Raw genomic sequence first — 72089 nt, 5'->3', positions numbered from 1 at the left:
CCCCCCACAAAATGACCGGAACTACTTAGTATTCACAAAAACCAGAGCACAACTCCCACCATGGGACTCGGGCAATCAATGAATACAGTTGCAACCACTATATTAATGGCAACTATTTCATACAACTTAAGTTAACGTCAGGGGATCCTCAAATGCTTTTCAATGGAACGGACCTAACCGCGGACTTTGCTCGCGGCTCGTGCTACTAGGACTGCTCCAGGGTAAGGAACAAACCAGGACAACACACTCCAGCCTTCACTCCTCACAACAGCCTCCACACGCCAACGCCATCACCGCTCGTCACACACCGCCTTCCCACTCCCGCGCCTCTCTTCAGACTGAAAGCTCTATTATGGGATGGGCTTCCCTAGCATGGCCAACCAGAGTCACGTAACTGTCAGACAGCATATGGGTGGGGTGCTGTCAGTGACTTAAATGTTTATTTATTATAATGGCGGATCGCCACACCGTAGGGCTGCCACAATGTCTTATTTTCACTGGAAATTATTGTTCCTGAATATACCAATTTATTTTTCTAAAACTTTCAAAACAGTAATAACCTGCAGTTAGTAACAGTTTAGTCAATCTCATTTTGGTAGGTAATAGCTCATTTTTTTATCATCATACGACCATGATCACATGGTTTGGAGCACAGATTCATAAAAGTATACAATCGGAAGTATACAATACATTACAGATTACACGATATACATAGACATATCGGAAGGCTTTCCCTATTTGTACAGTGGGAGAACATTTTTCAGAAAAGCACCCAATTTATAGACTTACTTTTTGTTTTTTGAAAAATCTTGTTTTTCAGATTTTAGCAATGCAATTAATTTAAACATAGAAGGGTGGGTAAAGAATGGATGAAGAAGAATGGAAGAAGAATGGATGTACATTTTAGGAATCCAGTGTTGACCATCATGTTATGTTTCTGCTCCTAGACATCCTGCACATGGTTGTGTGTAAAGAGGAGGTTTCTCCTGAACAGGAGAGGAGCCCCAGTCTGCTCCAGGAGGAACCAGAGCCTCCACACATTAAAGAGGAACAGGAGGAGCTTAAAGAGGAACAGGAGGAGCTACTTCAAAGACCAGAGGAACCTGTTGGGCCAACGGTGACCTTACTAGCAGTGAAAGGTGGTGATGATAGTGAAGAAGACATATCTTCCCACTGCTCTGAGGTTGAAGTTGAACTTGAATCTGACACTGAAGTCACTGAAGACAGTGATGATTGGGAGGAGACCAGTGAAGACGATGATGACGAACGGCATGACAAGAGTTTCAGTGACTCGGGTTCCCTGAAGAAGCACCAGCGTGTCCACACTGGAGAAAAACCCTTTAACTGTAAACATTGTGACAAGAGTTACAAGTTCTCAAGTGATCTGAAGAGACACCTTCGTGTCCACACTGGAGAAAAACCTTTCCAATGTAAACTTTGTGACAAGAGTTTCAAGTTCTCAAGTCATCTGAATTCACACCATCGTGTCCACACTGGAGAAAAACCTTTCCAATGTAAACATTGTGACAAGAGTTTCAAAAGGTCAGATGAACTGAAGCAACACCAGCATGTCCACACTGGAGAAAAACCTTTCCAATGTAAACATTGTGACAAGAGTTTTACTGCATCATCTTCCCTGAAAACACACCTTCGTGTCCACACTGGAGAAAAACCTTTCCAATGTAAACATTGTGACAAGAGTTTCAGTAGGTCAGATGAACTGAAGCAACACCAGCATGTCCACACTGGAGAAAAACCTTTCCAATGTAAACATTGTGACAAGAGTTTCTACAATTCAAGTGTTCTGAAGAGACACCTTCATGTCCACACTGGAGAAAAACCTTTCCAATGTAAACATTGTGACAAGAGTTACCGTAGGTCAGGTGACCTAAAGCAACACCAGCATGTCCACACTGTGGTACCCAATGTATCTTATATAACAAGGTTGGATGGTCCTCCCTGACTTTGCTTGCCTCTTGAAGAGGGCGGTCGCATTTTTTCTCTCTCCCTCCCTGTCTGTACTCCCTGCTCAGAGCGTCTCTTCTACACTGTCTCTTCGAAACCCCTGAAACTATCAAAACATGGAACTAATCATGGAATTAGTGTGCTGGTCTCTGTACGTGATGGACAACATTTTTTCATGTAAATTGGGTTCTGGAGAGCCCGCTCAATACCCTGATGGATCTTCCCCCGACTATCGGCGTAGAAGAGGCATATCTATTTGGATTATGGTTACAGGATTTCTGCTGATTGGGCTGTGCATTGGTCTTGTGTACCGAATAATTGGAAAAATGGCAACCCTGAACAGAGCCCCTAGGCTGCCTGCCATGGCCGGGCTGAGCAGGGCACTTGGGGAGATGCATCAGAAGATGGACACGATCTTGGAACAGGTCAGCGCCCTGAGAGCCATGACTGACAGAGAGCCATAACGGACATAGAGGAGAAATAGCCATATTGCTATCCCTCGCTCTAAACATGAATCTGGATTTCCCCCCAATTGACAATCTCCACAAGAAGAGACAGCGCAGGAAAATATCCTCTCCCCCCCCCCCCCCCACCTCAACCCCCACCCTCCCTGACACCTGTTGTGTCTTCGTCTGGGCCGTGTTCGTCTCCACTGAACCCGCCATGATAACGCAGGACATTGAGGCAACGTGACATGACCTTGGGGAGATATGCCAGGAACACACTTACACAAACACATGGGAAATGAACTTTCCACCGAACTGTTCTCATGGACACACATGTCTTTACACACAGCCGCCTTCTACCCCCCACCACTCCCCCTGCAGCTAGGTTATCTTTTTTTCCTCCCCCCGCGCAGCTCATCCTTCGATGGCTTGCGTAGGAAGAGTTTTTTTTACACCTGGCCCAAGCCCCCGCCACCCCCACCCATTAGTATTATCATCTTACTTGAAATGTGATGTGATGACTTCTTACCCCCCCCCCCCCCCCCCCCCCTCTATGTTTTCTTTTTCTATGATGCAAGAAAGATGTATTTGGCGCTGCACTGCGGCGACATGGACATAAGGGCTACGCTTGCATGCGGGCCCTTTGTCTAAGACACATTTCTTCCTTGGGAGACAAATAATAAAGAACCTTGAAGAACCTTGAGAGAGATGCAAACTGCATTAGCACCTGTTCTTGTATATAAAGCCATGCTTGGAGATTGTCCGAAATCCATCTCATCTTTTCTGAAGTACACCCGCACCCGGTCAAGTAGTTTCCCCAAATTCAAGGTACCAAAAGTTAGCTCTGAACTTGCTTTTGGCTTATGTGTCCCTAATGCATGGAATGACCTGCAAATGACATTGAAACTGACCACATTGGTACCCCTAAGTCGTTTTAAAACCTTGGTGAGCATACAGATCCCCACAATATGTAACTGTTTTTAGATTGTTTTGGAATTTGTCTTATCTTTTTATTTATAAACCTATGTAATGTATATCTTTTGTTTTTCTTTTCCTGATCTTCTGATGTATTGTGATGTTTTTTCTATATGATAATATTGTATTACTCGACGACACTGAAAATGAGTTTGATTACTCAGTGTAATTTAGAGAATAATCAAAACTTGAATGAATGAAAAATGAGCTCACTGGGAGGATCAAATTAAACAGCTGTATGTTCGTAGAGAGGTCGATAGACGAGGACAATGTTATGGATTATTATACTGCTCCTATATTTACAAACAAATATGGGTAAATTCTCCTTCTACAGCACGGCCACCCAGACATGGAATGCCCTGACCCCTTCCCTCAAAAAATGCAGATCACTTACATCTTTTAAAACAGGCCTGAAAGTCCACCTTTCAGCAGGCCCAGTGGAGCGGAAATGATCACTTCTCCTTTAAACAGGTGACCACGGCCCCTCCTAACTTTCTCCAACATTTAGTGTTTTATTATTTCCTGTAATGATACATTTTGTTCTTGTTGTTTTTGATGATAATGAATTATTGTTGAGGGGCGCTAGCTCCTCCTATTGGGCTTTGTCTTGGTGTGAACACAAACACGATGATTTGATTGGCTGATCATCATCCCATAGCGATGATTGGCTGATGTACATAAAATTGTGAGGGCAGAAAAGTGAAGACGCTTAAAGTGATTGGCCGGAATGACATTTGTGATGATTTGATTGGCTGAGCGAATGTGATGTATGATGTGATAAGAGCGCCCCTCACTTCACACAAGTGTGATTTTTGTTGGAATCAGTGTTTGACTGAACTCTGTTGCTGTTTTACACACATGTCAAATAAACTATTCAATCAATCCTGTCAATAGAGGCCTCCATTCTCCTGATCTTTTGTTATTCTCCTCATGTTAAACCCTTTAAGGACAACTTTGGTTGTTTTTCAACTAAGGTTCATGTTTTAGGTTATTAGAGAAAGTAAAAGATGAGTGTTATATATTTTTTTATTTGCTGCTTTTTCATTTTAACAATTTTAGCTATTTTTGGCAGGGGGCGGGTACATTCAAACAAGTCGGTAATTGTATTTGTTTTACCAAATTGTACAGTGATTTCTTAATTATTGTTTTCTATAGTCCTACTAGACCCCAGGAAATTACATCTGGCCACAAAAGATCACAGGATCTATTTAATGTGAAGAGGGAGGTGACAAACTGACATTTTGGAAAACAGTGAATTTTATTCCAAATACTTCACAGATTCACAGTTATTGAAATGTTAGCCCATGTCCGAATATAATCAGCTTCGATGTAGTATAAAATATCGGCTAATATCAATAATATATTGCATTTTAAGGCCAACATCGACCCATACCGATTTGATAAAATATTGTCCGTCCCTAGATAAAATACTTTATCTATATTTACTGAGGTTTGTGGGTCTGTATTCAGTTTGCTTTTTATTTTATTTTATTTTTCAAAAATAGCAGATCTACAAGCTTGTAGCGCGGCACTCGGTGCCACGGTACGAGCTTGTAGATCTGCTATTTTTCAATAGCTAAAGTATAACATATTGCTTAAAACAGTAAAAGGGGTTTCCGCCCAGATGTGTGTAAAGCACACTGCCTTCCTTGTTGAAATGTACAAATAAACATGCTTACTCTAACGGGCAAAACTAGTGCTGGAACTTCATTACACTGTTTATTAAATCAATTCATGAATCTAAATATTATTATTATTAGACAATTAATCAATTTGTATATTTATTCCAGAGTAGGCTACATTTGCCTTTTATGATCCAATAGAATAACAGAATAAAGTAAGTCTATGCCATAGACTCTATGGTACATGATGTGTATTGAAATCAGACACCTTGACGTCTCTCCATGTTGCAGTTGGCATACAGTCTGAGTCAGGATACACAAAGCAGCAGCAGATACAGTTAATTAAACACAGTCTGAGTCAGGATACACAAAGCAGCAGCAGATACAGTTAATTAAACACAGTCTGAGTCAGGATACACAAAGCAGCAGCAGATACAGTTAATTAAACACAGTCTGAGTCAGGATACACAAAGCAGCAGCAGATACAGTTAATTAAACACAGTCTGAGTCAGGATACACAAAGCAGCAGCAGATACAGTTAATTAAACACAGTCTGAGTCAGGATACACAAAGCAGCAGCAGATACAGTTAATTAAACACAGTCTGAGTCAGGATACACAAAGCAGCAGCAGATACAGTTAATTAAACACAGTCTGAGTCAGGATACACAAAGCAGCAGCAGATACAGTTAATTAAACACAGTCTGAGTCAGGATACACAAAGCAGCAGCAGATACAGTTAATTAAACACAGTCTGAGTCAGGATACACAAAGCAGCAGCAGATACAGTTAATTAAACACAGTCTGAGTCAGGATACACAAAGCAGCAGCAGATACAGTTAATTAAACACAGTCTGAGTCAGGATACACAAAGCAGCAGCAGATACAGTTAATTCAATTCAATTCAATTCAATTCAATTTTATTATAGTGTCAAATCACAACGAGTTGTCTCAAGACACTTTACAACCAACAAAGATCCACCCAGAGCAAGCAATATTGCGAATTTGCGACAGTGGCAACGAAAAACTCCCCTTTTAGGAGAGGAGAAAAGAACGTCAGGCAGAACCCGACTCTGGGGTGGACGGCCATCTGCCTCGACCGTGTCGAGTCAGGATACACAAAGCAGCAGCAGATACAGTTAATTAAACACAGTCTGAGTCAGGATACACAAAGCAGCAGCAGATACAGTTAATTAAACACAGTCTGAGTCAGGATACACAAAGCAGCAGCAGATACAGTTAATTAAACACAGTCTGAGTCAGGATTGATTGAAATATTTATTAACAGTTTGTAGAATTGACAGTACATGTTAAGCACAAACTCAATACAACGACTGTTAACTGTGAGTGGACGACCCAATTAAGCATTACACTTGTTTACAACAGGGTCCACATTGTTCAATTCATCAAAACATTTAGAGACATACAAATAGACACTTCTAAAAAGTGAAAAGAACAGAACAGGAATTCATCATATAGGAAGCAAAAAGGGAAAGGAAACATATACAGTGAGGGGAAAAAGGGGGGGGGGGGCGGTGGGGGGGATTCTGATTCTACAGAGGCCAGTTTCGAATTGCAGCCATCCGTAGGTGCCCTTTGAGAGTGGTTTTGAAGGAGTCAAGGGATTCACATGTCTTAATGGCTGTTGGTAGGGCGTTCCACATTTTGGTGGCATAGGAGCGAAAATAATGTAGTCCCTTGTTTGTGCCGAATCTGGGTTGTACATGGTTTGTTGCACTCCCTCTGGTGTTGTGGGTGTGGACTTCGTTTACATTAAGGAAGTATTTAGACAGGTACATGGGTATCTTGGTGGTGTATCGAATCTTGTGGACCAGACCCATTGCAAGATGCTGTACTCTGTCGTCGACCCTAAGCCATCCCAGCCTGTCAAAGTGGGCAGAGGTGGGTTCGGGGGGTGAGGCCAAGTAGGAGCCTGACCAGTTTGTTTTGGGAGGTCTTGAGCATTGTTTTAAGGGCCTTTGAGGTGCTGTGGTACCAAGAAGTGGATGCATAGTCAAAGAAACCTTGTACGAGGGCTCCTGTTAAGGTCTTCAAGGTGTTTTTGTTGACCAGTGAGGAGATCCTGTAAAGGAATCTTGTTCTTCGATTGACTTTTTTTATTACGTTGGTGGCCATTTTATCACCGGAAAGATTGGCCTCCAGGATGGAACCTAGGTAGGTAATTTCATCTTTTCGTGTGATAATATTGTCACCCACTCTAACCAAGAACAATATGAATGAAGTCTTTGAACTGCTCTTGTTGAGCTGTTACCAAATGTTTGCTGAGGGCCAAATCATACCTATCGTATGTGATTCATGGTGTTTGTGTGAAACGTGAAAGTCAAATGGGATGTTTTGTGTGTTTTAGACCTAATGCTCCCAGCGTCCCCAAACATATTTGTAAGTATTTGCTCTTCATGTGTAAAATATTTGTCTTTAATTTGGTATGTTGTATTTGGAATAAATATTTTTATATTGCTGAATAATTTTAATGTTGCTGTTCCTCTCTGCACCACATGGTGGCAACCTCACCCAAGTTGTTACATAATAGTCATGACTCATAGTTATCATACTTTGGAAATATTTCAATAGCAAGAATTGAATGCGTTCTGACACAGCTGTAGCATACATACATTTATCATGGCAATTATATATTTACTGGTGAATCTCTCATTAAAACTCTCTGTGCCAACCAGTCTGCCCAAGAACTGAGCTAACCTATGCCACCATTGACCACCCATTCATTTCAGAAACTTTAGAATGTCTGGATTCATGGAAAAAAATAACTGAATTGATAACATATTTTGTTATGTAGATATCAACAGATAAATAAAGCTTGTTCTCCATGTGTACCCTTGTCTGAAAACTAATTAGCGTGAGACACATTTGAATGTTTCAAACACCTCTAGTCTAGGTTCTACTATAGCGACATATTCATGCTATATAACAAATTAAACCTGAGGTTGTCGAGTGTAATTGTAAAGAAAAGGATTTCTAAACTGCCTCCCCCTGGCCAGCCGGGGCGCCTGATGGAGGGGAAAGGAACTGGTTGGAATAACGTGTTCCTTCCACGCGCCATACGTCCAACCAGGAAAACTCCCCCCTGTCAGGTGTAAAGGAGCAACTTGGACACTCAGGCATGAAGGAAGCATGAGTTCAAGTCCGTTGCTCTCCCCTTATCCCCCATATATGGGGACTAGGTTGGTCTCCCCTTGTCCCCCATATATGGGGACTAGGTTGGTCTCCCCTTGTCCCCCATATATGGGGACTAGGTTGGTCTCCCCTTGTCCCCCATATATGGGGACTAGGTTGGTGGAGGGTGTGTAGAGCCCAGGATCACATTATATGATTGACACAGGGGTGAAAAATGGGTTACAAAATCGTGGGATAAAAAATATATTTAAAAAAGAAAAAGATTTAAAAACAAATTGCATTATCAAAATATCAGCCTCTACAATGCAGCATGCGTGTAAACATACTGCTGTACTTGGTGGCCTCAAACAGTCTTTGGCTGCTGAGAACTGCACATGGTAGAAGATTATTATGATGTTTGGCTGGAAGTGGACATTCTATGCTATATTTGGATATACATTATGTTCACATAGCAATAGCAGTACAATGTCTAGGGATGCACAAACCAATGTTGTTGCATGTTTCTCAAATATCTGTTTATGAGAGAAGCAGATTTTTGAGAAACATGCAAAATCGTGTGATAAAAATTATAATATAAAGAAAATGAGTCACTTCACTCCTTTATTTTTCATCTTGAGCCTTAACAAAATGCATCAGAGTTCGATAATAATGGACTGTTAAAGTACTGGGAAACTGTCCACTAACCACATGCTTCAAAGACACGAAAAGAAGAACAACAAAATGTATTCATTTCCAAACATAAAATTTTCGCAATGTCACAGTTATCTGAATCACTGAATGTAGTACACGTCATTATATTTACTGGATGATATATACTGTACTTTACATATTTACTGGTATTATATTTTAACATGAACTTGAGCTTGGAACGATGCAAGTTGGACATGTATGCCCCACCCAGTTATTAGGCTATATGGGTCCCATTTATGCCCATATATGGAGTTCTTTGTCAGGCATGCCCATGCAGTCTATGCAGATGTGAGAACATAAAGCACAGGCCAGCTCCATATATGGAGTCTGGACAGTGACCAGACTCCATATATGGGGTCTGGGCAGGGGCGAACAAAGGTGCACGTATAAACGGACGTACAAACGGGTATTTCAGTTTTCTGAAATACAGTGTCAGTGGTTCTCAAAATATTTCACGTCAAGGACCCCCAAAAAATATATGTAATTGGCCGCCGACCCCCGTCTGAAAATATGTTGTTCCAGGGACCCCCCTGATATCTGGGAGTGCTTTTCTAAGTAGAACTCAAAGACGCTTTACATGTGTGGGGGCCGCGGGAGAGGACAAAAGAAAGGACTACTCTATTAGGAAAAAAACATTAAAAGAATAACATTAATTAATGGCAATGGCACAGTAAAAGTAACAAGTTGAAATCAAAGTGAACTCAGGAAGGCTGTTCTGAACAGGTGGATTTTCAGGGCGCTGTTGAAGGTAGGGAGGGAGTGGCCGTCGCCTTTGCCCCGTGAATCAAACCTATTCTGTTGAAGGTAGGGAGGGAGTGGCCGTCGCCTTTGCCCCGTGAATCAAACCTATTCTGTTGAAGGTAGGGAGGGAGTGGCCGTCGCCTTTGCCCCGTGAATCAAACCTATTCTGTTGAAGGTAGGGAGGGAGTGGCCGTCGCCTTTGCCCCGTGCATCAAACCTATTCTGCGTGGCCCCTCGATACAGTGCTGGTCCCAAGTCGGAAAACGCTGTAAGACAAATAATGTGTTAAGACACTTTTCAGTGCATTGTTAGCAGAATTAACACGTCTTAGGCCTAGTTCACAACACGTACCAAACACCAATCAAGCAAATGTTTGGTCGTTTTTTCAGACAGACAGACAGACAGACAGTAGAAACATGAGATATTTACCGCGGCCTGGTCTCTTATGCGAACACAGTCGATGAACGGCTGTCTTCCAGCCTGCGGCCCACACACACGACATGTAACCTCGAGCTGACAGACAGACAGACAGACAGACAGACAGACAGACAGACAGACAGACAGACAGACAGACAGACAGACAGACAGACAGACAGACAGGTATTAATGTTGTGAAAAGGAATACACATGTTTAAAGGACAACTCCACCCATTTAGTTGCATATAGTGCATGTAAAGTGACCAACCCATTTGAATGGACATTCAGTAGTATAGTAATAGTAATAATAGTAATATTAATAGTATAATAATAATAATATAATAATAGTAATAGTACTGTAATAGTATAGAGTATGTTACCAACCCGTTTGAATGGACATTCAGTAGTATAGTAATAGTAATAATAGTAATATTAATAGTATAATAATAATAATATAATAATAGTAATAGTACTGTAATAGTATAGAGTATGTTACCAACCCGTTTGAATGGACATTCAGTAGTATAGTAATAGTAATAATAGTAATATTAATAGTATAATAATAATAATATAATAATAGTAATAGTACTGTAATAGTATAGAGTATGTTACCAACCCGTTTGAATGGACATTCAGTAGTATAGTAATAGTAATAATAGTAATATTAATAGTATAATAATAATAATATAATAATAGTAATAGTACTGTAATAGTATAGAGTATGTTACCAACCCGTTTGAATGGACATTCAGGGCGATGTCTGTGCTCGCTCTGTTTGTTGCAGTTGGTGTTCTTTAAACGCACATCAACATTCACCCAGGACTCCGTCTGCAAGACAACAAGTCAACACAACTCCATTAAATGAAATGAAATTCAAGTAGATTCGTGCACATGTGTGTGTGCGTGTGTGCGCGTGCACATGTGTTTTGTGGCTGGGGGCGGGACTGGAGAGCACTCACTAACGTTATAAGAACCTTACGCCCTTGCATATAAGTGGAGTAACTAGAAATACAATATTTGCCTCTCGAAATTGGAAATACTCAAGTAAAGTACAAATACATCAAAGTTGTACTTATGTACAGTACTTAGTTACTTTAAATCACTGCCCTTCTATGGTCTGGGGTTTAGTTTTAGTTGACCATGAGACTTTTAGTCAACTAAATCTACGGTTGATTTAGTCGACTAAAATGTATCTTAGCAGGCGATGAAAAGTCTGATTTATTCTCAGCTGTGTGCTGAAAATAGCAGAGAGCAGTGACACCAGCACACAGCCAAACATAACATTTGTCTTTTAGTTGTACTGGATCTCCACTAGTTTTTATTTTTTACCAAATTGTCATATTTATATTCATGATAGCGTTAGTTTTTAACCCATTTAGACCTGAGGACGATTCTACAAATGTCTTCTAAATCATGACAGTTTAAAAAAAAAAAAAAAACTTTGTTTATATCACTCAGTGGTTCTCAAACTATTTCATGCCAAGGACCCCCAGAATTATATTTATTTAGCCGTCGACCACAATCTCAAAGGATGTTGTTCCAGGGACCGCCCAGAAGCCCAGAAGCAAAGATTTGAGTTGTCGAAATCGACACTCACCACTTCAGAAGCATCTCCCATCTTGTAGAAGTTAAAATGTCCATAATGATGAATGTTTTGGTTAGCTCTAACCAGAGCCGGGTCCACGTAGCTCCTCTGGACAGCTGACAGCTGATGGTAGCTGCTCTGTGCTGCCACCTGCAGGCAGGACGCCACGCTCAGGAATAACACCAGCATCATCTGAACAGGAGAAGATAGTTATTATTATTCTGCAGCGTGGACGCTGAACAGGAGAAGATAACATCAAGGACCCCCAACTTGACACTTATCAGCCCCGCAGACCCCCATTTGAAGAGATGTGCCAAGGACCCAGGGGGGCAGTCAGCCAGATATTTCGTGAAGCCTCATTTGAAATCGGTAGTTCATATAATGGCCTGTTGTGGCGCTGGACCGGACCCAAAAAGCCCCATAGCTCCATAGAGGCCCATGTATTTTGGCCCAACTTCACCTAGACTGTATTACCTTAATAAACATGGTCATGAATACTTTCTTCTTCCAGTCACTAGTTTAAAGTCTCATTTCTAATGTCATAATATTCTTTTTGGAAAATTATGGTCCCATTACTTAAAGAAATGACCATAAAGAAAAAAAAACATCGCGTATGTTCTGAGGGGCGTGGCTACCATTACAGTCTATGATCGGGATTCCCCTCCCACTCGAGTCAAAATAAAAACCAACGGAGAAGAAGGGGGGAAGTCCCGCCTCGTTGTCTGGGCAGCCAATGACCAGCTGGTATACAAAACGGAGCCAGCCAATGGCCAGCTGGTACCAAAGATGGCGACTTACATCAGGAATTATCATATTACAGGCTTCATTTTACGTTCATGTTAGACCCGGGGAACGCTTTGTCCATATTTTTTACAGTCTATGCAAGGACCCCCTCCATAAGAGAAGATTTTCACGGCTCTAGCAGTGATTCTCGACCCGTTTAATTTCATGGAACCCCCAGTTTGACATGCATTAATCTACGGATCCCCATTTAATGTCATTTCTCTCTCTGGGACCCCCAATTTATATTGTGAAATCAATATTAATTTAAGTCTGAGTGTACAAATGGAACCCGTTAGGGTCCATTTGGAGTTACAGACGTAAGGGTCCACCTTATGGGTTACAGACCATAAGGGTCCATTTGGTTCCAAACTATCATTTAGCTGGGGACCCCCTAGCTCTGGTCCATAGCCTTCTACTGCTTCTACCATTCTGCCCTGCAGTAAGGCTATGGGGCTTTAGCTCTGGTCCATAGCCTTCTACTGCTTCTACCATTCTGCCCTGCAGTAAGGCTATGGGACTTTAGCTCTGGTCCATAGCCTTCTACTGCTTCTACCATTCTGCCCTGCACAGTAAGGTATTAGTTTTAAATCTCAAATCGAAATCAGACCAGCCTCTCCTCTTTGGCGTAAATAAAAAGAACGTTTTTGCCACTCACCAAAACAAAGGCGGGTTGTGTCAAGACTCATTAGAAAGCCTACTTTCCTTAGTGGACGCACTCTGAGCCCCCCCCCGCCACACGTATAAACGGTACTTTTTGGCCAGAAAGGGATTTTTTTCCACCGGAGGAAAAATATTCTCTATGAAGCAGTTCTCTGGGCAATATCAGTAGAGGACGCAGCAGAGTAACTAAAAATGTTTTTTTTTCGGTGGAAACAAAATCCCCTTTTGGCCAAAAAGTACCGTTTATACGTGTGGCGGGGGGGGGCTCAGAGAGCGTCCACTAAGGAAAGTAGGCTTTCTAATGACACAACCCGCCTTTGTTTTGGTGAGTAGCCAAAACGTTCTTTTTATTTACGCCAAAGACAAGAGGCTGGTCTGATTTCGATTTGAGATTTAAAACTAAAAGTCCCATAGCCTTACTGCGCAGGGCAGAATCGTAGAAGCAGTAGAAGGCTATGGACCAGAGCTAGGGACCCCCTGGAACTGCTGGACCCCTGGAAACCATTGGTTTAGGCGGTTAACTGAAATTAAAATAAAATAACGACTAACTGAAACTGTATTGTCCATTTTCAAAACAAACAAAAATACTAAATACACATTGTCCTTTAGTTTTGTCAGCAATGTATAATTTATTTAGTTAAAAAAAAATTGCAATACAAACTAAAATAAAACAGCCGTTGAAACTAAATTAAAACTGGCAAACTCGCTGCAAAAACTTAGTTAAAACTTGGAAGTCAAAACCAATGGAAAATAAAAACAAATGAAAAAAATACCTTTAGCTTCAGAGGGAGGAGAAAGTGGTGCTGTCTGTCTGGTTGAGTTTGTAGAGAAAGTTCTGCTTCGCAAGACTGTCGGTCCTCGGTTATAACTGAACTGACCCTAGACTGTCGGTCCTCGGTTATAACTGAACTGACCCTAGACTGCCGGTCCTCGGTTATAACTGAACTGACCCTAGACTGTCGGTCCTCGGTTATAACTGAACTGACCCTAGCTGTGCACCCGATTCGACTGTTAACAATAGACCAGACCGCAGTGATCACTTAGGATCAGTACGACTGTTTGACGAGTATGGACATGCTCTGCCGACTGAGAAAAAAACCTACTGGGAGCTGTGACCACTCCCCGCACGCACGCGCGCACACACACACACACACACACACACACACATAAACATATGGACATAAACAAAACATATGGACATAAACATATGGACATAAACATATGGACATAAACATATGGACATAAACATATGGACATAAACAAAACATATGGACATAAACATATGGACATAAACATATGGACATAAACATATGGACATAAACATATGGACATAAACAAAACATATGGACATAAACATATGGACATAAACATCAAACCAAAACTCTTTGCTGTTCGCTGCATGAGCCCTGACTTCCTGATCTCCAATAGAAAGCAAAATAGAAAGGACCAAGACCAACGCAGCCTGCCTTCTATCGTCCACAACTGATTGGTGACTTAGCTCAAAGCTCAAAGCAACCGTTGTCTATTTTGCTGTCGTTATCCTCCATCCATCCATTGCAGAAAACTTCAAAAATGCTTCAAATGCCAGTTTGTGCATGCCTGGGCTACACAGTTCCATCATTTTCCCTTCATAATGTTTGCAGCTGTGTTCTTTCCAAACACACCACTTTCCTCCAGAATGCCCTACAGCCATGAATTTGCAAGATGCTGACCAATAACACATCTGTACAAGAAGAAAGCCACCAAAGGGAATAACCATAAATGTCAAACTCTTGCTGGCGGTGCCACTGAAGCATCTTTGCTTTACATTTTGGCCCAATGTGGTCATTTTGATCTGGTCCTTTGATTCAGGACAGGTGTGACTGCAAACAGAATCAGCCATACAGGTGTGACAATGAGTTGCTTTTAGTGGTTAAAGGATCCTAGGGAGCTTTCCCTCCTGGACCCCCCTGGGGTTTAAGAGGTTAAGGATCTTAGGGAGCTTTCCCTCCTGGAACCCCCCTGGGGTTTAAGAGGTTAAGGATCTTAGGGAGCTTTCCCACATTGTTTGTTTACTGCCTGCAGGTAGTAGTCGTCTCTCTTCAGAGAGAGAGCATTAGCCTGCTTCCAGCCCATAGACCCCGCCCACTCGACTGAGCGCACTGCTTCTCAAGAGCAGCTGGAAGCTCTCAGAGTCTGAGAACATTGCAGTCAGTGAGTTTGCGGTAGTTTCTGCACTTTTCGGCTTTGTAGGGTCACTATAGGTCATCAGTCATGAGAGATAAAAACTGAATGTTGATGGTTTAGAAACTAATCCATCATATCGGCAACATTCCTTCTGTGTCAGTCACTCCCTCCAATTGCTCCTTGCACTAAGGCCAAAGGTCACCGTGACTGCTTAGTGTTGTCTGGCCAGGTCATCTATCAACGTCAGGAAGGCCGAGAACCACAGATTTCTATTTAATTTATGTTCCCATTATGCCTCACATATGTTCTCCTTATATTTATTTAATAATAATATACTGAACCACAGCTTTCTATTTAATTTATGTTCCCATTATGCCTCACAAATGTTCTCCTTATACCTATTTAATAATAATATACTGAATTGAAAGCACTTTACAATACATAATGAAGCAAAACATGTCATGGCTAAGGAAACAAATCAGCACATGAATAGAATTGTCTAGATTAGAACATTATCAAAACATCTCAAATGTTGAGAATTACAGGCTCCAGACATAGGCCTACTGGACACACCACCTCAGAGTGTAATAGATTACATATCCGTTATTATTACACCAACTCAGAGTGTAATAGATTACATTATCAGTTATTATATGTCGTCAGCAAAATAGTTTCCTAAAAAGCAGAAGTCATTAGAAAATGTGTTATGTTATTTAATTGCCTCAAAAGGCCCTTAAAACAAGGCTCCAGACTTCCCAAAACAAACTGGCTCCTACTTGGCCTCACCCCCCGAACCCACATCACCCCTGCCCACTTTGACAGGCTGGAATGGCTTAGGGTCGATGACAGAGTACAGCATCTTGCAATGGGTCTGTTCCATAAGATTCGATACACCACCTGAAGATACCATGATGTACCTGTCTAGATACTTCCTTAATGTTAACGAAGTCCACACCCACAACACCAGAGGGAGTGCAACGAACCATGTACAACCCAGAATCGGCACAAACTAATTATTTTCGCTCCTATGCCACCAAAATGTGGAACGCCCTACCAACAGTCATTAATTTGAATCCTTTGGGCGTCCTGCAAGTTGCAACAGCGCTTAATAAGTACCCAGAACGTTTGGGGCATTTCTTTGTATTCCTTTCCCCGTGGGTGCGCACATCAGGCACATGTCAATGTTTACATTCTGGAGGTGGAGGACGCGGCGCGGTCACTCATTCACCCTCCCTGCTACTAAATCATACTAGTATTAACGTCAACTTTTACTAAACAATGTTTAAATCAATCGTCTAATAAACAACTAACAACTACTATGCAGTCAGTGACGTGCAGAGAGTGTCAGAGAGGCACCGTAAGAGAAGAGAGACAGAGAGAGAGAGAAGCCAGGATTAGATGAAAACACAAGCAACTGAGCGTGGAGAAAGTTACAAAGCACACCATTTTCTCCAAGGTAAGTTGTTAGTTCGTTTATTAGACGATTGATTTAAACATTGTTTAGTAAAAGTTGACGTTAATAGTATGATTTAGTAGCTAAATAAATAGTAGTAGCTAATAAACTAACTAACAACTTACCTTGGAGAAAATGGTGTGCTTTGTAACTTTCTCCACGTTCAGTTGCTTGTGTTTTCATCTAATCCTGGCTTCTCTCTCTCACACTCTCTCTCTCTCTCTCTCTCTTCTCTTACGGTGCCTCTCTGACACTCTCTGCACGTCACTGACTGCATAGTAGTTGTTAGTTGTTTATTAGACGATTGATTTAAACATTGTTTAGTAAAAGTTGACGTTAATAGTATGATTTAGTAGCAGGGAGGGTGAATGAGTGACCGCCGCGCCCTCCACCTCCAGAATGTAAACATTGACATGTGCATGATGTGCGCACCCACGGGGAAAGGAATACAAAGAAATGCCCCAAACGTTCTGGGTACTTATTAAGCGCTGTTGCAGGACGCCCAACAGCAACGTTTCACCATGGCGTTATTATAGTATGAATGTTGTTGATATGAATGCTTCTATTCCTCTTCGGAAAAATGCCGAAATAACACGGTCCTCAATGGAGGATCGCTGATCCTGCTTAACAACGGTATCGAGGCAGCTGAGCGAGTGGGCGGGGCTTACCGCACAGTCTATTGGGTCGTCCACTCACAGTTAACAGCTCTTTGTATTGATTTTTGTGCTTGAAATGTACTGTAATTCTGCAAACTGTTAATAAATATTTCAATCAATCAATCAAACAGACAGACCATGTCCTTACAGTATAAGCAGTGTTAGTCATCCCCTCCTACAGTCAGGCTGCTGGTTCACTTGTGTTGAACTGCCCATGAGCAAACACTAACCCAGCCTGCTGGTTCACTTGTGTTGAACTGCCCATGAGCAAACACTAACCCAGGCTGCTGGTTCACTTGTGTTGAACTGCCCATGAGCAAACACTAACCCAGGCTGCTGGTTCACTTGTGTTGAACTGCCCATGAGCAAACACTAACCCAGGCTGCTGGTTCACTTGTGTTGAACTGCCCATGAGCAAACACTAACCCAGGCTGCTGGTTCACTTGTGTTGAACTGCCCATGAGCAAACACTAAGCCAGGCTGGCCAGGCAGGCAGTATCCATAGCTGGGCATTCTGAGTAGTTAGTGGTTAATGTGTTTTGTAACAATAATAAGTGTAGTAAACTAAAAACTAAAAACACTTCAAAATTGTACTCAAGTATAAACAGGAAAAAGCCCTGGATGGAGTCTACACAAGAATGCTACGAATGGCATTAAGTGTCACATGGACGGACCGCGCTATGAGCTTGTAGATCTGCTATTTTTCAACAGCTAAAGGATAACATAATGCTTAAAACACCAAAAGGGGTTCCCGCCCAGAATGGGTTAATGTCACGGTTTGCAGTAAAGACTGAACCCAAGTGCAGAGACAAAAGCAGAACAGGTTTCAAATTAACTTATTTATTAAGCCAAATAAGTTTAACAACAAAAGGTAGGGAATGCAAGAAGTAAATCCAGAAGTCCAAAAAATGCAATACTTCAAAAAGCAATAATGCAAAAACTCAGTCCAAAGGCTTAAACCTATACAAAACACAAAATCACAAAATACCTTTTAGAAGCCCAAAATAACACACGAGGAGTCCAAGGCAGAACACAGGAACAAGGATGTATGTTCTGACAGTGTGTTAGTGGAATGAGTCCAGTCTTATAGGGAGCAGGGTGATTGTATGTTCTGACAGTGTGTTTGTGTAGTGAGTCCAGTCTTATAGGGAGCAGGGTGATTGTATGTTCTGACAGTGTGTTTGTGTAGTGAGTCCAGTCTTATAGGGAGCAGGGTGACTGTATGTTCTGACAGTGTGTTAGTGGAATGAGTCCAGTCTTATATAGGGAGCAGGGTGACTGTATGTTCTGACAGTGTGTTAGTGGAGTGAGTCCAGTCTTATAGGGAGCAGGGTGATTGTATGTTCTGACAGTGTGTTAGTGGAATGAGTCCAGTCTTATAGGGAGCAGGGTGATTGTATGTTCTGACAGTGTGTTAGTGGAATGAGTCCAGTCTTATAGGGAGCAGGGTGATTGTATGTTCTGACAGTGTGTTAGTGGAGTGAGTCCAGTCTTATAGGGAGCAGGGTGATTGTATGTTCTGACAGTGTGTTTGTGTAATGAGTCCAGTCTTATATAGGGAGCAGGGTGATTGTATGTTCTGACAGTGTGTTAGTGGAGTGAGTCCAGTCTTATAGGGAGCAGGGTGATTGTATGTTCTGACAGTGTGTTAGTGGAGTGAGTCCAGTCTTATATAGGGAGCAGGGTGATGGTATGTTCTGACAGTGTGTTAGTGTAGTGAGTCCAGTCTTATATAGGGAGCAGGGTGATTGTATGTTCTGACAGTGTGTTAGTGGAGTGAGTCCAGTCTTATAGGGAGCAGGGTGATTGTATGTTCTGACAGTGTGTTAGTGGAGTGAGTCCAGTCTTATAGGGAGCAGGGTGATTGTATGATCTGACAGTGTGTTAGTGGAGTGAGTCCAGTCTTATAGGGAGCAGGGTGATTGTATGTTCTGACAGTGTGTTTGTGTAATGAGTCCAGTCTTATAGGGAGCAGGGTGATTGTATGTTCTGACAGTGTGTTAGTGGAGTGAGTCCAGTCTTATAGAGGGAGCAGGGTGATTGTATGTTCTGACAGTGTGTTAGTGGAGTGAGTCCAGTCTTATAGGGAGCAGGGTGATTGTATGTTCTGACAGTGTGTTAGTGGAGTGAGTCCAGTCTTATAGGGAGCAGGGTGATTGTATGTTCTGACAGTGTGTTAGTGGAATGAGTCCAGTCTTATATAGGGAACAGGGTGATTGTATGTTCTGACAGTGTGTTAGTGGAGTGAGTCCAGTCTTATAGGGAGCAGGGTGATGGTATGTTCTGACAGTGTGTTAGTGGAGTGAGTCCAGTCTTATAGGGAGCAGGGTGAATGTATGTTCTGACAGTGTGTTTGTGGAGTGAGTCCAGTCTTATAGGGAGCAGGGTGATTGTATGTTCTGACAGTGTGTTAGTGGAGTGAGTCCAGTCTTATATAGGGAGCAGGGTGATGGTATGTTCTGACAGTGTGTTAGTGGAGTGAGTCCAGTCTTATATAGGGAGCAGGGTGATTGTATGTTCTGACAGTGTGTTAGTGGAGTGAGTCCAGTCTTATATAGGGAGCAGGGTGATTGTATGTTCTGACAGTGTGTTAGTGTAGTGAGTCCAGTCTTATATAGGGAGCAGGGTGATTGTATGTTCTGACAGTGTGTTAGTGGAGTGAGTCCAGTCTTATAGGGAGCAGGGTGATTGTATGTTCTGACAGTGTGTTAGTGGAGTGAGTCCAGTCTTATAGGGAACAGGGTGATTGTATGTTCTGACAGTGTGTTAGTGGAGTGAGTCCAGTCTTATAGGGAGCAGGGTGATTGTATGTTCTGACAGTGTGTTAGTGGAGTGAGTCCAGTCTTATATAGGGAGCAGGGTGATTGTATGTTCTGACAGTGTGTTAGTGGAATGAACTTGAGTAGGACAAATAGTCACGTCTGGTCGGGAGCTGCCGTACGCTGTTTTTCTGTCTTACACAAGCGGAGCAGCCTTGTCTGAACTGCTGAGAGGCTGTCACAGGCATCTAAACATATATGTATTCACTCCTAAAATGTTTATATAAAAGGTATGTATAATGTATATGGGCTACATGTAAAAAATAAATAAATAAAGATGTTAAGGAATACATGTGTCATATGAAATTAGTAGGAGATAAAATCGCGCAATTAAAAACAATGTTGCAAGAGATGCTTAAGCCATTTAAACAGTGTTTTGCATGAGCGCATACATGCGAGGATTTGGGCTGTCTGTGCTGAAATATTTCCATGACGGGAGTCGGGACGTTGGAGAGTATAGTGTAGCAGTGCTGCAGCTCAGCTGCGGAGAGTCCCAACGTGGTATAGCCTATTTAATTCATGCAGGTGTTCGTTCTTTATTTGTTTAACAACACACCAGTTAGTTGGGCTTGCAAGTTGCGTGTGCGTGCTGTGCGTGTGTATGAGAGAGGGGGGTGAGGCGGGCAGCAAGGCACGGGAGAAACCTATTTTTTCATGTAACCATGGTTTCAGGAAACGTATTGCCGTTGTTCAGGTCGCAAAAACGAGGGCGAGGCTTGATTTCTTAGGGCGTGCCAGATCAAATTCAGCCGTGACATTTATTAACGTGAGAACAAAATGAAGGAAGGATCAGCTGTTTGCGATCACTTTATAAATGCCGTGGCGACGTGGGTGTACTACGAAACCTGCACTCGAATCTGTGGCAGATTTTACACTCGATTGATAAATGAGGGCCTAGGTGTCTTACGTGATGGTGTGAGTGATGCCTAAAGGTACAATAACAACAATAACACAGACACAGAGGTAGTAAATACAAAGCAGTAGGTCTTTAATTCTGGTCTCATCCAGTAATCATCCCATATAGTTTAAATCTATAACTTAGATATTTACAACATCATTTAAGGCCCTTCACAAAATACTCATTAAGCTCTTTGAAAAAAACAAACGTATTTACATTGTACAAAACATCTGCATATATGCAATCATCCATACATTTAAGCCCCCTTCCCACATCCACATTCAATCTCCCACCATAAACGCATGTATTTATTTTATTCTTCTTCATTCTTGTATTAAGTGTCTTCAGCCCGTCAATTTATGCTTTGCGTGAGTGTTGAATAACGGGTCACAAACTACGTCAGAGTGTCATCAAAAGAGTCAAAGAAAAAGTCCTTCGCAGAGGTTATCTGTACCTCTGGAAGAAAAAAAAAAGCATACCATATTTATATAAATTATGTCAAGCCTGCAACTAAGCCATCCAGGCTCCTGGGAATTAAATATTCAAAATATTTGAATATTTAATTACATTTCACTTTATTTTATAAATACCCTCTTTATATTAGGAGACTAGATGGCTTGGTTCCAGACTTAAAATAATGTATATAAATATTGTAACATGTGAAAGGTTTTCCATCTGTGGCACCAACAAAATGGCTACCATTGCTAATTCCTATACTGTATACGTCAGGTTTGGGAAATAACAGGTTTCCACCAGACAGCGACTCCGTTTGGTTGGTAAAGCTCCGTTGTCGCGGAGATGCACGAGACCACCATCACTTCCTTAACCCATTCTGACCCGAGATCAGATTCATACGAGGTTTCCGCCGGACACACACTGGTCTGATGAACCCATTCTGACCTGAGATCAGATTCATACGAGGTTTCCGCCGGACACACACTGGTCTGCTGAACCCATTCTGACCTGAGATCAGATTCTAAAAATGTCAGTCGCTCTTCGATTTTTCAAAAAATAGCTAAAGCATGACATGATGCCAACACCAAAATGGGTGCCCGGTCAGAATGGGTTAATGACATTAGGCTCTGTGCACATGGCAGCCATATTGGAAAGAAGTTGGGCCTTTTCCTTATTTCCTTTATAGGCGTTACCGATGATGCTAATTATGTCTCTGTTCCACTCTGGTCAAAAACAGTTAAGACCCTTCCAGACGGGGAGCGACTGTACGTGCCTTGGTAATTAATTTTCGATGGGAGGCGGGAGACTATTTTGGATGCGTGGAGAAGTGGAGGGGATCCCGCTCGGGGCGCTGTGGGTGCTGGCGGGGTGTTTCCTCCTCCGCGTCATCAGTGCCCATACCCGAAGGCGGGGTTGGCGAAAGGGCCTTTCTGTGTGGAGTTTGCATGTTCTCCCCGTGTCCCCTAGGGTAGGTACCCTCACAAAAACATGCAGTAATCCTGGTCTCTAAACTGCCTCCCCCTGGCCAGCCGGGGCGCCTGATGGAGGGGAAAGGAACTGGTTGGAATAACGTGTTCCTTCCACGCGCTACGTCCAACCAGGGAAACTCCCCCCCTGTCAGGTGTAAAGGAGCAACTTGGACACTCAAAGAAGGATGAGTTAAGTCCGTTGCTCTCCCCAGGTTGGCGGAGGGTGTGTAGAGCCCAGGATCACATTAGATGATTGACACAGGGGTGAAAAATAGGTTACAAAATCGTGGGATAAAAGATATATTTAAAGAGAAGTGGAGGGGGCATTGACACAAGCGGGCGCGGTCCTGTGAAATTGTCACAGGCGGCTAGAGCTGGGTTGTGGTCAGCCTTTTTTTCACTGACGCCACTCAGACTCATGCGCAGCTGATCCAAAAGAGAATGCCTGTGTCACTCGCTCACCATCTGAAACGGCCTTTAGGGCGCTGATATTATAGCATGATAGTAGCCTACGTTATGTGGGCTCAGTGGAGACACTCTGCTATAGTGTTCTCTGACCAGTGGGTCTCACCATCTGAAACGGCCTTTAGGGCGCTGATATTATAGCATGATAGTAGCCTACGTATGTGGGCTCAGTGGAGACACTCTGCTATAGTGTTCTCTGACCAGTGGGTCTCAAAGACCCAAGAGTCCAGAGACCCTTCTTGGTGGTTCCAAATGGCCCTTTACGGGTGTGCCACTCTGAGAGTTCACTAATAGACACTAAAACACACTCAGGGGTTTCGGGGGTCCTTGAAAGTAAAAAGGTTTGAAAGCCACTGTGATACAATAAGCGTAACAGAGCCTTCATTCATGTCATTGGTAACACAAAGCATAAATTGACCATATTTCAGTCATATCACTAACCCTGCCCCAAACCCATACACACCTTGGAGAAAAAGATATATAAAAAAATAAAAAAAATAAAACATTTGAAATCAAAACTACGGATGCGTATTGCTGCCAATGCCAGGGGGGAAAAAAATCTGTTTTTCTCTTTTTACAGTCTGACAAGACATATTAGTTTGTAAAAACATGACAACATATCAAACCATGAAGTGATATGTCAGCACATTACGACAAGATAAGTATCACGCTACAACGAAAAGTTTCCCGTTTTCACAAACTAAGAAAGGTGTTAAAACATGATAACTTTTTTTTTTTTAAATGTTAAACATTTCATGGTAACGTCTCACAATAAAACGATAACATCAGGTTAAAACAAGATCAATCACGTAATAACAAATAAAGTGAAACATTTCAAGTTTTGAAAAAGATATGTTAAGAACCGCATAAAACATGAAACCTTTCACAATTTAACTAGATAATAATATCTATATCTCTGTATAACAAGAAACCTTTTTTTCCCTTTTCACTTTCACAATAGGATGTTTCCCCCCCCCTGGTATGGCAGCAACACGTTTCCGTACAAAACAGTTGATCAACAAGTTCATTTGTTTCATTATGTCGTTGCTGTCGGGCAGAAAAAACCCCTATATCCATATTTGGCCTTTTTAACATTTTCTTTTGTAAATGAACGCACTACTTGATCAGTACAGTACAGTGTCACACAAACGCATCAAAAGTAGCAGATCCGCAAGCTCGAAACGCAGCACTTAGCTTGTCGATCGGCTACTTTTGAGTACCGGTAGTTTCATTTGAATTCTAACCTAATTTGGAACATATGAGGTTTCCACCCGACAGAGACGATATCCAAAGCATTCCTCCCATCTGTGGACACAGCCCATTTATTGGCGTTGCGCGGCGGAAATAGACCAAAATGCTCACAACACGTCACAAACACAATGTGCCGTGAGTGTGAGCATGTAGGTGTGATTGTGATATTCTACATTTCATTTTCAACAAAGTATAAATCGGGGCTCTACACACTGGGAGCATATATTTTTGTGTAAGTGTAAAATACCTTAAAATCCTCAGTGTTAATTCTCCGTAATTAAGCTGCAATCAGAACTTAGTTTGATGATTTTAACCTCTATGGTAGAACAGACTACTTACTCTATGGTATAACTGTATGGAGTTTATTTTATAACCAATGTTACCACTGCTGCCAAGCAAGCAGCAGACATTTTAGTCTCACTAAAATGTCACACAGAAAACCCACGTGTTTGAATCCCAGGGCGAGGACGTGAAAGTTTAACTTAACTTAACACTGAGGATTTCTTCATTTAAATGTTTTGCTTCTGCTGCGTTGTGCAGAAGGCAGTGAGTGGACTCAACTCTGGGAGTCAGCAGCGAACAGATCATCATTGTCGGGCAGAACTCTTGTATATCCATATTTCACATTTTCCCCGTGAACGTATATGGCCCTTTATGGCCCTTCATCATAAGATGGGTGTCACTGGCCCATATGAAAGCTCACAGCGGGCCCGGGCCCTAACCCTAATATATGAAAGCTCACAGCGGGCCACGGCCATGTGGCACGTTGAGCTATTTTAGGTACTTCACAAAAAGAACGTTGAAAGTGGTTAAAGAAATACTTCACCCCCAAAACTATTTGTTTGATTCTTTTGGTCGCACTCCTGAGCAAATAATACAAACAATTGACCAATCTTAACAAGAGCAAAAACCATTAAAAAAAAACATGGATCATCTTAAGTTTGTATTATAGTTTTGATATTGTTTTATTTTAGTCTCCAAATATGGAATTATTGGCTCAGGAATGCAACCCTGTCAGGTACGACATCAAAGTCAGATAAGTGGAGTCAATGGCAGTCGAACGGAACAAAACTACAGTCTCAATGCAGAGTGGTTGCAAGGTAAAAAAAAGAAAGAAAAGGACCAGTGTATGAGCGAGTCACAGACGACATTCAACCCAACGTGTGACCCTGCACGGTTAAATCCTCACTGTTCCTTTAAAAAGGTGGTGTTAAGTGATATGTTTTGTTGAAAGGTTAAAGGTCCACATTGTGAGGGTGGTCGTTGCTACTGTGCGTTTGTTCAGTAACAGGTGTCTCCCTGTCTCTCCAGCTCTTAATTAAAGGTATATTCAGTGATTTCACTCAAAAAACCTTAGGTTTCGTTTTTGGCTGGGACCCCAAAGCCTTTCATCCAATCAGGATAGAGAGCCAAAAACGAAACCTAAGGTTTTTTGACCGACCCCCAGGGGTTAACTGGGGACAGGGAGGAACTCCTTATATGGTCAGCACACTCTATAGTAGAGAGGATTATCACAACAAAACAAAACAATAAGTGATATTTGAATTAAGTGAAATCACTGAATATACCTTTAAATACAAAATGCACGCATCAACTCGGGATACCAATTTCATCCAACGAGGAGAGAGATGAGGCCGCTGAGAGATTATCCACTCTACACTAGTCAACTCTCCTGATAGGACCAGAATTTGTATCCTGACATGAACATGTATTTTCTGTTTACTAAAGAGATGGAGACACAGGGAAACCCGTTACTGAACAAACATTCTATAGCACTGAATTCTATGGCAATATAGAGCTATTCAACACTTCATTTAACCAAATAAATGCACACCACATTTAACTCCGAGTGTACAAAGGGAACCAATGGACCGTTAACGGGTCCATTTGGTTCCATTTGTACCCTCTTCATAGAACAATGAGGATTTCACTGTGAGCCGAGTGGCTGCCTCACAACAGAGTGTAAAGATAATGCTGCTGGTTTTAATCAGGTATCGAGATAAGATGAGGAGCTGTGGGGCTTGTAGTCCCTAGAGTGCTGCAGTTTGTAGTCCTAAAACCTGGACATCTGTTCACAATGGCTTCCCAGTCACCAGATTTATAGTTGTTTTTTATTCAGAAAATACGAACCTCAATTCTCAAATACGGTACTTGTTTCAACTGGTTCAATGACAACGATGTCATATTTTAGTCAGTCAGGGAAAGACTAAATGAATCCCAATGCATTTTTCACATAGGCTTTTCTTAACCCATTCTGACCTGAGATCAGATTCTAAAAGTGTCTTCGATTTTTCAAAAATAGCAGACCTACAAGCTCGTATCGCGCCACTCGGTGGCGCGATATGAGCTTGTAGATCTGCTATTTTTCAATAGCTAAAGCATAACATGATGCCGACACCAAAATGGGTGCCCGGTCAGAATGGGTTAAAGTATTTATTTAAAGACGGTTACGCCGCGGACAATGCCAACTCGGATTGTGACAAATCATGACAATGAACACAATGTTTTGGGGGACCGATCAAATAATTTATAAGAAGAAAAACAAAACAAATAGTGTTGTCTCCTGCCTTTATTTTCTTCTTTCTAATGATTTGATCGGCCCCAAAATATTGTGTTCATTGTCACGAGTTGGCTTTGTCCGCGGCGTAACAGTCTTTAAATAAATGGGAGAAATGCATTGGGATTCATTTCCTGGGCCACTCGTCGTTCTGAAAGGGGGTGGGACTGCGACGCTCTATTTCAGCGCTTCTGTCCTGCCGGATCATTGGATATACTAATGCAGTACCGCAGACACAGAAGGATTTATATACTGCATACAATGATGAGCACAAATAGAAGATCTACAAGCTGATCGACATCACGTCACATCATGAAACGTTGTCTTGTAGGTCTGCCATTTTCTGTAGTCACAATATATGGGTCACCAGGTTGACTTGCTGTTTGTCAATGTGACTGGTTAGCATAGTGGTTCTCAACCTTTCAGGCCACAACCCCAGACCCCCACACAATAATCAATGATCATATTTGAACTGTGGACCCATGGAATGCAGGAGTTGAGGCATTGCATTTCGTTTGACTCTGTTCCATAGATAAATATTGTGAAAATAGCCGATCTACAAGCCTGTAGAAGTGTTGAGTGCTTGTAGAAGGGTTGCCTCTTTATTATAATATTTGACCATTTGGCCAATGTTTGATCAGTAATAGTATAGTGTGTCGATTAGGTTTGATGCACTAACGGACCCCATGGCGGTCCCGACCCACAGGTTGAGAACCACTGCCACAAACACACTACATATAAGGAGAAACCTTGTATCTCCATATGTTTATATGTTCTTTTCTTCATGAATTTAAGGCCCTACTGTCGTACAAAGAGTGTCACACAAAAGTAGCGATATGAAAAAGTTTGAAAAGCACTGCTGTATAGAAACGGTTTAGGACATACAAGGTTTCCACCCCAAAGTGACGAGACAACCTAAACCCGAGAGACCTGAGGAAGCCAAGGTGTGATGTCATCATGTAAACACAACCAACCAATGATACGCCATGGCAGGGAGTGTGCATGTACGCAACCGACCAATGAGAGGCAAGGACATGGAGTGTGCATGTACACAACTGACCAATGCGACGGAGTGTGAAGTGGGAATGTTTGAGACCAGCAGGCCACTCAGTCACAGGAGTGGTTTACCTTTGTGTGTGTGTGTGTGTGTGTGTGTGTGTGTGTGTGTGTGTGTGTGTGTGTGTGTGTGTTACTGCACCTGTGAGGTCATAAACGCACAACTATATGAATCTGGAGAAATTCCATTGAGATATCCGTCTCGATCAGAGCGCAGCGCGTCTCCCCCGCTCTTTATCAATCTCTCTCGTCTCTCCCAGCACGCGCACGCGCGATCATGCTGGTGTGTGTGTGTGTGTGTGTGTGTGTTAAGTTAATAAAGTTAATAAAAAAGGAAAAATATATTTTTTTAAATAAAAATAATGGTGCCAACCCTAACGAGCGAACATTCGAACCTTGAATGTTTGGGGACAGCCTTAGTGTGTGTGTGTGTGTGTGTGTGTGTGTGTGTGTGTGGTCAGTCCTCATACAGCTACTATGTTGTTCATCTCCCATCTCTGTGTGGTCTTGCTGGTGTCACAGTCTGAGATGAACACCTTATGCAGCAGGTCCGAGCGGTCGAGGCATTTACCTGTAGAAACACAACACATGTTAACTGCCACCCCAATAGCAGTTTTTTAGTGCCTTCTTCCAGCTCTATTCATATTTTTAATTCATAATTTTAATGCCAATAGAAAAATCCGTGATATACACACTATATCTCATTTTCACGGAGCAATCATAGTAACTTCACCAATATGCAGATTTTGACCGAATAGAGCGAATCTGGCGTTGTGATTTCCGGTTCAACAGAACTATCTTTCTGCACTGTGTTACACAGTCATCTTCGCTCGCTTTGAAGGTAGAGGACATCGGCCGTTAGCCAAACATGCTAAAAGTTGCTACATTATTTAAAACAAAGCCCCCGATTATAGGGAATAAAACAATTCCGTCAATTCCGTCAAGGGAAGGTTTGGATTAATTAATTCAATCCGTCAACAGTAATTCAAGGGTTAATGGGGTGCAGGGGGGGTCATTCAATCAATCAACCAACCAATCAGTGTATATATTAATTGATTTTCATTTTGGTCACTTTTACACATCCCTATAAACTATAGTGTCTCAGCAAACTATAGGATCTCATAGAATGCAGAGAGACAGTGTAGTGTCTCAGTAAACTATAGGATCATAGAATGCAGAGAGACAGTAAACTATAGGATCATAGAATGCAGAGAGACAGTAAACTATAGGATCATAGAATGCAGAGAGACAGTGTAGCGTCTCAGTAAACTATAGGATCATAGAATGCAGAGAGACAGTGTAGCGTCTCAGTAAACTATAGGATCATAGAATGCAGAGAGACAGTATACTATAGGATCATAGAATGCAGAGAGACAGTATACTATAGGATCATAGAATGCAGAGAGACAGTAAACTATAGGATCATAGAATGCAGAGAGACAGTAAACTATAGGATCATAGAATGCAGAGAGACAGTGTAGTGTCTCAGTAAACTATAGGATCATAGAATGCAGAGAGACAGTGTAGTGTCTCAGTAAACTATAGGATCATAGAATGCAGAGAGACAGTAAACTATAGGATCTCATAGAATGCAGAGAGACAGTGTAGCGTCTCAGTAAACTATAGGATCATAGAATGCAGAGACAGTAAACTATAGGATCATAGAATGCAGAGACAGTAAACTATAGGATCATAGAATGCAGAGAGACAGTGTAGTGTCTCAGTAAACTATAGGATCATAGAATGCAGAGAGACAGTGTAGTGTCTCAGTAAACTATAGGATCATAGAATGCAGAGAGACAGTAAACTATAGGATCATAGAATGCAGAGAGACAGTAAACTATAGGATCATAGAATGCAGAGAGACAGTGTAGCGTCTCAGTAAACTATAGGATCATAGAATGCAGAGAGACAGTGTAGTGTCTCAGTAAACTATAGGATCATAGAATGCAGAGAGACAGTGTAGTGTCTCAGTAAACTATATGATCATAGAATGCAGAGAGACAGTGTAGTGTCTCAGTAAACTATAGGATCATAGAATGCAGAGAGACAGTGTAGTGTCTCAGTAAACTATAGGATCATAGATACAGAGAGACAGTGTAGTGTCTCAGTAAACTATAGGATCATAGAATGCAGAGAGACAGTGTAGTGTCTCAGTAAACTATAGGATCATAGAATGCAGAGAGACAGTAAACTATAGGATCATAGAATGCAGAGAGACAGTGTAGCGTCTCAGTAAACTATAGGATCATAGAATGCAGAGAGACAGTGTAGTGTCTCAGTAAACTATAGGATCACAGGTGAACAATGAACCTGGTATCAGCATAAACAGTCTATAATCAAAATAATATGTTCATTGAAACTATAGAATACCAAAGTTTAATTAGAAATACTGAGGCTTGGGACCCAGAAGTGGAGTCACAGAAAGGTGATGGTGGGGTCAAACCATTTTTCATTTCATTTCATCCTTGCATGCATTATAAATGCGCTTATAATAGACTCAACCTTAATATGCAGTCTAAGACAGAAAAGCATTTACCTGTTGGCACGTGGGTAAACCGATGGAGGTCCTGGTAGGAAATATGAGTGAGAGAGAGAGAGTGAGTGAGTGAGTGAGTGAGTGAGTGAGTGAGTGAGTGAGTGAGTGAGTGACTGAGATGCAATTGTAGGTAAAACATCTTTCAAAAAGTTTCAATTTGAAAATTCTGTTTCTAAATTTGCAAACTCGCAATGTGTCTCAAAGTAAAAAAGCAGCACTTCACCTAGCTCTGGTCCACAGCTTTAATTTAGAGCTATGTTACTCTCACTATAGGAAAGTAGGTTTCTAATGACACAACCCGCCTTTGTATTGGTGAGAAGCAAAAACATAATTTTTATTCACGCTAAAGACGAGAGGCTGGTCTGCATTCATGTGAGCCCCGGAGGTCGAGAGTAACATAGCTCAAAATGAAACGCATTAGAGCTATGGACCAGAGCATTAGAGCTATGGACCAGAGCATTAGAGCTATGGACCAGAGCATTAGAGCTATGGACCAGAGCTACACTTCACCCATTAGAGCTATGGACCAGAGCATTAGAGCTATGGAATCAGAGCTACACTTCACCCATGAATGAAACGCATTAGAGCTATGGACCAGAGCTACACTTCACCCATGTTCAACCTATCATCATGTTTCGTCCTCTGCTAATTATAATTATGATGACACAATTTATGTCAACTCACTCTGTGTCTCATTGATGGGCTGTGGACAATTCAGAATCCTGCCTACGAGTGATCATTGGTTATTTTTAATCATTTGTATTTATTCCTATTAATGCAATGGGTCCCATTTCCTAGCTCACCAACACGTCACAGCGCGACTTGTTGTGATATTCTATTTGGAGTGCAACCATACATGAAATGACTCTTTTAGTTCTACTGGATCTCTCCTTTTAGTCTAGTTTTTATTTGTTGATGACAAAATTAACACTGGACGTAGAATCATCATAACTAAACACATTGGATAAAGTATATGCCAGGCGTCTTGCCCAAATAATTTACACTATTCAACGTGACATGACAGCTGTGGGAGTATGCACGTTAACAATACTACATTTTTACATGGCACAACGGGTTGAAAAACGTGCTTGTAATAAGAGTATTAGTAATGGATTACCTTGAAGTATTTCCACTCTGTGTTTTGGTTGAGTTCACAGTGGGTGATGATGACAGCAGAGTTGTCGGGGCCTTTGGTCAGACACTGGTCATACTGCATCAGCTGACTGGCTTCATTGATACGAAACAGCTGCACACACACGCGCACGCACACACACACACACACACGCACACATACACCCGCACGCACACACACACAAACAGGAATGTTGATGTGTGTGTTGGGTTTCTCAGGCCTTTCCCATATGGCTCACGTTGCCACTGAAGCCTTTATTTTATTGTATTGCTCTAATCCGTTGTGCACGTGACGACGTGCACATGACGTGCACAATGGATTTTCATTTTCTTTTATTCGTCACAATGGCCTTTTTTGGCATCAGTCCACCAGGTGGCCAATACAGAACATGTGTCTACAGAATATGCTCAAAGCTAAAATGACAGACGCCTCCGGCTAAACGGGTTAAAGTGACACTTTAGGGCTTTGGGTTGTGTAGTAACCTTGCCATGATGATGTAACTCGTAATGTAACATGTACAGTATGACTGTGTGTGTGTGTGTGTGTGTGTGTACCTGGTTTCCGCCCATTCGGTGACATGGTCCAATCTCCACGCTGCCTCCGTTGGTGTGACCCATACTGTCAATGCAGTAGCTGGTATCAAAGCCCCGAATCTACGAGCACGCACGCACACGCACACACGCACACACACACACACACACACACACACACACACACACACACACACACACACACACACACACACACACACACACACACACACACACACACACACACACACACACACACACACACACACACACACACGCATTTGTACATGGACCAAGCTGTCCAAGATAAACATTGATTTGTACATGGACCAAGCTGTCCAAGATAAACATTCAGAATCATAACAAACTTTGGGTACAGATGATCTCATATTTGACAGCCTGGGCCAGGTATATAAACTGGCCCGCCCGCACGTGTGTGTGTTGCGTGCGTGCGTGCGTGCGTGCGTGCGTGCGTGCGTGCGTGCGTGCCTACCTCTCCCCACTCTACGTTCTTGGGTGGTAGAGGATAGTGCGTCGGGATGTCGTAGGCGATTTCCTCCATGTACCACTTGAAGCTCTTACATCTGTGCTCCTCCCTGTCGATCAATAATAATGAGACAAGACAGACAGTCACTCAATCACATTGACAGTCAATTCTGACCAAACCTGACCGTGCCAGACGTTTTCGGGTAGGGTCGAGGCAAAAATGCATGCCGATTGGTCAGGCCGGGCTGAGCCAAGGCTTCCCTAAACAGGCACAACCTGTTTCCATTTGTACACTCTCAAGAGTTACAGACCTGTTATAGTCATTCGGGGCTATCTCTTTATGTGTCTCTGGTAACACTCATCCGTGGCAAAAAATGGATAAAGCTCAAAAGCTCAAATTTAAGTCCCATCTGGTATTGGAAACAGGGTCCCCCACGCGAGCGCCAACATGTCTACTGCTGAGCTATACGGCTAAGCGCATTCGAGCATTTTTTGTGCCACAAATTGTGACCTTTGTGCAATACCTCTGTCACCCTGTAGGTGTCCTACCAGACCACGGTATCTAAACGTCTAACCAACTACAGTCACTGCAGATGACTGTATTGGGGTCATTTTAACGTCTATGCAGGCTTTAGCTGCCATGCACCAAGACAGTTTCTAATAGAAGCCAAAGCTGTGAGTAGTAAACTTCCATCAGTGGTTTGTGGCTGTGGACTAAGTGTACCTGAATCGTTTGAGCTCGCTGATGTCTCCGTAGGCCAGGGTGAGCGTTTCAGGGCGACTGGCGTAGAAATAATCTTTGTATTCATCCCACCACACCTCCACCACGCGCACATAGTTCTACACACACACAAACACACACACACACACACACACACACACACACACACACACACACACACACACACACACACACACACACAGACTGATTGTAGATGAAATAAATATATAGCAACATGCGTTTTTCTCAGAAAACTCGTAATGACTTAGCAAGATTGTAAATCTGCTATTTTCGAACATTCTTTAAAACTCTTTAAAGCGTTTGAACTTTGAATGATGTTTAACACGAATAATAAGTAGACGTGTAATAAGGATGATAATAAATCGGTCATTGTTGATGAATAAACCCCTTCAGGATGACAAAGACAAGTCAAATCACCTGAAGGTGAATCAGTGAATCAGTGAATCACCTGGTGTATCAGTGAATCAGTGAATCAGTGAATCAGTCGGCGAGAGACTGCAAGCTAGAAAAAATAGCCAGCAGTTTGAGCTGGTCTATCGCTTGCGATCGTATCGGACATGTTAAGTCAGCCTACCACGCGTGACTTCATTGGCCACCGGCTCCCCTCGCGCAGAAGTGTAAACTTTGCAAGCTCATTTTGATTTAGCTTAGTCATAGTTTTAGTCATAGTTTCAGTCATATTTTAGTGATCTGAAATGTTTTAGTTTTATTCTTTTAGTCAACGACAGCGTGATGGCTGTAGCCGTGAGCTGAATTATAGGATACATAGGCCCCTCTAAAGTCTAAGCCATAGGTCAAGTACCATAATTATGTGACGTAAGTTTGCAAGATCTAATATTATTGGCTGAAGTTCTAAAAAAAAAATCTATCCTATGTATAGACTGTAAAAGAATATGGACAAAGCGTTCTCCGGGTCTGATATGGACGTAAGAAGAAGCCTGTCAGTCCTTGAATTGTAAATCGCCATCTTTCTAGATCCGTTTGGGCCCAGCTGGCCATTGGCTGGCTCCGTTTGGGCGCAGCTGGCCCATTGGCTGGCCCAGACAACGAGGCGGGACTTCCCCCCTTCTTCTTCGTTGGTTTTTATTTTGACTCGAGCGGGTGGTGCTTCCCGATCATAGACTGTAACGGTAGCCACGCCCCTCAGAACATACGCGACTTTATGGTAATTTTTTTAATAAATGGGACCATAAATTTCCAAAAAGAATATTATGACATTAGAAATGAGACTTTAAACTAGTGACTGGAAGCAGGAAGTATTCATGACCATGTTTATTAAGGTAATACAGTCTAGGTGAAGGTGGGCCCAAATACATGGACCTCTATGCAGCTATGAGGTTTTTTTGGGCCCAATGACAGACAGCGCCACAACAGGCCATTATATGAACCTTCAGGAAGTCCCGATTTCCTTAGTGGCTTCACAAAATATCTGTCTGACTGCCCCCCCTGATCCTATGACCATAGTAACTCTGAGGACCCCCCTAAAGGGGTCCCGGACCCTCTGTTGAAGACCCCTGAATTGTGGAGGGGGAAAACGGAGGCTATTACCTTGAGGGTGGGGGAGGAGCCAACATGGGCGGGGGGCGGGTTCCCCTGCCAACCCTGCAGTCTGTAGATGTGTCCCACCCGAGAGCACGGCACGAAGAGCAGCTGGCCGCCACACTGCCAGATCTACACACACACACACACACACACACACACACACACACACACACACACACACACACACACACACACACGCACAGGACAATGCTCACTATGGGTAGCCACTAGGCAGGGGGATAAAGAACTCTATGAACTAAGAGGAATACGAAGAATGGTCGCACCAAAACACGCTCGCCCCGGGTCTAATCCGGTAACCTCGGAACGGTCGCCAACAAGTATTCCTAAACGTAACCTCAGTAAAACTATGCCTATAACCTTATGCCTAAACATAACCCCAGTAAAACTATGCATATAACCTTATGCCTAAACATAACCCCAGTAAAACTATGCCTAAACATAACCCCAGTAAAACTATGCCTAAACATAACCCCAGTAAAACTATGCCTAAACATAACCCCAGTAAAACTATGCCTAAACATAACCCCAGTAAAACTATGCCTAAACATAACCCCAGTAAAACTATGCCTAAACATAACCCCAGTAAAACTATGCCTAAACATAACCCCAGTAAAACTATGCCTATAACCTTATGCCTAAACATAACCCCAGTAAAACTATGCCTATAACCTTATGCCTAAACATAACCCCAGTAAAACTATGCCTATAACCTTATGCCTAAACATAACCCCAGTAAAACTATGCCTATAACCTTATGCCTAAACATAACCCCAGTAAAACTATGCCTAAACCAAAATGTTTTCCTCTGTACGTTGTGTGTGTGTGTGTGTGTGTGTGTGTGTGTGTGTGTGTGTGTGTGTGTGTGTGTGTGTGTGTGTGTGAGATAGAGAGGGAGATATACTGCATACCTTGTATGAGATTTCAAAATTCTCTCCGCCCCATATCTGCAGGCCAGGATCATATAAGCCCAACTCAAAGAAGAAGTCTCTCTCTATCGCAAACAACCCCCCTGCCATGGCTGGAGACCTACACACACACACACACACACACACACACACACACAGCGCAACATAAAGGCACACACACACACACACACAGCGCAACATAAATGTACACACACACACACAGCGCAACATAAATGTACACACACAGCGCAACATAAATGTACACACACACACACACACACACACACACACACACACACACACACACACACACACACACACACACACACACACACACACACACACACAAAACATTATCCAAAATACTGTATTGGTATTCGGTGCATGACAGGGTACGTGTTAAACCAATAGATGGCAGCATTTCATCATACTACCAGTGGTTGCATGATTAGACCACTGACTACAACTGCACTGTGAATTCCTTTATAGTCAATTTAAAAGTCTTAATTTAACTTCATTTAAGAGTGTGTACAAATGGAACCAAACAATTTAGTTCCATTTGAGTTACAGGCCCGAAAGGGTCCAATTAATCGCATTGGTTCATGCACTCTCTGAGTTACAATACAAAATGTTCTCTGTAATAGGTCAGCAGCCTATCTCCTGTTTCTGTAGCCATGAGGCCCATAGGGCAGGAGCCTATCTCCTGTTTCTGTAGCCATGAGGCCCATAGGGCAGGAGCCTATCTCCTGTTTCTGTAGCCATGAGGCCCATAGGGCAGGAGCCTATCTCCTGTTTCTGTAGCCATGAGGCCCATAGGGCAGGAGCCTATCTCCTGTTTCTGTAGCCATGAGGCCCATAGGGCAGGAGCCTATCTCCTGTTTCTGTAGCCATGAGGCCCATAGGGCAGGAGCCTATCTCCTGTTTCTGTAGCCATGAGGCCCATAGGGGCAGGAGCCTATCTCCTGTTTCTGTAGCCATGAGGCCCATACGGCAGGAGCCTATCTCCTGTTTCTGTAGCCATGAGGCCCATAGGGCAGGAGCCTATCTCCTGTTTCTGTAGCCATGAGGCCCATAGGGCAGGAGCCTATCTCCTGTTTCTGTAGCCATGAGGCCCATAGGGGCAGGAGCCTATCTCCTGTTTCTGTAGCCATGAGGCCCATAGGGCAGGAGCCTATCTCCTGTTTCTGTAGCCATGAGGCCCATAGGGGCAGGAGCCTATCTCCTGTTTCTGTAGCCATGAGGCCCATAGGATTATTATTACCATTATTGGAGAAAATGTAGAAGATTAGACCACTGACTAACATACTTTGCTACTGAACAAACATACTTGAACATTTAACCTAACCACCTATTGTTTTTACCAAGGAAAATATCACTTATATTACCTTACATAAACCTTTTTAATTTCATTGGGACTCTCCAGGGACTGTTTTTAGCTCCCTCAAAAACATGACCGTGACCAAACCATAAAAGCACTTTTTGTCCGTTCTCTAGATATTTCAAAAGATTCTATCAAAATTGAATAATTTCCATGAACAAATCTAAAAACATAGTAAAAATAACAGCTCCACAAGCTTGCAATGCAGTGTGAAGCGACACGTGATCTTGTAGAACTCGTAATTTTCACTAGTTTGTGTCCCGTAAAAACGTCAAATTTCTCTCCTGGTTCTTGAGCTAAAAGGTTTGGGAACCACTGCTCTAGTGTCAGTGAGGTCACCTACATTTATCTACCCTACCCTAACCCTAACCACTGCTCTAGTGTCAGTGAGGTCACCTACATAACCTAACCGGTCACCTAACCCTAACCCTAACCACTGCTCTAGTGTCAGTGAGGTCACCTACATAACCTAACCGGTCACCTAACCCTAACCCTAACCACTGCTCTAGTGTCAGTGAGGTCACGTACATTTGGAGTTGTAGTCAGTGGGCTAAACAACACAGCAGCATCCTAAGACATGAGCATCCTAAGACAGTATCCTAAGCAGCATCCTAAGACAGTATCCTAAGACAGTATCCTAAGACAGTATCCTAAGACAGTATCCTAAGACAGTATCCTAAGCAGCATCCTAAGACAGCATCCTAAGACAGTATCCTAAGCAGCATCCTAAGACAGTATCCTAAGCAGCATCCTAAGCAGCATCCTAAGACAGTATCCTAAGACAGTATCCTAAGCAGCATCCTAAGACATCAGCATCCTAAGACAGCATCCTAAGACATCAGCATCAGTATAATTGTCTTCCAATACAACCACACAATCCAACCTAGGATCAAATCACATGTTCTGTGAAGCAGAAAAGGCGCCACAGTGAAAGGAACAAGGCCATGGTTTGCGTGAACGGATGAGAAAAGTCGAGTGATGAGAGTGAGATCAGCGGATGGAGGGTGAGGTAAAATGAAGGGGTGAGGGGGGGGGGGGGTGAGGGGGGGGGGGGGGGGGGTGAGCGAGCGGTGCCCCCCAGTCAACGACCACCATCCCAGCAGCACAACAAACATCGCACAGAGGCTTTTGTGTTGCACCACAGACAGTTTTTAAGTTGCTAGATTCAGTATTAGATATTAATTTCATCAGACACGCCCCCTTCCTAATTTCCTATACAAACCCATTGAAACTTCAAACTTCAATTTTAACCCATTCTGACCGGGCACCCATTTTGGTGTCAGCATCATGTTATGCTTTATCTATTGAAAAATAGCAGATCTACAAGCTCATATACGAGCTTGTAGGTCTGCTATTTTTGAAAAATCGAAGAGCGACTGACATTTCTAGAATCTGATCTCAGGTCAGAATGGGTTCATCAGACCAGTGTGTGTGTGTCCAGTGGAAATCTCGTATGAATCTGATCTCAGGTCAGAATGGGTTAACTGTTAGACACAGACTGGTATTGTCCTAAAACGTGAGGGAGAAAAAATAAAGGAAAAGAGTATTTGAAAAAACACACATCAGAACGATGTACCAAAGACGGGTGTTTAAAAACACGGCCCACTCACACATCAGAACGACGTACCACGGCCCACTCACACATCAGAACGACGTACCACGGCCCACTCACACATCAGAACGACGTACCACGGCCCACTCACACATCAGAACGACGTACCACGGCCCACTCACACATCAGAACGACGTACCACGGCCCACTCACACATCAGAACGACGTACCACGGCCCACTCACACATCAGAACGACGTACCACGGCCCACTCACACATCAGAACGACGTACCACGGCCCACTCACACATCAGAACGACGTACCACGGCCCACTCACACATCAGAACGACGTACCAAACACGGCCCACTCACACATCAGAACGACGTACCAAAGACGGCCCACTCACACATCAGAACGACGTACCAAAGACGGCCCACTCACACATCAGAACGACGTACCAAAGACGGCCCACTCACACATCAGAACGACGTACCAAAGACGGGTGTTTTCAAAGAGTCTAACATAGTGGAAATTAAGCTGGGTTTGTACGGGAAGGCGTGTCTGATAAAATGAATATCAAATATCTAAACACTGAATCTAGCAACTTAAAAACTGTCAGGGGTGAAACACAAACGCCTGATTAGACGTTAAAATGACCCCAAACGCGTTTGAAAGTCCCCAAACAGCGCATTGTGTTGTGAGTTTATAGATTGGCAGTTTTCTGCTAAAGTTAAACCCCAGAATACGGATGCAAGTGGTTAATACTTCCTGATCAATAATAATACTAATAATCAAACGTCCCCAATGCAGCGTAGAGAGTGAACAGTAACCACCCAATGTGATTCCATCTGTAGGAGCACATCCAGCGTCTTTGACCTGTGAGGCTGTTGTCTAGTACTTTGATACAATAGGACTGAATTACTCACAGGTTTTGAGTAATTCAGTCCGTTGATGTGTCTGTTATTAAGCTAACCACGGATTAACCATTTTCTCACCTTAATCTGATGTTATTATATCAGCTATGTGGTAGAGGTGAAGAATTACATAACATTCAGAGCGTAGTGCAGCCCAGGGCAGGCATGCTGGGTCTGCCTCGTCTGGGTCTTTTTACCTAAGCCCATTTGGGTATCTGGTCATTATGAAAGAGAGACAAAATCTGTCTCTGTCGGGCGTTACTTTTCAGGAATCAAATAAAAACATACAATAACATCTACAAGCTCCTTTTAGATCTTGCAGATCTGCAATTTGTGATATTGTTGTAGTATGAATTAGTAGTAGGACATTCAAATTACAAAAACTTTAAATGTGGAGATAGGAGGTTTCTGCCCGATAGCGACAATATGCTAAAACACTGTTTTGGGGAATTACATCTTATCACAGAAACCGTGACTCACATATCAAAAGCGCTGGTATGCTCCGTCTACGACACTGGAAAACACCCCAAAAAGCACCGTATTTCAGACAACACAGATCCTGAAATCCTTCTACTCGGCTATCGCCTTTTCCTAGAGGGCAGCGCAACACCATGGGGGACTTGCACACTGTGGTAGGTGTTTGAGCAGAGATAGAAGGATTACCAAGTACGCCACCACCCCAGCAATGCACTGTGCAAACCGCCCGTCAGCATGTACAGCTGATTGGTTATATTCTGTTATCGTTATCTACAAGGCTGCTGCCGTATTACGTTGCCGTTCTCTTAATAAGTGTCTTAATATATTAAATCTGGATTGCTGCATTGGTTCTTCCATAAATCAATTCAACAAATAAGACTAACACAAATACAGTCGGAAATTAAACCAAATCCAATTAAACAGTCGTCAAATAGACGACTACCGGTAATAAATTAAATTAAATATAGCTGCAAGCAGCGATAAAACGGGGCCAAGCCAAGAAAATAGCTATGCGCAATATGCACAATAAGCCATAGAAACACTGACTCTGATCAATATGCACAATAAGCCATAGAAACACTGACTCTGATCAATATGCACAATAAGCCATAGAAACACTGACTCTGATCAATATGCACAATAAGCCATAGAAACACTGACTCTGATCAATATGCACAATAAGCCATAGAAACACTGACTCTGATCAATATGCACAATAAGCCATAGAAACACTGAATCTGATCGTATTGAGAGGCGTGACGTCATCAGTGGATAGAGTGGATCACATCATTCATACAATCATATATTTAAATATACATTTCGTGGAAAGCAACAAGGAAGAACTGCAAAAAGTGGCGAAAGAAAAACAATAGGGGCCTTCACCCCTTCAGGCTTGGCCCCTAATAAAACAACTAAGGCTACATTATCTAATCTCACAAATTAAAATAATATATTAAAGACAGACAGACATACAGTACACAGACAGATAACACAGAAACAATAGTTTTGCATTGTTTCGTGTCTCGACTATTTAATAACATCACCAACACTAACAGCTGAGGTCTGATTTATACTTTGTTTGGCGACATATCAGATCTACAAGCTCACAACGTGTCACATCTGATATTTTTCGGTGCAAGACACCGGCAAGTAACTTAAGTATAAATCTTAAAGGTTGCACTCCAACCATGTTCAACCTTCTCTTCTATAACTGGTCCTCGTTATAAAATGACACCATTTATGTCTGCTCACGCTGCGTCCAATTGGTGGGCTGTGTGGACAGTTCACAAACCTCCCTACCAGTGACATGTTTTCTGAACTGTCCACAGCCCACCAAAGAGACATAGAGTGCGGACCAATAATATGAAGATATGGTTGAAAATGTGTAAAGTGATACTTTAAGTTGCTAAGGATTTGGGTTAGAGGTAGAGGGGTCTGTTATGGGACAACTGCAACTCAGTTTAAAAAGCAGGTGGCCGTGCGCACATCCAGTTCTTGGCTGGTGCTGGAAAAAAGGTAGATACATACAGTGAAGAAGTGGTCCGCACACAGGCTCTACTGCAATCGTGTTTATTTGTGTTAAAACACCATTAAACGTTTCGGCCGTGAACGGCCTTCATCAGGTGATCATCACCTGATGTGATTAGGCCCGTTGTGTCCTAATTTAATGGTGTTTTAACACAAATAAACACTATTGGAGCAGAGCCTGTATGCGGACCACTTCTTCACTGTAGACAACTGCAACTCAATCAGTTGCATTGGTGTGGTTTACCCATAGGGTTTACCTTAAAAAGAAAAAAAACGTTTTGTCCCAACCCGACCCTTTGGTGTAGTTTGGGCTTTATATAACAAGGTCTTAAGATTCCCCATTAGGAAATCCAATACAAAGAATAACGACCCAGAGGGATAGCGCCATCTTGTGGCAGTGATGTCAGGCTCTATATAGATACATGGATAATCTGACTCAGATTATCATAAGGCACTAAAATAGTGACAGGCTGCCTGAGGAGATGGCCTACCAGCTAGCGTTAGCTTCCTGTGAGGTTAGGCTTTGGGGAGGGTGTCTGACTAATGTTGTGTCTGACTGTTGGTTACATTCATTATATTTAGGTGATTTTGGTTTCATGTCATTATTACAGTTGTAGTTTGAGTATTAATACACAGTAAAATACTTTGAATTGAACTTTGTCATCAAATAATTGGCTCAGGAATGTGTCAAAAGAAAACCAATCTCAATGGTATTCATTGGTGTGTAATTGATAGAAAATAAATCATTTTGGGGCTATTTAACAGAGTTACCATAATATTTAGGATTTTACTGTGTGTGTAAAACTTTAGTATGCATTTAATCCTTTGGTAGAAGTGATATTTTATGGTTAAAACAGGGGTGTCAACAGGGGCCACCCCGTCTCTCCAGATCTTTACTAAACACTGTGAACAAGAAATACATTTTCAGGTCAGGATACCAATTTCATCCAAAACAGGAGAGAGAACTCTCATTGGACAACACTGGACCACGATTGAAGCCGATAAACTGGTTCTCTTTCCTTATTGGATGAAATTGGCAACACACCTGAAAAACGAACTGTCACTCAGCAATGATTACGAACGCAATATAGAGCTTGTTAACAAAATTAGTATTTGTTTCAACCAAAACATACAGCACTTTAAAGTGCAAAGACACTTTTGTCGAGGTTTGGGTAGTGTAGTTATCTTGGTGAGGTGACTCTAAACATTGACTGCATATCTTCAATAGTTGCTCTGTTGATTAGGAATATTCCACAGAATAGTCTCTTCTCCCTGGCTTGCAGTGAAATAGCAAGAAAAAAGAGAATCACAGTTTCAGCACATACATTCTGGCTCTTCTTCCTATTCAAGATGATGTTCCTAAAGCAACATGAGGTTGACATCAACCCATTGACAATGGTAGGGTAAAGCATGCCATTTTTTGATTATAGTTTCTTTGTTGGCTATTAAAAAATAGCAGATATACAAGCTCACAGCTTCTAGCTAATACATCTGCTATTTTGGACATGTTTGAAATAGTTTGAGAACTACTGATTTAGTGTCAGCCTCTGGCCAAAAACTACTTTTGTGATGTTCTATCTATATTATCTGAATGTACTTTGTATTAGTTTATGTTGAATAAATCAATCAATCAAATATCAACCAATCAGTAACTAACAGATCAGCTATTGAAGATATCTCACCGATATTTGGAGTTACATTATTAGGAGAACAAGCAGACCAGGGACATGCTGGGCTTGGGAAATGGAGCTGGAGAGGCCCTTCGGCCGAGCGCCTGCCCAGACCCAGATACTAACCGATCAACGGTGTGATTTGGCCTCTAATTCAGCCTGGGAAAGGTGCACAGCCAAATGATATAGGCCTATATACAAAAATAAAAGTATGGCGTTTAGTTTTTTTCCTAAAACAGCCGACCTGGTTCGGCTTGGACTGGACAGGCCGTTCTGGAGTTGTCCCAGATTTCCCAATGGTCAGCACGTGCCTGTTACAGAAGGTTAGATTAATTTTGATGTGGACCATTGCAGCTTTTAGTAGGATCTGGAGATGTTGTTTTCTTGTGGGTTTTTTTTAGAGGTCATGGGGTTAGGTATGGGTACCTATAGTTTCAACGGGACGGGGGGTCAGGTATGGGTACCTATAGTTTAAACGGGACGGGGGGTCAGGTATGGGTACCTATAGTTTAAACGGGGGGATGGGGGGGTCAGGTATGGGTACCTATAGTTTAAACGGGACGGGGGGTCAGGTATGGGTACCTATAGTTTAAACGGGGGGACGGGGGGGTCAGGTATGGGTACCTATAGTTTAAACGGGGGGACGGGGGGGTCAGGTATGGGTACCTATAGTTTAAACTGGACGGGGGGGTCAGGTATGGGTACCTATAGTTTAAACGGGACGGGGGGGTCAGGTATGGGTACCTATAGTTTAAACAGGACGGGGGGGTCAGGTATGGGTACCTATAGTTTAAACTGGACGGGGGGTCAGGTATGGGTACCTATAGTTTAAACTGGACGGGGGGGTCAGGTATGGGTACCTATAGTTTAAACAGGACGGGGGGGTCAGGTATGGGTACCTATAGTTTAAACTGGACGGGGGGGTCAGGTATGGGTACCTATAGTTTAAACAGGACGGGGGGGTCAGGTATGGGTACCTATAGTTTAAACTGGACGGGGGGGGTCAGGTATGGGTACCTATAGTTTAAACAGGACGGGGGGGTCAGGTATGGGTACCTATAGTTTAAACAGGACGGGGGGGTCAGGTATGGGTACCTATAGTTTAAACTGGACGGGGGGGTCAGGTATGGGTACCTATAGTTTAAACAGGACGGGGGGGGTCAGGTATGGGTACCTATAGTTTAAACTGGACGGGGGGGTCAGGTATGGGTACCTATAGTTTAAACAGGACGGGGGGGTCAGGTATGGGTACCTATAGTTTAAACTGGACGGGGGGTCAGGTATGGGTACCTATAGGGCTCAGTCCTAGCCTGTCTGCGTTCTTTCTCTCTGTCTCCCAGCGGAACCCTCTTCCAGAGCATGCTCCAGTCCCACGCCCCTCTGGCCAGCTTGTCCTCATCGCCGCCCCCCTGAGGGTCGATGAAGTATTTCTGCCCGTGGATGGAGTCGATGAGGGGCACCGTGCACACCGTTCTGACCGGGGAGGGGAGGGGGGGACGAGGGGTTTTGGGGGGGGGGGGGATACAGATAGAGGAAAAAAGGGCACCCACGCACAAAACGTGCAACGTACACAGTTACAGGACAGCACCCGTGAGACAGGGGGGGGGGGGGGGGGGATGAGGGGTCCCAATCGACACAAGACAACCAAGGTTAAGATAGAGGGGGACACGCCACACACGCGTGCACACGCACGCACGCACGCACACACACACACACACACACCCACACAAACAGACACAGATTTGTGGAATTCATAGATGATAGGTAGATTATTTTAGACAGACAGACAGACAGAGGGTGGAACATGAATGTAGGAGACATATGGATTATGGACGGACAGATGGCACGTTGAAACAGGAAGCCCACACAGACCCGGACAGACAGACAGACAGACGGATGGATCATAAGGGGGGGGGGATGAGGGGGGAGGGGGGAGATGGAGACACAAACAACAGAAGAGCAATGGCAAGTTAGAGGTGTCATGTACAGGGGTGTGAGTGTACCGATAAGGCTGGGTGGTGTGGGCTCTGGCGGCCTTCTCTCTCCGGCTCAGAGGGACCCTCTTCCACAGCAGGCTCCAGTCCCAGGCGCCCCGCGCCAGGCCGTCCTCGTCGCCCCCCTGCTGGGGCTCAGTGGTGTACTCGTTACCGTCTATGTAATCTATCAGAGGCACGGTGCACGCCGTCCTACGCAGGCCAGGGGGTGGGCATGATGTCACCACGCGGCATTTACTCAAGTAGTAGTACTTTAACCCATTCTGACCTGAGATCAGATTCTAAAAAATGTCAGTCGTTCTTCGATTTAAAAAAAAATAGCAGACCTACAAGCTCGTATAGCGCCACTCGGTGGCGCGATACGAGCTTGTAGATCTGCTATTTTTAAATAGCTAAAGCATAACATGATGCTGACACCAAAATGGGTGCCCGGTCAGAATGGGTTAAAACAGTGGTTCTCAACCTGAGACAACTGACAATTTAAAAAAAAAAAAAAAAAATTATCAGTTTTTATTGAAATAATTGACACTGTATAAATATCTTAAGACATAATAAAACACAAGTCAAACTTGAACGCTGGGAGACCATATTGTGATATACAGTATCATAATATTGCAATGTGTGGCGAAATCATGACATGACGTGATCAGGACTCATGGCTTGAAGGTGGAACCTTTTGTAAAAAAAAATATCACATTTTTACCACGGACATACAAAATGATTGGATAATAATATTACCAGAAACACATAAAGACTAGAGCTAGCCCTGAATGACCATAACAGGTCTCTAACACTAGCCCTGAATGTCCATAACAGGTCTCTAACACTAGCCCTGAATTACCATAACAGGTCTCTAACACTAACCCTGAATGACCATAACAGGTCTCTCTCTAACACTAGCCCTGAATGACCATAACAGGTCTCTAACACTAGCCCTGAATGACCATAACAGGTCTCTCTCTAACACTAGCCCTGAATGACCATAACAGGTCTCTAACACTAGCCCTGAATGACCATAACAGGTCTCTCTCTAACACTAGCCCTGAATGTCCATAACAGGTCTCTAACACTAGCCCTGAGTGACCATAACAGGTCTCTAACACTAGCCCTGAATGACCATAACAGGTCTCTCTCTAACACTAGCCCTGAATGACCATAACAGGTCTCTAACACTAGCCCTGAATGACCATAACAGGTCTCTAACAGTAGCCCTGAATGACCATAACAGGTCTCTCTCTAACACTAGCCCTGAATGACCATAACAGGTCTCTCTCTAACACTAGCCCTGAATGACCATAACAGGTCTCTAACAGTAGCCCTGAGTGACCATAACAGGTCTCTCTCTAACACTAGCCCTGAATGACCATAACAGGTCTCTCTCTAACACTAGCCCTGAATGACCATAACAGGTCTCTAACACTAGCCCTGGATGACCATAACAGGTCTCTCTCTAACACTAGCCCTGAATGACCATAACAGGTCTCTCTCTAACACTAGCCCTGAATGACCATAACAGGTCTCTAACACTAGCCCTGAATGACCATAACAGGTCTCCAACACTGAGTGTTCAAATGGAACCAAATGTTGGACTCCTAATGTGCCATAGTGTTGTAGTAAATAAGTGTCATACCTGGAGATGTGGCAGTAATTGGGTCATATGATTAAAATATGAACATTATAATGGTGTGTGAAAAAGAAAATCTAAACTTTGCCACGGACAATACCAAGTGTACGGACATAACGATGACCCCTGGTCACGATACGGCGATATGTGGCAATATACTTAGGGCTGCAACTCTCATATTATTAATCGAGTGATTACCTTTCCGATGAATGTGATAATCGAGAAGTGTGTTCTACAATTGGACCATTGTCTTCAATCAATGAAGGGCAAAAACACAGAATAGAATTATTTAAATCTATTACTTACTTAGACTAGAACTGTTTATAGTGAAAATATGTATCCATACGGATTCCGTAGTGTAGTCATTAATGTCTATGTAATCTATCAGAGGCTGTGTATGCATGCATGAATTAATCTACTGAATATTGCTGTGTGTGTGTGTGTGTGTGTGTGTGTGTGTGTGTGTGTGTGTGTGTGTGTGTGTGTGTGTGTGTGTGTGTGTGTATAATTGTATAATGCGTGTACTGTATTACCTGTCTTTTGATATCGGAGCGACCAATGGAGGATACCAGTTCACCCCAACCTCGCAGTGTGCATCTAAATATATAAGAACCTGTGTACACACACACACACACACACACACACACACACACACACACACACACACACACACACACACACACACACACACACACACACACACACACACACACACACACACACACACACACACACACACACACACACACACACAATCAGGGGTTCAGAGTCTTGCTCAAGGACACTTGGACACTAACTCTGGGGGAGCCCAGCACCTCGCGGTTCCCATCCGGCCGCTCTACCCCTGACCAGAGTCCTGCACAGGTCCAATTTTCGATACCCGCACCCGCCCCGCCCATCAATTATCAGTCCTGCTACCCGCCCGTTACCCGTGATTTATATAAAACTCGAAACCAGATCCGACCCGCCCGCCAAAAAATGGCCCCGTTACCCACCCCGTTACCCGTTCGTATCACAGGCACCGAGAGCTATCATTGACTTTATTTTATCACAACATAAAGTTATATCATGATTTCAACCTGAATGGCATATTGGCATAATATATCAACAAGGAGAGGATGATATAAAAACAGATTAGCCTGATGAGTCGACCGTCTTGATCCAAGGCTGTTTCAAACATGGTCATCACTCATCAGGCTAATCTTTATTTACACTTAGACAGAGTGGGGCATTAGGCCAACATTACCTGGGTTAGCTTACAATGTTGGCATTATAAATTATACTCCCTTGGTGTTTCATCAGCGCGAACGAAAATATAGGCTACAGTCTGCAGTCTCCACACGTGAAATGCTACGATAAGGAAGCAAGGATTAGACCGTGATGTCACTGCTATGCAACAAGGAAGTAGCATGAAGCACAGCAGCAGAACACCATTATGAAGGAATCGACAGTGATGTGATATCACTGTCGATTCCTTGGGCATGTGACGGATTTAACTTGTCTCCGCTGTTGAAGAGAAACCCCAGCTCAGCTGCTGTTTATAACATTACACAGTGCGGGTCCACTGATTAAAAAAGGTCACCCGCCCGCGCTGCGTTGCGTTCCGCCCGCACCCGTTCCTTTATAAAGGTATAAATACCCGCCCGTTCCCACCCGTCAAACACGGGTACCCGTGGGGAATCACGGGTATCCGACCCGTTGCAGGACTCTGCCCCTGACCACTACCACTGCCGCCCCAGTATAGTAGTAATACTTTACCTGTCCTTTGGTAGCCTTCTTAGCTCCTATACTTCTAGCCTGGATGAGTCCTTCTCTCTTTTCATTTCTGTAGACGATAACCAGGCCGTTCCACTGCTTCACATAGTCGTCCAAACGCTCCTTCAGGTGAGCTGCACAAACACACGCATTGTATACATGATTCATGTATACATTCATTCAGACAACACTGGTGACAGCGCTGTCAAACAAGCCATCTACAAAATAGTTTAACCCATTCTGACCGGGCACCCATTTTGGTGTCAGCATCATGTTATGCTTTAGCTATTTAAAAATAGCAGATCTACAAGCTCATATCGCGCCACCGAGTGGCGCGATACGAGCTTGTAGGTCTGCTATTTTTGAAAAATCGAAGAACGACTGACATTTTTTAGAATCTGATCCTAGGTCAGAATGGGTTCATCAGACCAGTGTGTGTCCGGCGGAAACCTCGTATGAATCTGATCTCAGGTCAGAATGGGTTAAAAAGATGAATCTGCAACAAAGCTGTATACACCATGTCGTACACCCGCTTCATCTATATACGCATGGTGAGATGACCTCCTCCATAAATGATGAATACGTACAGTACAGTACAGTATGGTGAGATTACCTTTGTTGCTGAAGTCATCGATCAGGACGACCTCGGCGAGGTACCTCCTGGGCGTCCTCTTGATGACGCTGTGGACCGTCCTCATCAGAGTGGACCAGCCCTCGTTATGGAACACGATGATCACACTGGACGTCAGCAAGCGGTCGTCATAGTGCCAGTACTTACACCTACGCGCACGTGAGCACGCACACACACACACACGCACACACACACACACACACACACACACACACACACACAAGGTCAGCTACCGCTCGTCATGGTGCCAATACTCACACCTACCAGAGCATGTAACAAGGAACAAGGACAAAAACCTGCAAAAACCCGCTCTTCTCTTTTGTCCCGCTCACTTGCGTGCTCATGTCGATTCCCCCCCGCCCTGCTCAGCGCTCACCTTCATTTGCGTAACACTGGCGCTCCGTAATCCACTCAGACACGCGATTATTTTGATTATTATATAAAAGAAAGATTCATATAAAAGAAAACGCAATTAATCTTGAATCAATAATCCAACAGTTTGATAGTATGGATAGATAGCAGTCAATGTTAACAGTCAGATGTGTACGATAATGTAGTAGATATTGACCATGAACAAACGTTGGACAAGAGGACACCTATCTGCAATCATTAAGCATGTTAATAGTTGTACGGGTCAAAGGTTGGCTTGCTTAACCCATTCTGAACGGGCACCCATTTTGGTGTCGGCATCATGTTATGCTTTAGCTATTTAAAAATAGCAGATCTACAAGCTCGTAGCGCGCCACCGAGTGGCGCGATACGAGCTTGTAGAGCTGCTATTTTTGAAAAATCGAAGAACGACTGACATTTTTTAGAATCTGATCTCAGGTCAGAATGGGTTAATCAGACCAGTGTGTGTCCAGTGGAAACCTCGTATGAATCTGATCTCAGGTCAGAGTGGGTTAAAGATATCCTGTGCTCTACAAAACCACGACAAACAAAAGAGAAGCAAGACAAGCCATCTCCACTTTACTTCCTGTATCTGTGTGGTGACCCATGTGACCCAAACAGTGACCCATGTTTTTTTCACCTGTGTACATGCGTTCTTCACGTATTAGAAGGACAATATCAGTCACCAGAACCATGGACGGGTGTCTTCGATTAATTTAACATGATTACAATGGAGTTTGGAGTTACAATGGGTTCGTATAGGAGGGGGGGGGGGGGCAGCTAGGCAGGGGAGCTAAAATGAATATCTGAATCCAGCAACATAAGTCTGAGTAGACAATAAAATGAACAAACGTTTTTTTGAAAGTGAAATATCCCTTTAACATAGCAAGTCACACAATGGACCATTGATATTTGTCTAGGCGTTTTCCTAAGTCCTGTAGTCTAGGTGTTAAGCGACGTGGGCGACTGCGAGTGAGTGACTGACTGAGTGAGTGTGTGAGTGACTGACTGACTGACTGACTGAGTGCAGTGAGTGACTGACTGACTGACTGACTGACTGACTGACTGAGTGCAGTGAGTGACTGACTGACTGACTGACTGACTGACTGAGTGCAGTGAGTGACTGACTGACTGACTGACTGACTGACTGAGTGAGTGCAGTGACTGACTGACTGACTGACTGACTGAGTGCAGTGAGTGACTGACTGACTGACTGAGTGCAGTGAGTGACTGACTGACTGACTGAGTGCAGTGAGTGACTGACTGACTGACTGACTGACTGACTGACTGACTGACTGACTGACTGACTGACTGACTGACTGACTGACTGACTGACTGACTGACTGACTGACTGACTGACTGACTGACTGACTGACTGACTGACTGACTGAGTGCAGTGAGTGACTGACTGACTGACTGACTGAGTGCAGTGAGTGACTGACTGACTGACTGAGTGCAGTGAGTGACTGACTGACTGACTGACTGACTGACTGACTGACTGACTGACTGACTGACTGACTGACTGACTGACTGACTGACTGACTGACTGACTGACTGACTGACTGACTGACTGACTGACTGACTGACTGACTGACTGACTGACTGACTGACTGACTGACTGACTGACTGACTGACTGACTGACTGACTGACTGACTGACTGACTGACTGAGTGCAGTGAGTGGTTGATCAGCAGTGAAAGAAGTATTCAGATTTGAAGTAAAATGATCTCTATGTCACACAACGTTAGCCTGGCTAATAAAACAGACTGGCAGGCAATTTATTTTTTGCCACCGGCTGATTCGGTCTGGCTTATTAGCCAGGCTAACACAATGTAGAAATACTCTCTATTAGCCAGGCTAACACAATGTAGAAATACTCTCTTATTAGCCAGGCTAACACAATGTAGAAATACTCTCTTGCAAGCCACCAGCATTTCACTTGAGTAAAGCGGACGTGCTGTGAGCTTGTACATCTGCTATTTTTGAATGGCCAACACAAACATCTAATCAAAAACGGCACAGACGCTTTCCAAGTGTTTAAGGATGTGTGGTTAATATGGGTGGCTTATATTAAGGTGAAGGTTAAGCTAGTAGAACACAAACCCACACACCACAGCTGTTACAAAGTAAACAGTGTTGTGTGTGCGTGTGTGTGTGTGTGTGTGTGTGTGTGTGTGTGTGTGTGTGTGTGTGTGTGTGTGTGTATGTGTGTGTATGTGTGTGTGTACAGGCCACACCCGTGGCCTGAAGTTCAACTGACTGACAGTGGGGTGTGTGTGTGTGTGTGTGTGTGTGTGTGTGTGTGTGTGTGTGTGTGTGTGTGTGTGTGTGTGTGTGTGTGTGTGTGTGTGTGTGTGTAAAAGAGAGAGAGAGAGAGAGTATTTGTATTACTACACTTAAAATGTCATTTGAAATGACAGTATGTGGCGGCAGAGCTACATTCCACGCCATAAAGGTTCAGCCCTCTGGCATGCACACGTCTCAGTGACTTGACACAGGCATGGGTCAAAGGTCAGGCTGGCTCCAAAACCAGCCAACACTGCTCATGAGACACAATGGAAAAGAGGTCATTTCAAACTGGTAAGAATGCTACTAAACTTCCCTGTCGGGACTCAATTTACAATTTAGGCATTTTGCAGACGCTCACATTCCAGAGTGAGTTATGGTGAGCAAGGACAACACAAAGGAATACATCAAATGCATCTAGGATCATAGGAAAACCAATACTCTTATCATCAGTCTACATTAAAATATCAACAAATAATTTGTACATTGAAACCATAGGATGTGCAGCAATTGGCAATGGGTCCGGACCGGTCTTTAAAATACTCAAGTTGACCCATGTACCTGTCAAAGACTATCTAGTAGGATATGTAGTAGGACCCCACTTTAAGAACGAATGGTCTACTCTAGAGAGACGACCATGGGCCAAACAGAAGAGGCAGCACCTCTGACCTTGTTCCCCCTAGATTCGGCCCTAACACAGGGAAAACATGCATTCTATACTGCCATCAACAATGTGGAGTGCCCTACCAACAGGGACACCTACCTAACAGGGAAAACATGCATTCTATACTGCCATCAACAATGTGGAGTGCCCTACCAACAGGGACACCTACCTAACACAGGGAAAACATGCATTCTATACTGCCATCAACAATGTGGAGTGCCCTACCAACAGCTAACTAACACACTAACACAGGGAAAACATGCATTCTATACTGCCATCAACAATGTGGAGTGCCCTACCAACAGCCATGAAACTTCCCAATTCCACAGCCTGTAATTTCACTACACGAATAACTACTACAAGATAGTAATCCCCAAGACTGCCTGTACAAACCAAGGACTGTCTAAAGAGGACAAGAAGCGAAGACCGTAAGGGCGCCGCCATGTTGATCACATGGTGCTCCATGGAAGGGCTCCGTACGGTCCCCGCGTCCCGTCCTCTTTAGACAGTCCTTGGTACAAACCAGGAAGTAGCTATGGAAATGAATGGAATGCACAGAGCAGAGTGTTACACATCATGGTATGCGACTTGTTTTAAAGTCATTTATAAAAAGTAGTTTTAATACTTTTCATATTTGTGACCACTGACCAGATTTGAGAGCCTGTCGTCGTGGAACCTCCAGCTTTTCACCAATAATAATAAGTAATAGCACAGGCAGACTCTTGACATACTAGAGCATGTCTGAGTGAGATAAATGTAAATGTAAATATGAAATAAATTCTCAAACATGTAGCTATAGGTGTAATGTTAGAGTCCACAGAAGTGAACCTTTCAAGCCTGTTTTTTTCTCAACTTGCTGTTTTTTGCAAAACATTTCTGTATATCGGTAAGCCATATCTCTAAAACTGGTGGGTCAAACTGAACAAACAATGTGTCACTGGCTACGTTTACATGAGCAGTTAAATCCCCTTTTCATTCCGAATAGAAGTTCAATCCTATTACACGTTGTCATGTAAACACCTACAAAAACTTAAATACGAATGAAAACGCTCGATGCGATCTAAAAACCATTCCGATGTCACTGGCCGGATTACTCCAATGTTCAATGCGATTGAAAGAAAATTGGACTCATGTATACACTAATTCGGATGCAAGTTCATTCTGGTCTTTCTGAGCATGCTCCAAGGCGCTCATATCCAAGGCGCGCCGAGGAGTTTGCACATAGAGCGCGTAATTTGTGCAAAAAACATGGATCAGCAGCAGATGATGATACTCCTGGTCTGTGTTTGTTTGTGTGTGTGTGTGTGTGTGTGTGTGTGTGTGTGTGTGTGTGTGTGTGTGTGTGTGTGTGTGTGTTCAACGGTCTCTCTCTCTCTCTCTCTTCACGGTGGGTCACATATTTGAATTGTGGACCCCCAGAAAATAATGATATTTCAACTGGGAACCCCCCAAAATAATCATCTTTGAACTGAGGACCCCAGAAAATAATGATAATTCAACTGGGAACCCCACAAAAGAATCATCTTTGAACTGAGGATAATGATATTTCAACTGGGAACCCCCCAAAATAATCATCTTTGAACTGGGGAGCCCCCAAAATAATCATCTTTGAACTGAGGACCCCAGAAAATAATGATAATTCAACTGGGAACCCCACAAAATAATCATCTTTGAACTGAGGATAATGATATTTCAACTGGGAACCCCCCAAAATAATCATCTTTGAACTGGGGAGCCCCCAAAATAATCATCTTTGAACTGAGGACCCCAGAAAATAATGATAATTCAACTGGGAACCCCACAAAATAATCATCTTTGAACTGAGGATAATGATATTTCAACTGGGAACCCCCCAAAATAATCATCTTTGAACTGGGGAGCCCCCAGAATAATCATCTTTGAACTGAGGACCCCAGAAAATAATGATAATTCAACTGGGAACCCCACAAAATAATCATCTTTGAACTGAGGATAATGATATTTCAACTGGGAACCCCCCAAAATAATCATCTTTGAACTGGGGAGCCCCCAAAATAATCATCTTTGAACTGAGGACCCCAGAAAATAATGATAATTCAACTGGGAACCCCACAAAATAATCATCTTTGAACTGAGGATAATGATATTTCAACTGGGAACCCCCCAAAATAATCATCTTTGAACTGAGGATAATGATATTTCAACTGGGAACCCCCCAAAATAATCATCTTTGAACTGGGGAGCCCCCAGAATAATCATCTTTGAACTGAGGACCCCAGAAAATAATGATAATTCAACTGGGAACCCCACAAAAGAATCATCTTTGAACTGAGGATAATGATATTTCAACTGGGAACCCCCCAAAATAATCATCTTTGAACTGGGGAGCCCCCAAAATAATCATCTTTGAACTGAGGACCCCAGAAAATAATGATAATTCAACTGGGAACCCCACAAAATAATCATCTTTGAACTGGGGAGCCCCCAAAATAATCATCTTTGAACTGGGGAGCCCCCAAAATAATCATCTTTGAACTGGGGAGCCCCCAGAATAATCATCTTTGAACTGGGGACCCTATATAATAATCATATTTTAAATGGTGACCGCCGACAAAATAATAATCACCCACCCTGACAAGCACTTGGAATTGTAGGAGTTGAAGCATTACGTTTAGTTTGACTCGGTTCCACAGATAAATATTGTGAAAATAGCCGATCTACAAGCTCACAACACCCATTTCTTGGGCAATGTTTGACCATTATATAGTACTATCCATTTTAGAAAATACATTTCAACCAATTAAAACGTAACACATTGATTGCCAGGTTAATTCCTGGCAATCAATGTGTTAAGTTTTCATGATTCAGCTACCGGTAAGTTGAGTAACACAAAGCAGTACTTACTGCTCATGTAACACAAAGTAACACATAGTAACACAAAGCAGTACTTACTGCTCATGTAACACAAAGTAACACATAGTAACACAAAGCAGTACTTACTGCTCATGAGTAACACAAAGCAGTACTTACTGCTCATGAGTAACACAAAGCAGTACTTACTGCTCAGTACTTACTGCTCATGTCAATCAATGTGTAAAGTTTTCATGATTCAGCTACCGGTAAGTTGAGTAACACAAAGCAGTACTTACTGCTCATGTAACACAAAGTAACACAAAGCAGTACTTACTGCTCATGTAACACAAAGTAACACAAAGTAACACAAAGCAGTACTTACTGCTCATGTAACACAAAGTAACACAAAGTAACACAAAGCAGTACTTACTGCTCATGTAACACAAAGTAACACAAAGTAACACAAAGCAGTACTTACTGCTCATGTAACACAAAGTAACACAAAGTAACACAAAGCAGTACTTACTGCTCATGTAACACAAAGTAACACAAAGTAACACAAAGCAGTACTTACTGCTCATGTAACACAAAGTAACACAAAGTAACACAAAGCAGTACTTACTGCTCATGTAACACAAAGTAACACAAAGTAACACAAAGCAGTACTTACTGCTCATGTCGCAGGTCACTGATGCTCCTGTCCAATGAGATCATGTCGCTCGCCACCATGTTGAAGCCAAACTCCTTGATGGTGGCCTGATGGGCACAAAGGGTATAAGAGTTACCTGATGCCTGATGGGCACACAGGGGTATAAGAGTTACCTGATGCCTGATGGGCACAAAGGGGTATAAGAGTTACCTGATGCCTGATGGGCACACAGGGGTATAAGAGTTACCTGATGCCTGATGGGCACAAAGGGGTATAAGAGTTACCTGATGGGCACACAGGGGTATAAGAGTTACCTGATGCCTGATGGGCACACAGGGGTATGAGAGTTACCTGATGCCTGATGGGCACACAGGGTATAAGAGTTACCTGATGCCTGATGGGCACACAGGGGTATGAGAGTTACCTGATGCCTGATGGGCACACAGGGGTATGAGAGTTACCTGATGGGCACAAAGGGGTATAAGAGTTACCTGATGGGCACACAGGGGTATAAGAGTTACCTGATGCCTGATGGGCACACAGGGTATAAGAGTTACCACACTCCAACTAATACACTTCATCTGTTATAACCCATCAAGACCGGAGGTCCATTCTATAAATGCCTTCTAATTCAGTAGTTCTCACACATTAATGATTTTTTTTTAAACGTCCAAACATAGCAGATGTACAAGCTCACAGTGAGCTTGTACGTCAGCTATTTTTGAATAGCCAACACTAAAATCTAAAACGACACGGATGCTTTCTCAGTTTTAATGGGATAAAACATAAACCTTCTTCAAAAATCAACACTCTACTTGATCACACTACAGCATCAAAGGTAGCAGATCTGCAAGCTCGAAACGTGGCATGAAAAAAAGCGACGGGTTTTGAGCTTGTAGATCTGCTACATTTCTATTATAATTTGAATCCTGAAAAGTAACAGTTTTGGACATACTTCCCCAGCCTTACCAAACATTGTACCATTATTCCAAAATGCATGTCAAGTTAAGTTACCGCAAACAACATACCACTTCCTGCCTATAGGATGCATTATTCATTATTAGTATATAGATGTGAAGCTTTTACTCTGAAACAATTCTAAAGAAAATGTATTTGGATTGGCCAAATCAACATGACACATTAAATAATTAAAGTAGTGTTATACCAAAACGTTTAATTAGAGGTGGAGGTTTCCAAATACCAAAACTTCTAATTAGAGGTCTCCAAATAGAGGGTTGCTTAACCCATTCGGCATTCTGACCGGGCACCCATTTTGGTGTTGGCATCATGTTATGCTTTAGCTATTGAAAAATAGCAGATCTACAAGCTCATATCGCGCCATCGAGTGGCGCGATACGAGCTTGTAGGTCTGCTATTTATTTTTTAATCGAAGAGCGACTGACATTTTTAGAATCTGATCTCAGGTCAGAATGGGTTCATCAGACCAGTGTGTGTCCGGCGGAAACCTCGTATGAATCTGATCTCAGGTCAGAATGGGTTAAAGTGAATGGCAAATCGAGTGGCAAAGCAACATGCAAAGTGAGTTTAACGTTGTTTAATGCAATCAGGACGTTTCTGTTTGGATGGGTTGTCAGTTCTTTGCCACTCAGTGGGCATTCCTGCATAACTTCAGGGTTTGATGATGATGTCACGTGCATACCCTCTATACCAAATATTAACTACCGGTATCCATTTAATCTAAAATAATATTCGACAGAAAAAACCTAGAAACCCTAAAACTGTCTGCAACAAATACAATTCTTACTTTTAAAAAACCATACATTTTCGAAGGAAAGACGAAAATAAGTGTTTTTCTTTAACTTTTTCTGAAAATAGAAGCTTTGTAAGGTCTATTTTCACACACTATTCTTCAAATTATCATTGCCGTCAGGTGGAAATCTTGTATGTCCAAAACATTTTTTTTTAATTATTGCTATATATATTTGTTATAAAATAGTCTGCTATTTTTGTGTGACATTGAATGTGGAGAAATATGGAGATACAAGGTTTCTGCCCGACAGCGACGACATAAAAGCAGTTTTCCTAGATTTAAGTAATATATAGAACAATCAATACATTTTGCTTCAGTCGCAGCCTCTCCTACCTGGGCCGCATCTTTGTACTCGGGCCCGAGGATGAAGGGCTTGGCCCCCTCCCCCGGGCCCCCAGGGACCCCCGGAGGCTCAGGCTCCTGGGGCTCAAAGTTTCCCAGGATGCCTTGCTTCAACGTGGGGTTGGTGTAGGGGTTGGCGTGGGGCTTGAAGGTCACATACTGCTTGGCCATGACCTGCTCCTGCTCCTGGGCCAGGTTCTGGGCGGGCTGGTGGGGAGGCTCTGCCTTTCCTGGAGACAGAAAATATATTATTATTGAAACATGAATCCATTGATAAGTGAGTTCAATGACAATATTACCCCTAAAATATCGGAAATAAGAGCAATTTTTGCTACAAGTTCACTAGTCGCGAAAATAAACAATCTATGTAGTATACAGTAAGCCGAGCAACTTCAAATATGTGCCCATGCAAAGTATTATAATTTGTATTTATTTGTTTTCTGAGCAGGTTTGTCAGCCTTTCCTACAGACACAAGACAGTTAGAAAAATAAAAATTGATCATCGACACGATAATGAGACATTAGACATTATAGTGACAGAATAATTGGTGGTAAGAGAAAGCTCCTCTCACAACGATGCCCCCACACCGGCAGAACCTCTTCCTGGTTTTGGTAAATTAAAAACCAATTAAATTTTCGCTATCACGCAATTCCAGACAACCAGACCCAGAAGTTTGGTGCTATGCATTGGAGTCAATAGAGAGCCCAGTGACCAGCAGCTCATGAACAAACACTATTTCTGAATGACTGTAATCTTTGTAAAGTAATCGCTTCTGGAAAATAAAAGAAGACATAGCACATTATCGTCTGCTGTGTTGCTTCTCGATGTGTACAGTGCACTGTGTAATTTTAGAGGTATCTAAAGAACACAAAGTATGTTTCTGAACGTACCAAGTATCACAAGACTGTCCACTGTTTCCTGTCTGACAGCCAAATCTCACAATACCTCAGAGACGTGCCTGCCGCCGTTTAGAAGCCTCAATAAAATCATACAATGATTCTAATAACTTGCTTTTCGATGTGCACAGTACAGTGCACATCGAAAAGCAAGTTATCCTTCCACGTGCTACGTCCAACCAGGGAAACTCCCCCCTGTCAGGTGTAAAGGACCCTCAGGCATGAAGGAAGCATGAGTTCAAGTCTCTTGCTCTCCCCTTGTCCCCCATATATGGGGACTAGGTTGGTCTCCCCTTGTCCCCCATATATGGGGACTAGGTTGGTCTCCCCTTGTCCCCCATATATGGGGACTAGGTTGGTCTCCCCTTGTCCCCCATATATGGGGACTAGGTTGGTCTCCCCTTGTCCCCCATATATGGGGACTAGGTTGGTCTCCCCTTGTCCCCCATATATGGGGACTAGGTTGGCGGAGGGTGTGTAGAGCCCAGGATCACATTAGATAATTGACACAGGGGTGAAAAATGGGTTACAAAATTGTGGGATAAAAGAATAGTTAAGAAAATGGGTTAAAAAGTTATTAGAAAACAACCTGTGATATCGCTTCTTTTATATTCCTGAACTGATTCTATGACAAAGACCCCAATGGCCCAGAAATGTTTGTTCACGAGCTGGTCCAGCTGGCTCCATTCACTGCCATGTATTCATGTATGAAAGCGTCATGGCGTATCCATGAGGTCAGCGGCGTTTCTTCCATCTGTAAATAAACTCCTTGGTTTTGGTGCTTGGGTTGTGTGAGTTTCAAGTTACAAACCCATTGGTTTGTATAGCAAAAATATCGAATATCTAAATACTGAATCAAGCAAAACTAAAATCTGTCTGGGTTGCTCACAAAAGCCCGAATAGATGTTAAAATGACCCCAAAAATGTTTAAAGTGAAATATCGTGTTAACGATAAAGTAAAAGTAACAAGCTCAGAGCGTGCTGGGATGCAACCAGGGGGGCAGTCAGACAGATATTTTGTGAAGCCTATAAGGAAATCGCGATTCATATAATGGCCTGTTGTGGCGCTGTCACTGGACCCAGAAAAACCCATAGCCCCATAGAAGTCCATGTATTTGGGCCCAACTTCACCTAGACTGTATTACCTTAATAAACATGGTCATGAATACTTTCTGCTTCCAGTCACTAGTTTAAAGTCTCATTTCTAATGTCATAATATTCTTTTTGGAAAATTATGGTCCCATTAATTAAAAAAATTACCATAAAGTCACATATGTTCTGAGGGGCGTGGCTACCGTTACAGTCTATGATCGGGATTCCCCTCCCACTCGAGTCAAAATAAAAACCAACGGAGAAGAAGAGGGGAAGTCCCGCCTCGTGTCTGGGCCAGCCAATGGCCAGCTGGGCCAAAACGGAGCCAGCCAATGGCCAGCTGGGCCAAAACGGATCTAGAAAAATGGCGATTTACATCAGGAATTACCATAGAATTACAGGCTTCATTTTACGTCCATGTTAGACCCGGGGAACGCTTTGTCCATATTTTTTACAGTCTATGGATGCAACACGTTGTGAGCTTGTCAATCGGCTATTTGACAAATTTACCGTAGTACGTGTGTGTGTGTGTGTGTGTGTGTGTGTGTGTGTGTGTGTGTGTGTGTGTGCGTGTGTGTGTGTGTGTGTGTGTGTGCGTGCGTGTGTGCGTGCCTGGGTGCGTGTAACATGTATAGGTTGCCGTCTGGCGTCTAATGGTACTGTAAATCCTGGGTGGGACTAATTGGTGTTTGTCAAGCAAACGAGTCACACCCTGGCCCAGGCCGTAGCGTAACGGTCTGGGCACCGGACTGGTGATCCAGTCGCGGTGTGCCGCGGGTTCGACTCCCGGACCCGACACGGCCTTTACCGCATGTCATCCCCCCATCTCTCTCCCGTTTCCTGTCAGCCTACTTTCTATCCCTTAAAAAATCAATAAAGGCGTAAGCCGCAAAAAAAAAAAAAAAAAAAAAAACGAGTCACACCCTGAAGTGTACATTCTGAACCCACTTGTGAACACAACACTTCCATTGCCTACATGGGTCTTCTCTTCAACAGGGGGTCCGGGGCCTCTAGGCTTGGGGTCCTCAGTGTTACTACCAAATCTTGGTGATAGTAACTTTTTTGTACTTTTACATGAAACACTTGAAACCCAGCATCCCTACTCTGGGGGTAACATTCACCAAAAATAGCCAGTCTACAAGCTCACAACGTGTGTTGTGAGCTTGTAGACTGGCTATTTGCTCCAAAGATATTTGATGTAGAGGGGGGAAAAGAGCAGACCAAGTACAGAGCCAAAGGTCAGGTTTACTATGAAATGTCTGAATAAACACATTAACGTGAATCCAACATATTAATAGTTTTACAGTATAATTAATAATATCATTGCTGTCGGGCAGAAACCTTGTATCTCCACATTTCTAATTGCCATGTTGTTTTTGTTGTGTTTTTTGTAAATTAATGCCCTACTTCATCATACGATTGTGCGGCAACAAACATGGTGAAAATAGCTGATCTACAAGCTCACAAAATCTCGCTTGGCTTTTTAAAAAATAAGTACAAAAAAAAGGAACGGTTTTGGACATACGTCCTTTTTATATTGTGTGTGTGTGTGTGTGTGTGTGTGTGTGTGTGTGTGTGTGTGTGTGTGTGTGTGTGTGTGTGTGTGTGTGTGTGTGTGCCTTCTCACCGTGTTTGAGTCTGATGGAATTGAGGTCCACCTCCACCCCTTCCACATGGGGCCAGGGGACCACCGGCTTGAACTGGTCCACGGGGTCCCTCCCTGGCAGCAGACTGTCACCCTATAGATAGATAGATAGATAGATAGAATACTTTATTGGCAGTTTAAGAAAATTACAGAAATTGACATCATTTAAAAAAAACGCCAAATGGACTTAGACACAAAAAAGACTTCGCTTGTTTCCATTGTGGTCCACTTTGAAACATGAAACTATACACATACATACTGTACAGACAAAAACAACCATGAAACATATAATAAATAATCCTTATATATAAGGCTGGGAGCTATATACATAGGACAAGAGGTACCCTGAGAGAATAGTTCTGAGGGAGATGGGCTATCCAGGGTCGGACGCTAACTATGACCAGTGAGTGTGTAGATGGAGCCATGATTTCAGGTCTTTCCTAAATATTGCAATAGAATACCCTGCAGAAAGGCGGATTTGTAAACTTTTAAGTATCCACAATGGTATGCATCGTACAAATGTAACCAAATATGGAGCAGAGTTAAATGGGGTGTAAGTGATATTTAGGGCTGTATTTTGCGTGTCTTAAGTACCAGGTCTTATTACCTAACTTGAGTAAACTAAAGACCTGGAGGCGTGATCAATGCCATTTGGCTAAGAGCATTGATCACGCCTCCAGGTCTTTAGTTTACTCAAGTTAGGTAATAAGACCTGATACTTAAGACACGCAAAATACAGCCCTTAGAGTCTAGACCCGATCCACTGATTGGGAAACAGTGCTCTAGACTCTATAGAGCACTGTTTCCCAATCAGTGGATCGGGACCCATCACGGATACATTTTTGTGGGTCAAGAGTAAAGATCCCCCTTTTTTATTTTGTACATTGCATGAGGGTCAATAGATCAAAAGCTTTCAATAATAAGAATAATAATGTGCACAGATTTGAGTGTGCAGAGCCTCCCTTTATTTTTTTAACTTGCGTTGTGAGCTTGTAGAGTGGCTAATACACAATATTGGACAATGTTTGACAATTTTTTTAATAATAGGCTATAGTTTATTGATTACTGTTTATTGATCTTCTTTCTTGAGCTATTAAAATAGTCTTAAAAGTCCTTATGAAACACAATAAAGTCCAAAGTTTTTATTTGATTCAAACGTTGGGGGTCCTTCACTCAAACACTTGCGATTTACACTTTTAATTCAGCACTGTGTCAAACAACGAAAATAGGAGATCTACAAGCTCAGTCATCTTCAAACTCACTTTTTAGCTTGTAGATCGGCTATTTCTGGTGAAGCGTGGCCCCGTCCACACAGGCCCCTTTTCCACCGGTTGGTGGAAAAGGAACGTTAATTATGAATTGAGTGTGCAAAACCGTCCATACCTATATTAGATTGTTATCACCATGAAACCTCCCCAATTGAGTACTTACACGAAGAAAATGATTTATTATATTACAAATTTTACATTTTTAAATATGCAAATGAGGCATTATGTAGGACAATATGCAAAATAATCGAAAATATGAAAAAGCTACTACTGTGGAAGGGTTATCATGTATTAATTTTATTTTATCCCAATATAAAATATGCAAAATAATCGAAAATATGAAAAAGCTACTACTGTGGAAGGGTTTTCATGTACTAATTTACTATTTATCCTATAAACAATTTAACATATGGTATAGTTTGCCCACCAATTTTGGAGCTCTGGCTCATGGACTAAAAACCAAAAAGAACTGAACCGGTTCCCATTGGGAACCAACCGGTGGAAAAGGGGTCACAGAGAATGGTGACCGAATATGCTGTTTTTAAACCAGTTCCCAGAATGATAACATCTGACTGAAGACACCAACCTTGCGTCTCTGTTTGTACAACAAATATGCATATTTCCTGACGTTGGCAGGCAACTCACGTACAGTCAAGAGATCCATGTAAAACCCTAGAAGCACTACCCCAAACACAGGTAAATAATATTTTGACTCTTTTCTACCAGACTTTTCTAATCCTGCACTTTTACAATTCCATGTGTTGGTGACAGTGACACACATGTATTCTTGAATAAAGCGCAGGTTTTATGATGTCGTATGTCACTGAACGGTCCTGCGTACCACCAGTTTCGAATTTGCACATAATGCAGGAGGCAGCTTCCTAACTGCAACACAACAGTCAATGGAGGGTATTGCAACTGTAGATTCATCCCATTATAAAAAAGTCACACCTGTGTGAACCGAGTGGTGCAACTCCTCTCTCTCTCTCTCTCTCTCTCTCTCTCATGGATATCAATGAACCTAGACAGTCAGCAGTTGGATTTGCGTCCAGCAGGTGGCAGCCATGTCACATACTTCTGTCGTTCCAATTTCACACATGTGCACACCACTCGTGCTCTTGACGGATACACACATGATACGGACATTCCTGGTTGTAGGAGTGGTTGCACCACTCAAAAAATCTAGTGTTGCAAATTGCGGCTAGGAGCAACCATGATCTGGTACCACCCAAATATACAACAAACATGGAACAGTTCTCATTCTACTATACTCAAAATTTTTGATCAGCTATTTTCAGCAAAGAGGTTGAGTGTAGTCTAGAGCCTCTAGACTAGAGGAAAGGAGCCAGTACAGAGCCAAAGGTCAAGTTTACAAAGTAGTGAGGGTGTAGGCGGTTAAATGCCAAACAAACAAAAAACATGAATAGACACAACACTGATGACAGTGCTGTCAAACAAGTCTATGAAGCTATATCTATGAACATATGAAAAAGGTTTAATCCACAACACAATGTTATACAATGTGCTATATGTCCCTCCTTAATTAACACTTATTTTAACTATCACAGAATGGGTTGAGTTCAACTAATCTACAACTCAGTTGGCACCACATGAGAAAACAGCCTGTGGAAATGCAGTGTGATTTACCTCTAAAGCAAAGCATTGCATATGCACTCAGTAAAGTAAACACTACGTTAAACATTGCAAACACCAGATCATGTTTGCTTTGCTGTGGCCCTGTGGCACTTCGAGGCTCCCTTGTGTTACACCCACAACCGTGACCCGTAGATTTATGTGATCTTTTTTGTGCAAATTAAGAGCCATACACGCTGGCTTAGAGCCACTGAAGCCACTTCATTATTCAATGGCCAGAACATATTTGTAATGTAGGGCTGGAGCCATCTTTTATTTAAAAAGTAAACAGAGGGCCCAGGCCGTAGCGTAACGGTCTGGGCACCGGACTGGTAATCCAGTCGCAGTGTGCCGCGGGTTCGACTCCCGGACCCGACACGGCCTTTACTGCATGTCATCCCCCATCTCTCTCCCGTTTCCTGTCAGCCTACTGTCTGTCCCTTCAAAAATCAATAAAAGGCGTAAGCCGCAAAAAAATATCTAAAAAAAAAAAAAAAAAAGTAAACAGAGTATTTCCAATTTTCAATACCTTTTATTGTATACTTCTTCTAGTCCACAAACTCCACATATCAGAGGCAAATATTGTAGAATACTTTATTCCACGACAATTTGAAAACTTTAGTTTATAGTACTAGTTGTGGAAAGTCTGGTGGCACGAGGTTACAGTTGTCAGTTACTATAATAATATAATAATATTACAAAAGCCCTATATACATGTTGGCAATTTGAAAATAGCAAATCTGCATCTGCTATTTTTATAAAAAATTTAAACTTGCGAAATTGGATAGTCTGTAAAAATGAGTAGATTCTACTTTTGGTACTTTAATTACATTTTGATTTGTAGCCTACTTTACGCACTTACATTTTGATTACGGGACATTTACTTGGTTGTATTGAACAAGAGTATTTCTGCCTTTTGCCTCCACTCACAACTTTTTTTTTTTGCAAAGTAACGTCCGACTTAAAGAAAATGTTAAAACAGCGCCGCCTACGGGTCACATAATTCTATAAGGCCGCCGATTTCGACGTAACAGCGGTATATATCTGCTTGAGCTATGTCGGCTGACGCGCTGTGATGATGACATATGCGGATGTGGATCCTGGAAGGAAATGAATCGAGTTGTACACAGTCTAAAAATGCTGCTCAACAACAACATGATGACATCAAGTTAACTATTTTCTAATAAAATATATTTCTCACAGGGTGAAAAACCGTCCAATGGCTATGAATACCCGTCGTTTCGCCATGGCAACCACTGCTTCTGTTTAGCCAGCGAAGCTAATTAATCAGCATAATTAATTAATTTTAATAACTACAATGTGATCTATCACGCGAATGTGAATCTGTAATGTTGTGGCAACAATCAGTTGGTGGAGCGTGACTTCAACCAACGAGCTGACCTCATCTACAGGCTAGCAGATCAGACACCGTCTGATCTGATCAGATTTACACATCAAATCTATCGACACGATTTATCGATCAATGCAGGTATACAAACGGAATGGTACATTGGTTTGAGTGGTGCCCCGGTGTGGTGGTGGAGGTGACATGGGTGATCTCTCTCTCTCTCTCACCTGTTTGTGTTTATTAAAGGGGTCCTCCTGGTCGCCGGGTTTGGGGGACATGGAGCTCCACAGCAGCACCAGACCCAGAAATGTGGCGATCACCGTCAAACTACGTAGAACAAAGCCCACTTTCAGCCTCATGCTGGTTGATAATGTGTGTGTCCTGGAGAAATCCGGAGTGTTTTATGTTTAATCTGACATACACACACAGTCACACACACACTCTCTCTCTCCAGACACACACACGTCACACGCGCACAGCCGCACACACACAAGCAAGCTGCCTAGGCTGTAGCAACGCAAGCCGACTACAGTTACAGTAGCGTCGATGGGTGTACCGCCTCGAAGTGTTCCCACCCACAATCAGTGACCCCGGACACCAGGCAGGCAGCGAGTGGATGTGACTACCACTGCAGGACTTCAAAATAAGAGGATAGCTCGATCCTTGACATTTTATTGTATTATGATCCATACAGAAAGAACTGGACCTTGCATCTGTTATTTGTTTATTTATTATTATTATTATTACGCACGCACGCTCTTGTCAGCCCTGTAGTTCCTCGCACTTGAGGTTAACCACTGCATACAAGGGCAATAGTTTTTACATGAATTTGTGTGCACGGACAATAGTTTTACGAGACACACTCACTCACACAGAAAAGAGCACACCTGAATTCCTCCACCCCTCCCTTTTCATTGACTGATTGAAGTATGTATTTAACTGTATGCAGATTCGAAATCGAATAGGTACATTTCAAGCACAAGTATACAAAACTGTTAACTGTGGATGACAACTTAAAGCATTACACTTGTTTACATAGGGTGGAACAAGCTTAATGTTTCTTATTTATCTTATTGCCTTGCTCTCCTACTCTCCTACCACTACCACCCCTTGGACTTGGAGAGAGGGGTATTTAGATGGCTGTACTAGGCTGGATCAGGCTGGAATAGGCTAGAATAGGGTGTAATAGGCTGCACTAGACTCTTGGCAGCCCTGTATGTCCTCGCACTTGTGAATAACCACTGCGTTCACGTTCACGGGCAATAGGAGTGTGTGCACGGCCAATAGGTTTACATGAACATGTCAAGCTATACTTTACTGCCTCGTACAGCCTAATAGACCCTAGTACAGCCTAGCACAGTCTACTAGAGCCGAAAACAGACTATTAGAGCCCAGTAGAGTCTAGGACAGCCATGTACACCCACGTCTAGCCTAGTCCAGCCTAGTGGGAGAATAGACTTGGAGAGGGGGGTATTAAGATGGCTGTAATAGGCTATACTAGGCTGTATCAGGCTGGAATAGGCTAGAATGCAGTGTACTAGGCTGTACTGGACTCTAATTAGGCCCTATTAGGCTGTACCAGGCTCTTGTCAGCCCTGTAGTTCCACGCACTTGAGGTTAACCACTGCGTCCACGGGCAATAGATTTTACATGAGTTTGTGTGCACAGCCAATAGTTTTACATGAACATTTCTAGGCTTTAATGGCTGAACCACACTTTGATAACCAGCGTTGGACCCCCGCTATTGTGAGGCCACGTGAGTGGTGCGCTGAGATCTGCAAACTCAGCACTTGCTCTCTCTCTCTCTCTCTCTCTCTCTCTCTCTCTCTCTCTCTCTCGGCAGTATAGCTGTTGTGAGCTTGCAGATCGGCTGCGGTTAATTAAGATAATTTAGACTTCACTCCATGCTTGACTTATAAGAATTACAAACCATTACCCCCCCCCCTCCTCGAACCACACTTTGATAACCAGCGTTGGACCCCATCGAGACCCATCAAGGACCCCAGGGGGGGATATGGATGTAAAATGAAACCAGTCAGTCCTTGTATTGTAAATCGCCATCTTGACACGACCAGTCAACGACTGTGGCAACAACACCTATTATAATTATGACGGTATAGCCTATCAAGACAGACAGCTACATGTAGTCCACCAATGAGGATAAGACAGAAGTTCTCATAATCGGTTCTAGTGAACAGAAATAATCAATATTAAGCAGACTTGGCATCCTGACTGTAGAAAGTAACAGTACAGTAAAGAACCTGGGGGTTATTATTGATTCTGAATTTAATTTTAATTCACACATTAATCATGTTACCAAGATTGCCTTTTTTCACCTTAGAAATATTGCACGAATCAGAGCCTATGTGTCCTTGGACGCTGCAAAAACGCTAATCCACGCCTTTGTTTTTTCTCGGCTTGATTACTGCAATGCACTTTTTTCAGGACTGCCTAAGAAAACAACTGACAGATTACAACTTGTCCAAAATGCAGCAGCCAGAGTTTTAACTACTGTAGAACTAAGATGAGAGAACATAATTATTACTCCAGTTTTGGCATCACTGCACTGGCTTCCGGTTGTTTTTAGGATTATTTTACTTGTCTATAAAGCTCTCAATGGTCTCGCTACCTACATGACTGCCTGCCTAAATATGTCCCAAACCGCCCCCCCAAGGTCTTCCACTGCTGGCCTGCTCGCTTTGCCTAAAAAAATGGCAACTACAAAATACGGGGAAGCAGCTTTTTGCTTCCACTTCTACAACATTGCTTTTAATTGATCTTTTATTTTTATTTTATTTTTTGTTATTCATGTCCTCACTGTATTGCATTACTGCCTGTTTTTTGTCGTTGCCTTGCTTTTCTTTTATTCTCCATTGTTCTGTAAAGCACTTTGAGCTGCATTTCATGTCATGAAAGGTGCTATACAAATAAAGTTTTATTATTATTATTATTATTATTATTATTAATAGAATCAGCAGATATCTGCCCATGATCATGATGGGCAGATACCTCTTGGTACCACAGCACCTCAAAGGCCTAATTAAAGCAAGGCTCCAGACTTGAACTGCATGGGTCTGTTCCACAAGATTAACCTGTCTAAATACTTCCTTAATGTCAATGAAATCCACAGTCCTGCACACCCACAACACCAGAGAGTTCAACAAACCATATAATATAACCCATTACAAATATGGGACTATACATTAATTTCACAGTTTTTGTATTGAGTTGTGCTTGTAACTGTTGTACTGTAATTCTGCAAACTGTTAATAAATACTTCAATCAATCAATGATGATGCTGTAACTCCCGTATGAAAAGGTCAGGGCTGAAGCTTCCCTCATTGATCAAAAGTGCACATAAGTCGTGTAGTTGGTAGGCAGTACTGGTGTGTGTGTGTGTGTGTGTGTGTGTGTGTGTGTGTGTGTGTGTGTGTGTGTGTGTGTGTGTGTGTGTGTGTGTGTGTGTGTGTGTGTGTGTGTGTGTGTGTGTGTGTGTGTGTGTGTGTGTGTGTGTGTGTGTGTGTGCGTGCGTGTGAGTGTGTGCGTGCGTGCGTGTGAGTGCGTGCGTGTGCAGTAAGATGTGAGAATGGTTATATGTGAACACATAATGAACAACTAAGCATGCAAAAACGTGGTACTATTCAGACAGTTATTCACACACAAAGCACACAATGTAGGTACAGTATGCGTGTATTATGCCTGACTGACAGCTGAAACTCAGACTACTGTCTGATGTGACTTAGAGTCGAGACATGATGTAAAAAATAATAAACAATATAGCTGCAAGTAGTGATAACATGGGACCAAGCAGGAAGACAATAAACAAAAAGAACAATAAGCCATAGAACCATGCGGTAAAAGTGTTATGGATCCAGTTCCAGTATATAAATGAGTCACAAGCTTTTCATTGGTTTAATGTTCAAAAAATGTATATCAAATCCCATACATGGTAGGCCTATTAGTTATTAGCCACAAGCTCTTACATGTTTGAGCGTCCTATGCACAGCTCTGTGTGTCTGTCCGTATATCTGCTCAGCAGATTGGCTGAGCACTGAATGTGATGCCATCTTCCTGCCTACATGTAGGCTAGTAGGATGCTAGGCTACCTGGCTGCCAGTCTGTAGTTCGTAAATTTGCTTGTCAGTGACGTTGGCGTGTATACTGTCACTGCAGTACACCATCTTCCAACTCTCTACTATCTTTGACATGTCACAACTCTTCTACTCTACGATCAACGGTGGTATTATTATTATTCGCCGTTAGAAAATGTCCGGGTGTTCTGATCTGATAGCCGCCTCCCCTCCCCTCGCGTCAAAACAGTTCTCAATGTTTACATCCCGAGAAGACATGTGAACATATCCTTATGGAACCAGGGAGAGGAGGGGAAACACCACGAGAGTGACGAGTGATCAGTCAAACATGTGTGTTCTCTCCGCAGTAAATAAATAATCTGTCTGTATGCAATGATCTGACCCATTATTATTTTGATTACTGTCATGCTCGTTTGAGGACAGGTAGAGAGCAGAGCATACATGTGTTTGGGAATGTTGCTGAAGGTTATGTTATTTTGTCACTCAAATCAAAGAAACCATAGCGTGTATTTAATTATTTGATATCTCTGACAGTCAAAGCACTGCAAGGCTATACAATGGAAGCATAATTCTGGTGGAATGGACAAGTTAGAGTATAGAAACAGACAGGGCAGACCCATTACTGTTGTGGATCAAGGTTATGTTATTTTGTCATCTGACACCCAAACCATACAGTGTTTATTTAATTTTATATCTACAATTGGTATGTGTCTCCACTGTGAGGCAGGAAAATGTAGCCTATAGCAGCCTACTACTATAACCTACTGGTAGGCCGGAAAATGGCAACCAGAATAACCCGTTCTGAGTTAAACTCATGCCTATGCACTGGCCCTATAGAACAAGCATTTCTTACACACTGTTCGTTCAAGGCAAAACAACAACTCGCTTTTAATGACAATGAGCCACATCATCAATCCCCCATAAATTACCAAAATCTACACTTGGACACCCTTACATTGCTGAGGAATAAATTAACATACAACAACATACACAGTGGGAGAGTCGTTCTCACTCACATGGCCTTCCTAATGGCACTGTTCTCACCTTAGATCAGGGATGTCAAACCTGTTTCAGCGTTGCTCTCTGTATGGAACTACTTTATGTGTGGGTGTTCAGTTCCACTCTCAAATCTGTGTATCTGCATTAAGATGAATCAATGGAGATATGAGACACATGATTGCCCACCAAGAAAACTCAGTTATTTTTTTTTATAAAGCTGTGAAGACGCACTTCAAAGACTGCATGGGGGGTAATTGTAGCCCCCCCAGCCAAGACCAGGCCCGCAACAGCCCTGCCAACTGTGAATGAAACGTGAAAAGTGTTGTGATTGGTTCGAAAAACATTGTATCCGGGGGGAATGCATTCAACGGACGTTCTGGCCGCACACTTCAGTCAGAATAGTAGAGAACACGCTCTACTGTAGGTCTTGACCAGGATCTTTTCTCTTTGTAGATGAGTAGGGCTGGGAATGAGGCTATACGTGTTGGTTTGGCGAGTGCGGGGGAGCCTGGTGTTCAAATCCTGCTCCTGCGCATCACTACATCTCTTACAGGTCAAATTCCAAAGAGACAGCAGTGTCCCTGCTCTGTGTGATGTCATATCTTTCATATGCCATGATTTTGTGAATGTAATCTTAACTGTACCTTTAGTATTTGTGTCACTGTATACGCTCTCCTTTGTGTGGACATGAATACATTGTTAAAGTGTGTTGGTACCAGCCTTGATCTGCACCTGGATAGTGGACACAGATTGGTGTGTTTAACCTGATGTGTCCTCCTGCTTGCATATAGTAATTTCTACACTGTCGTATTGATAGTTGTAGGCCTACTACATTTAGTAAAACATACTTCTCTTCTTCTAAAATTCACCCGTAGCTCTCCAGAATGTCTGTTGTGAGATGTCCCATGAAAGGGAAGAAATAACACAGCCTATACGGTCTATGTACTTACAAACTATCAATAAGTACACAGACCCTATACAG

General features: G+C 42.7%; 1 protein-coding gene across 3 annotated transcripts; it reads right to left on the bottom strand.

The window, feature by feature from the left end:
- Nucleotides 1-28206: 28206 nt before the first annotated feature.
- On the bottom strand, nt 28207-66489 carry galnt7 (UDP-N-acetyl-alpha-D-galactosamine: polypeptide N-acetylgalactosaminyltransferase 7). 3 transcript variants are annotated; one of them, XM_083765253.1, is made up of 17 exons: nt 66245-66489; nt 61752-61863; nt 58127-58365; nt 56044-56129; nt 49184-49350; nt 48574-48704; nt 47349-47428; nt 45201-45383; nt 44488-44670; nt 35682-35799; nt 34759-34881; nt 33193-33308; nt 32476-32578; nt 32007-32105; nt 31438-31566; nt 30321-30351; nt 28207-28352 (listed from the first exon to the last, which is right to left on the bottom strand). In XM_083765253.1, the coding sequence occupies exons 1-17, from the start codon at nt 66374-66376 to the stop codon at nt 28246-28248; spliced, it is 2139 nt and encodes a 712-aa protein (XP_083621379.1). In that variant the 5' UTR covers nt 66377-66489; the 3' UTR covers nt 28207-28245. The 3 variants fall into 3 exon arrangements, with proteins under 3 accessions (XP_083621379.1, XP_083621381.1, XP_083621380.1); XM_083765255.1 differs by lacking the exon at nt 44488-44670; XM_083765254.1 differs by lacking the exon at nt 45201-45383.
- Between the last annotated feature and the right edge of the window lie 5600 nt (nt 66490-72089).

This window comes from Protomyctophum parallelum, assembly GCF_964188405.1.
Source record: "Protomyctophum parallelum genome assembly, chromosome: 5".
Lineage (NCBI taxonomy): Eukaryota > Metazoa > Chordata > Actinopteri > Myctophiformes > Myctophidae > Protomyctophum > Protomyctophum parallelum.
This window is presented reverse-complemented; position numbering and strand designations above follow the sequence as displayed.

Bases quoted from the DNA above. Each gene is read 5' to 3' on its own strand.
- galnt7 (XM_083765253.1), bottom strand. From the start codon at position 66,376: ATGAGGCTGAAAGTGGGCTTTGTTCTACGTAGTTTGACGGTGATCGCC. The intron at 47,429-48,573 runs GTAAAGTATTAC...GTGTGTACACAG, and splicing joins AGAAGGCTACCAAAGGACAG to GTTCTTATATATTTAGATGC. The intron at 31,567-32,006 runs GTACACACACAC...GTGTGTGTGCAG, and splicing joins ACCGAATGGGCGGAAACCAG to CTGTTTCGTATCAATGAAGC.